Below are 72,089 nucleotides of genomic sequence, written 5' to 3'. Positions count from 1 at the left end.
GAGGATTGATGATGAAAAAAAAAAATTAGTAGACCGGATAACAGAGCATCAGATGAGGGTAAAGAAGATATTTTACAAGTGGGCCAGGCCGCAAAAATTCATGCTCGGTGATCAGGTACTCCTCTGGGACAGAAGAAGGGAACCAAAAGGAGCACATACGAAGTTCGAATCGCTCTGGAAAGGACCATTCTTGATTCATGAGGTAAAGGGGCCAAATTCATTCAAACTTGCATATCAGGATGGTATTGTTCTTCCCCTGTCTTATAATGGACAGGATTTGAAATTATATCAATTGTAAACAGGAGTCCCTTGTAGGTCTTGTATATTAAATTTTGTTGTGTATAGTTAGTCGCTAGTTTGGTTTTGTTGTGTTTCAATCCTTTCTTTCCATCAGTTTATTTGTGAAACCAGGGATTCTGAGTTCATGTCTTGGTCCTTTATAGTCCCAATCCCCAGTCAGAGCCAATGTTAGTCTATGCTTGTATTATGTCTTTTTCGCGTTCTCTAATTTTTTTCCCCCTCTGCAAATTTTCTTGAACTAAACCTCTCGCTTGAACCGTTCTAAGATTCAAGGTTCAAGTTCAAGTGCGGTATGTGGTATAGCGTCTTTGTTTTAAATAAAGCGCTAAAAGTCTTGGAGGTCATAGTTCATTGAACTTGAACCGTGAACCTTTAGAGTGGTTCAAGGTTCAAGGTTCAACATGTTAATGAAAGTCTTGCATAAGTCATGTTTTATAATGGGTAAGCTTAAGCATGTTCATGTGTTTTGCACTAATGTTGTTTTGAAATTGAACCTTTGAACTTCTTTTCGAAGGGTTCGAGGTTCAAGGTTCGAAGTATGAGGATTGATTTCTTTGGAGATAAAGTGAACAAGTGTCGGCATATAGGGAATATTCTAGATTTAAAAGATGAACCTCGAGAAAATGAATTGCGATGAAAATCCGTACTTGGGAATAATCATTCCAAGTAATCATTTCAAGTAAAGGATATGGAGGAGAAAAGACTTGTCATTAATAAAATGTCAGAATTTAATCTTTTCGACACGATTTGGCATGGATGAGTATGCAGTTTTCACATCATAATAAATCCTACGACCGATATTTTAGGCCACTCCCTAAGATCTGTTTTATTTAAAACAAGTTACTTGCCTTTATTATTTGCCCAATTTGGTAAGTAGAAGATTAGCACAGGCAACATTTCTTGTTCTCGACTCTATGAATTCTTAGTTATGCATGAAAGGTGAGTGCAAGTTCTTCCTCTTTTCTTGTTGGTTTTCATAAATTGAAAGTGTTATTTAATACTTTAGTCGGTTCAGTCAATTCTTCCTGTTGTGCATTTTTTTATTGTAAAGCTAAAATGAGATTGAAACTACCTCAAATAGACCAGAAGTCTTGGTTAGTTAGTTCCCTACCTGACATATGAGATACTTTTTTGTCATCAATACACTTAGAGGAATTCCATGAAAGAGTGTGAAATTATACTAGTTCTCCTTTGATGCAGAAAATTTCAGATAGTGGGTAGGTAGAAGCTACAGCATTTCACCAGCTGTGTCATGTCCAGAAGTAGTTTTGGAATGTATGAGCAGATATGATCCTGTAGAGAGGTGTATAAGAGATGCAGAGGGTAAGGTTTTGCTTGTAATTAATCAAGATTTGGCACAGATGAGTATGCAGTAATCATTGCAATTAATCGAGATTTGACCTGAACAAATTAGGGATTATGGCCTGAAGATAAACGCTGCAAATATTATGGATGATGAAAATGATTTGCTTAATCCCGAATTTGTTGATGATAGGAAGCAAGGAGTAATACCAAAGATTGACTGTGAAAAAGATGAGGAAGAATAGATTCAGACCAGGACAATCCTGGTCATTCGAAAAATAGAGAAGTGGCTTAAAAAGAAAAGACTGACCAGAAGCTCAAGGAAAGATTCAACCTCACCTACTGAGGTCTTGGTATCTAATTCTCTTGTCCCATCTTGTGCTGCAGGTTCACAAAAATAGGGAAAAGGAGGACAGAGAGAAAAGAGCGTGCAAATCAAAGAGGAGACAACTTCTGTCAGAGTCACCACTCCAAAACAAAGGGCAAAAGACAATCTTTGCCTGTTGATACTATGGTGGTTGACCTTGAGATGGAAACCACCTCAATTGATCCAATCAAAGAACAACAAAGCCTGGATGAGGGTAATAATCAACAGGAACAGGAAGCCTTAAATGAAGTTACTACTATGGTAGTAAGGAATGGAAAGGAAGCTAGAACTGATCCAGTTACGTCTCAAGTTCCTTCAGGACCAGTATGGGTAGAAAACATGTTAAGAAACAAGAAGATAAACATTGTTCCAGCCTCGATTCATGTAGAAGACATGGTGAGTAAATTCTTGGGAAAAACTCCTAAAGCGAAGAAGTCAAAACTATGTCAAAATTTGATTTTGATGCAAATAGTGGGAATTGGATCCCAGAGATTGCATGTCCATTACCAGAAGAAATGACAGAAAATCCTACAGCTCAGGACTTCGTTGTTGAAAAGATAAACATTGGAACTGCTTCTCAACCCACAAATGTTCCTCACCTTGAGGCTTCAACAAAGAAGATCATAACTAGGACCTGGAAAGACGAGAAAGATAAGCATCAGATGAAAGAGATGTTACGGAGGATGGCAGAGTATATTGAGGCAATCAATGATCTGAACCCTCAACCTTTATCACAGATTCCAATGTCCTTCGACTAAGTCCCCAGCAAAACAGAACACTCTGGAACAAATACAAAAAAGCAGGTTGATCACAGAAACTGTGATGGAGTGGTTAGAAAGAATTGAGAAGTCTAGTGTAGAATACTTTGTTAATTTAAGCAGGGTATATGATGGGGAAATAAAAGTGATGAAGGAGTTGGAGGTTGAAATCATCAATTAGAAAAATGAGGAAGCTAAATGGGTGTCAAAAGCTGCACAAATGTGAGAAGTGCAGAATTATGGGGTAATGAAGTTTCGTGTTAAAAAATTTGTGGCAGGCTTGGATGATAGTATTGTGTATGTGTGCCAGAGGAACATTGAATGGAGAAATTCTCTGGTAAAACAGGCTTATGAGGACTTCACGAAATTGATAAATCAACTCACAGAATTAGTTACCTCCATGAGAAATGAACTCGTGTGCATTGGGATAAAATGTCTGAAAGATGATGGAAGAACCCTTGAGACGATGGAGGTTATAGAAAAATCATTTCAGAGCAAAATCAATTATGTGAAAGAAGCAAAAGGTTTAAATCTGGATGACTTAAGTGTGATTGCTAAGATTGAATCACTCCTATTTTTATGCATCAGACATCTGGATAGTCACTCTGACAAAGTTGCACAGGTTCATTGGGAAAAAGAGGTCTGGAAGCAACGAATGGCACATGTGGGATTACCTCATAACACAATCATTCAGCACTTTGTCACTGCTCATGCATATTGGAAGAAAGAAGCAGTTACCAGAACTGCATAGTAATATTTTTCATTGATGATAGATCCTTTTCACTTGTTAGTTGTAAAAACAATTTTATTTTTATACTGGTTTCACTAACTTTGCGGGGCGGAAATTGTTGGCTTTCTGTGTTTCCCGTTATAACCGTTGGCCAGGTTGTGGCCATATAATGATATTTTTGAGACTCTAGAAAGGTCCAAAAAACTGTGATTTTTTTTATCATCAAACTTTATCTGTTTATGTTTTGAATTCCTTGGAACTGGATTGACTGATTTATGAATGAAAATGATTATGGTGTGCAGTCTTTAAATCTGTGTGTTTAGAGATTAGCGATCTTTCTTAGAAAATCTGCTATGTGCATGATACCATTATTCTTATTAGTCAATTCTATGTTTTCTAGGATTCATTGTTATTATTACTTGTTAGCAGATTCATTATAGTTTGAGTTGTGTTGATCCCCCTTGCCCTGTGAGGCATGAGAGAGTATCGATCAGAATCAATACTGCTTTGTACTTGTTTTGCTCTGAATTTGTAGAATGAACCTATGTGAGAAACAGAGTCTATGAGCTCTTATTTAATCTTCATAATTTTCTCTCTATTTTATGTTAATGGCATTCCTTTGTGTTGATAGATGAATGCTAAAGCCTTTTTATGCTTTCTGGTTAAAAGCGTCTTCATTTCAAAGATTTTCCATGTAGAATTTATTGCAAATCATATGAGGAGCTGCCCTCTAATGCAGAGGATGGCTTTTGATTAGTTCATCCAATTGTTGGTTTATTTGTGTCCTTCCATTAAGGGGTGTGCAAAAGTCATATTATCATTTAGTGAAAACAAATATTACAATTTCACGAAAGGGACAAATTTGTTAACCAACAAATACACATTAAAAATTAAGGAGAAATAAAGAATATAATTGATTTTAGTACAAATAGATAGTTATTTATTATTTGACTAGAATATTGAAAAATAGTCTATAAATATTTAAAATTTGATGTATTAGAAGAATGTGAAATATAGACTAGTTTGTTTTTGTTATTTGTTAAGAGGTTCAAGGTTACACTTACAAGAGTGATATTTTTGCTTTGGATTCGAAATTTTTCTTTGAGATTGAACTTTTGATCTTAAAATATTTTGTACATACAAAAAATCTTCATTTGATATTTGTACCTATAATGAGGGACTTGATGGTGAGAAAGAATATCATTGAAATTTTGCAGTTTCTAAGGAAGCGTTATCGTCTTACTAGTTGATTGAAATTAAAACAATTATAGAAACAAATAATAAAAATTATAACAAATAGTCATACTCACACAATCATTGAAACATTCATCTAAAATACAAAAGAATTCATAGAATTTAAAGGAAGAGCACCCTTGTTTTGATGAACTGCACACAAATAATTCTTTATTGCAACTTGGTCAGAAATTACAAGGACGTCAAGTACAAATAGAGATCACAACGTTTACATAAAATACTATCAAAAGAAATGGTAGTGTGAATTAATGTAAGTTAACTTACTACATATGTTCATTATTACATCAATATTAGAAATGGCAGTTTAACTGTAGAAAATAAAGAAAATTCTAAAAAATGACATGTGCAGCATGCTTTATTAGCTGAAAAAAATGGCAGTCTTAAAATAAAAATAGATCAACGAAATAAATTTGTGCATGTGCTTGTACTTGTTTTATTCTCAAACTAAAAAAAGCTAAACTAAAAATAAACTAATTATGTTTTATCCTAAACTAAAGTTGTATGTTTCAATAACATTAGTTATCATCATACTCCCCCTTGATGCTATGACGACTCAAAATTTTGATCTCAAAGTGCCAAAAATTCAATTTTTACAACTGTCTTGGTAAAGATATCTGCTAGCTGATATTGAGTGTTTATGTGCTTCAATTCAACTTCCTTCTTCTATAATAAATCCTGGATGAAATGATATTTCAGATCAAAATGATTTGTTCTACTATGATGGACCAGGTTCTTTGCTTTTTTTATGGCACTCAAATTGTCACAATAAATCACTATAGGCTGAATTTGCTTCTCTCCAATTTCTTCTAAACTTTGCTAAGACAGAGCTTGTGTACCTGCTGAGGTAATTGCAACATACTTTGCTTCTATGGATGAGAGGGCAACAATGCTTTTCTTTTTTGAGCTCCAAGTAATTAAACTAGAACCAAAAGAAAAACAATTTCTAGATGTAGAATTTCAGTCTGTTGGCATTCTGGTACATTTTGTATGACTAGTGAGTGATATGGTTGTCATTGTTGGAAACATCATCTTCTAAGTCTTCATAGTCCATCGGTAAAGAAGTAAAGGATAACCGGTAAAGAACAAGAGTTCTTATTCATATCGGCAATGAGTTAACCGGCCAAGCAGTGAGTAGATCAGTATACAGAGGTTAATAGGCCAAGCAAAGTATAGACTGGCTAAGCAATATGTAGACAGGGTAAGCAGAGTGTAGACCGGCTAAGCAGTGAGTAGACCGACACACAAGAAGTCAACCGACTAAGCAATGAACAGATCGATACATAGGAGGATAATTGGCTAAGTAGATAATAGACCGATATACAAGAGGTAACCGATTAGGCAGAATTTGATCGGTACACTGGCATAATAGGAGTCTTAACTAACATACTTGGAAACGTCCAGTTCAATCGGTAGTCAACCGGCGAACTTATCGACATGAACGACTGTCTTGACCGATATTCCTGGAATGATCTCTAGAGAGTAATTTAAGGCGCGGTAATAGATTTTTGAATGAGATTTTTGGAGGGAAAGTTTGCATCAGAATCAAAGGGTAATATATTCACATATTTAATTTTTAATTGTGTTGTTGTTTATGTGAAAAGAGATCTGTGAAAGTGAACACAGGGGGAGCATAACAGAGTGCAGGTGAAAGAGGCATGAAACGGTGAAGCCAACACCGATTCGCAGAAGAGAGTATGCAGCACGGATCTATGAGACAGAGGTAGTGTCATCAGATAGATCAAATCATCCTTGTTGCCGTCTAATAATTGCAGCATTGTAAATCCCTTATCATGGTGAACCTTAACCGATTCTTTATGTAAAATCTCTTAACCGAGTCACTTCAGATATGAAGTTGTAAATCCTCTAGCAGGGTGAAGTTTAATAGGTTCTAAGGTATTCTTAACTGGATACTAGTCACTTCTAATAGGGTGATGTTCTAGCAAAAAGAACAGATTGTAAGCTCTTAATAGGGCACTCCTTTATACTGCAGTAAGAGAGATTGTGGGTTATCCCCACCATGGTTTTCTCCCTCTAACTGAGGGTTTCCATGTATAATTACATGTATAATGTGATATTTATGTGTGCATGCAAATCTCTTTTCTTTGATGTTATTTGTTTTCATGATCTACTCAATGTTTAAGACAATGCAAAGGATAGTTGCAGACCAGTTAGTTTGAATGGTTGAATTATGAGTAAATTGCTTTAACTGATTCACCCCCCCTCTCAGTCACTGGTTAAATACCAACAATTGGTATCAGAGTGTTGGTCCTCTGAGGTAAATCTTGACAGCTTGAGAAAAATATCATAGAAGAATACCGGTATCAAAAGCAGATTGATAAAGGAAATGAAATTATTGCTCAGCTGAAACAAAGACAGAGAAAATATCTTGTTAAAAGAAAGGAACTAACTCTACAATTAAATGAGAGACGATATATCATAGATCAACTCTCTTAACAAAGTGGATCGAAAGAAGCAGAAGAAGCAGTCTCTTAACCAATGGAAAAGAACAAGAAGTTGACCGAAGAAATCGCCAACCTAAAAAGAGAGAATGAAAGTCAAGCCCTGAGAATGACTTAAATGCTTGAAGCTAGCAGGATAATAGAAAAAAGAAAAAGATATGCAGAAGAAGCTTTATCAAAATCTGAAAGAGCCAAAAGGCTTGCTGAAGAAGCTCTAAGAGAAAATGATGCAATCATCATTGAAAAAGATGAAGAAATTATAATTCTCACTCAGTAGAATGAATCCATACATGAGCATCTGAATAACAAAGCAGAGGAAAAGGAGAAGATGGTGAAAGAGATTGAACAACTTATGAATGAGTTGAAAGCTACTAATGAGAGAAATGAAAAACTGAGGAAATTTAATGAAAGCTCTGAGAAGATAGATGAACAGTTGAAATCTCAGAGAAGATCAAAGGAAACAATCGGTCTTGGTTAATTTGATACAGGTCCTATGGAAACTGGAGAATCTTCTAAATCCAAAAGGACGAAGGATGATAAAAGGAACCATTCAGGAATGAAAGGTATGAAGTTCTCTAAATCTTCCTGGAATCATTGTGGTAAACCGGGTCATAAGTCTAATGTCTGTAGAAATAAATCGGTTAGTCAAAAGAAGACTCTCATCTTCAATGGTTTTTGCTATAATTGTCACAAGTATGGTCACACTGCTTATAAGTGTAGATCTCATTCTAGCAATATGTCTAATAGAAGAAGTTTTAATGGATATTGCTTTACATGCAATAAATATGGACACAAAGCTAAAGATTGCATGTTCAAGTCAAATGCATCAAGGTCAACACTCAAACCAGTTAGACATAATAAAAGGAGCAAACAGTTCAATGTCACTTGTTCCACTTGTGGTAACTTTGGTCATGATGTAGCAAATTGCAAAATTAGAATGGGTGAAAGAAATAATGCAGGACCATGGAGGACAATTGGTATGGTATGTTTCAATTGCCTTAAGATCAGTCACTTAGCCAGAGAATGTAGGAACCGATCCTACAACCGGTCTGAAGACAGGAACCAGTTTGGCAAGAAGAAAGGACAAAATGACTTGAAAGGAAAGAATACAATTGAAGAGGTGAGGAATGAAATGAAAAAGACATGGATTAAGAAGGAAGATATCAAAGGAGAGAATCCTTCTAAAACTAAGTCATCATCCACCAATGATAGCAGTTCCTCTTCAAACCAGGTATATCAATGCTCAAGGGGAGCACATATGGTAAGATCTTTTTGAATCCCCTTAACCAATATAAGGTTATGTCTATTCTGCATAGTTGAGATGCATAAAAGTTAGTCTAAAGTTCTTGATTGATAAATGTCTTGTGGGTTAGTTGTTTATGTATCGGTATCAGTAACAAGCAACCGGTTAAAAGTAAACCGGTGTACCTTAAGTTGTAAGTTTTTAAACTAACTGTTGTGTCATAACACCGATAAAATCTCAATGGATAAATAAGAAAATGACAATCCATTTCACTTACCCTGATTTCTTGTGATCATTCTCGAGCTCTCGTGCGACCAAAGGCAATTGAAATCTTGCTAGTGATATTTGCACACAGAGATCAAGCAGCATCGTAGTGGTGTTTGGTATTCCTGAGGATAAGGTATTCAAAACCTGTTTGAGAAAAATTTGTTCAAAGGTCATCATGGTAGCAATTATATTGATTCCTGTGTTTTTTGAAGCTATTAAAGAACCTCAACCCAAGTTCAAGATGTATCCAATGAAAGTTGGTGAGATCGACATGACTGGTGCATTATCATCTGTGCCCTCCAGTGTGCTATTGGTGGAAGATATTCGCTCCTACATCCATTGCAAACTTGAAGAACTTGGAGACAAATTCATTCGAAATGAATTTAAAGGGTTCTATGATAATGATCTGTTGAAGCTAGAATATTTACATCTGAAGACCAGGGGTTTGTCAAATCTTGTTAACTTTCTCGATTAGTTTCATGCCGACTAGGTTAGGTATGTATTAAGCAGAGTACATGATCAATTCTTATGGCTGGAAGCTCAAGCACTGATCAAGATCATGAAGGATTTCATTCAAAGAGTGACAGGGTTTAGTGCAACCGGTGAAACACTAACCCTAAGAACAATTTCATCAACTGAAGTCACTCGGTTAACCAAATCCCGATGTTAGAGGAGAGAAATGATAATTGTTCACATTGAGGATGCTGATGTAATATTTTCTTCTGCAGTGCTGAGATATAGGGTCTATCAATCAAGTCAGATGAATAGTGTGTTGAGCGGTTCTATACATGCTACCTATCGAACCATCAAGGAAGATGCAACATATGATATTTGTGAGATGACCAAAAGCCAATTTCTGGTGAACATGGAGAGAATCAAGAAGGACAAGAAGCAATCTTTCAAATATGGCTCACTACTGGTATGTGTATTTTTCTATGTGCAAAACTTCTTTCCCGGTAAAGGTAATATAGTATGGTCTGAAGAAAAACCTATCATGGTTCAGATAGGTGAAATGATTAGGGATTTAGGAGAAAGGTTTCGAGAAACAACGTGGGGATATTTTAAGGAATTTCAAATCAAGATGCACAAAAGGGAAAGAATACTGATCGGTATAGTGTAGAAGTACAAAGACAACATTTGTTTTCTTGTAGACACAGATTGTTACATCATTCAAGCGATTCAACCCAGAACTTTTTGGGTTCCACCTATGGGTTATGAGGTCGTAGCAAACATTGTTAAAGTTCATGCAAATATGCTACTGTCTAAATTGGTAGACAAGAGGGCAAAGAGATTCAGAACTTGTGAGGAGGCAAGCTCCAAAATAAAACTGGAACTTAAGGAGCCAATCATAAAAAGGAAAGTAAGAAAAATGATTGATACCTTAGACAAAAAATATGGAGGTGAAGCATCTGGTGCCACTACTTCCACCGGTACTAGTGAACAAGAAGGGGCCAAACCTAAGATAGATGAAGAACCAACAAGAGATAAGAAGAAAGTGTCAAAGATAAAACCCAAGGGAACTGCAGCTAGCAAGCCAGAAACATATACAAAAGAAAAGGTCATAGGTACTCCTATATCTTCCCCAAGTAAAGATAGACTAGTAGGAGTAACTTATACCAGTTCAAGAAAAAGAGTGAAGGAAAAGATGAAACAAAGTCTGAAAAGAAGAACAAAAAGGATGTAAAAGAGGGTGATAACACCGACACCCAATCAGATGTGGAAATTGAAGTGGTTAGAAGAAGTGGAAGAAACATAGCTCGAACAGTTGATGAATTGGTCCATAGGATCAAAGAATATGGAGGTATCCCTAGTGTTGGGAGAACATATTCCCTCTGTAATGAAGAAGACAAAAGAAAAATTGAAGAAGCCCTGACCTGGAACTTGCACAAGTTTTGTAGAACTCCCAGCGAATTATATGGAATAACTCCATCAAATTTGTAGGATCAAATTGAAGGGAGATGGAAAACAGCTCTAGCTATTGAGAAAGAGCATAGGTAAAAGCACTCATGGAAGTGCAACATGATTTAGATCTTGATCAAGCTTCACTAGTGGTTGAAGCATGCATTCAACATTTTAAGATAAAAAATAGAACAAGAAGAGTGGCTATAGGTGAAGTTAAAGTTGTGCATGGGAAGTGTTGCCTTGTGGAAAAAAATCATGAATCATCAAAAGAAAGCTGAAGAAGAAACAACAAAGGTAAACAAACAGGATCAGAGTACAACTACCCTTAACAAAGGGAAAGGTAAAGAAAAGGGCTCTACTGAACGTTTTGATGTTTTCTCAGTTGATGAGATCATAGGAAATGTTGTGTCAGACATTCCCAATCTGACAAAGGATGTCGAGCAACCGGTTCACACTACACGGGTGAAGGGAGTTGATCAAACAAAGCATCCCGGTCAAGATGAAATGACAATTGAAGATATTCCTTATGAAGATACACCTCATAGAACTTCATTGACACCAAATCCTATTCTGTCAGAAAAAAGGAAAAGAGGAAGAGAAAAAAGTAGAGGATAAGCAAGCAGTGATGGATACTCCTCTGGCAAAGAGGCAGTTAGACTTAGAAAAGGAAAGTGAAAAGAAGAAAGTAAAAATCACCACCACAGCTAGTTCAGAGGTTGAGACTGTAGAAAAGGAAGGTGAAATAGAGGAGGAAGAAGAGGAAGAATCGGTCATTGATATAAAGAAAATGACTCCCAAGCAACTGATGAAAGTCTCAAAAAAACTAAGAATCCAAGGAAAAAAGGAAAAATTGAGAGCAAAGAAGAAGAAGGCAGTAATTATCAATTCTATCTAACCCAATTCCTGACATTGTTGTTGATGACACTGCATCCATCATTGATTAGTTGGGCACTCTTGTAATAGGAATCGGTTCAAAGGCATCCGATCTAGAGAAGGTTGTAGTAAGACAATATGAATCAAAGAGAGGAGAAAAATTAATGGAACAAATATCAGTTGGAAAAGTTGCCCTCTCCAACCTCACAGAAGAGGTCAAAACTATACTACAGGAAGTTGGACAATTATTGGTCAAATCTTCAAGTTTTACTGATTTAATCAGAGATCTAGAAGATAAAAGAACTTGGACTCAAAGAGAAATTCAAGATATGATAGATTCTTTTGATCCTCTTACCATCTTAGCATCAACTTTTAGTGGCAAGGTCAAACTACTCAATCATGAAGTTAAAAGGTTGAAAGAAGAATGGGACAAACAAGGTCTTAGCTTGTTAGAGCTACAATGCTACCTGGCACAAATTATTGATTTCATGCAAATGAATGTTAAAAAAGAAGAATGCCTCATAAGTGAACTTGATTGCACGACAGTCGATGATATGGAGGTTTTTGTTGCAGTTTTGTATGGACATTTCAACACCATGAAATAGGTAAAGCCTTCATGGGAATCATCTTTGAAAGCAGCTCAAGAAAATTTATCAGAAATTTTTTCTTTACTTTCATGAATCATTTTGTATAGTCTTTTCCATTGATGTCAAAAGGGGGAGTTTTGTAGAGTTTCCATATTATGCGGTAGATGAATGGAACAGGGTAACAAGGGTTAGAAACCGGCACATTTTTGTAGTGTTTGCCACCAATGCCAAAGGGGGAGTTTGTTGGTATTCTGGTGCATTTTGTATGACCAGTGAATGATATGGTTGTCATTGTTGGCAACATCATCTTCTAAGTCTTCATAGTCCATCGGTAAAGAAGTAAAGGATAACCGGTAAAAGACAAGAGTACTTATTCCTATCGGTAGTGAGTTAACCGACCAAGTAGTGAGTATGTAATGCCCCACCAAGAACCCCAAAGGAAAACCCACAACAAGGATGAAACAATTTTTTTATTTTTTTTTAAAGTATAAACATCAAAAGTGCATTTACACAACATGCACGATAACACAAGTGGAAGACTTACACCAGAATTCCTTAAGGGTTACCAACGAAGTATTAACTTCAAGAATAACTTCCACAAAACCATAAATTCCGCATATGCATCATAACTCAATGATCACAAGAAGCTATAAGCAAATAAAGGTTCATCATAGAAAGATAGAAAGGATACAACATAATTTCCACCTCAATAAGCATTTACTAACATCATCAAGGAAACTTGATAAAAACATCCAAACATAGGATTACATTGCTCTTCCAATACATAGCTTCTCAATAAACATAAAAGATAGATCTCATCCAACTACCAGGTTACATAAGATCAATATTACAATGATACAATGACCACATAGGTCTACAAATACCAATAATCTCCAAAACATGAGATGAAGCATGAGTCACGAACCACAGGAACACCTGTGAAGCTAATCCTTGCATGAAGGCACAAATTCGAACATCCGATGGGAAGTGGCACTACCACTCGACCATGTAATTCCCAAATGGAATCACCCCACCATGCTAGGAGATAGTTGAGGACCCTTAAACAAGCATAAACATGACATGGTCGACAAAACAATACGACTCCATGACAGCACAAAAAGACTCCACAAGAATCCAGGTGACTCAACTTCACAGACACAAGTGAACTGACATCACAAAACACAAGTGAACCAAATGAGAGAGTGTCATCGCATAGCTTAAGATGGTTACCCTGGTAGGCCCTCATAGGTCCCGACTCTCTGTCTTGGTAACCTCTCCCTCCAACTAAGTCTCATGCGGACCCTACCAACCTTTCGTGAAGACAAGGTGGTTGGTTTGCCATTCCAGGTTTTCTCGAGACATTATGAGCCCTGTACTAGCACTCACCTATGCATGAGGTACAGTTATCTTTATTAATGTTATGATACTACCCACCTAATCATTTCATTAGATTACTAGTTATTATCTGACTTTCGCTGGGTCGTAATGCCTACCACTTTGGGTGCAACCCCCAAGCGAAAGCCACTCTCTCAAAGGACACTACACAAGCATGGTCACTCCCCAAGGACACTATGGCGAAGCAGACAGCCATAACACCACTATCAGAAAAACAAGTGGTCAAACAAGGACATACTGACTCTTGAATAACCATAAGGCAAAGACGCTACATGGTTAAGACAACGGAGCCAACATATATCACTTGGTCAAAGGTACCAATTACACCACCAGAGGATGACTGAACCACAGACCAGAATATCACAATACACACTTGCAAGGACAACAAAATATATCAAATCCGCACTCAGACAATCTTTTGAAAATATCAGCATCATAAACACTTGCAATATCATTGATTGAAAATTAAATAAACACTCCTTTCCAGTAGTCATATCTAATCAATTTCCAAATCAATAATCCAAATCTACTCATTTGAATCTTTAATTCATGCCTTAATTTCCATTGATAAATTCATTAACCACATAATAAAATTCACATGAAAATCACATTACATCACGCAATACCACTTTAAACATTCCATTTATAAAATTTAAGTTCTTAACACAAACCGGTGTGGAGACCGATGAGACCTCAAAACCAAGCGGGGGTCAAACCAACCTGTCGTTGTGCTACTGTCGGGACAACAGACACTACTTACCAGTAGTGTTGCTACCACTGGTAACACTGCCACTACCAACCAGTAAGACTACCACTTCGAACCGGTAACACTTACCACTTCGAACCGGTGACACTTACCACTTCAAACCGGTAATGCTTACCACTTCAAACCGGTAACACTTACCACTTCAAACCGATAATCCTTACCACTTCAAACCAGTAACACTTACCAACTTCAAATCGGTAACACTTACCACTTCAAACTGGTAACACTTATGACTTCAAACATTCCACTTCCAGAATTATTTCACGGGCACACACATATAGTGCCAATTTCCAAAATTTCAAGGGAGACTTTACCGGCAAGGTAAATGGTGAAATAAACATACTGGAAAGAATAGCTAGCCAAATCATGACAGAATAGAAACAAGGATGCACCCAGCAAGCCCAATCTAAAATTCTTTCTTTCAAAAGAAGAGGTTAATAAAACAAAAAAAAATTTCCAAGAACAAAACACATAGCAGAGAGAGAAATGAACCATTTCTTTCCTGAATGCAACCATATGATATAGATTTCACAAAACCAGTAGTAATAAACACTAATTCTTCCATTTCAATCATTCCACAAATATCTAAAGGAAGGTTGTATAAATTTCCATGCACAGGAAGCAAATTGAGAATTACAAAACAAATTCCAAACAAGAAGGGAACCTCCAACCTTGAAGCAATTAGCAAGCAAAAGGAATGAAGCAAATCTAGTCTTGCAACCAGAACAAATTTCCAGCTCCTCTAGGAAGTTTTTCTAGAATTTTCTCTCCAAAAATCCTCTTCTTCTCCTGCCGTGAATTTCTTCGAATGGATACCCAAAATATCTTTTAACCCAAGCTTCTAGGATAAAGTTTTTCATCCAATCAAATTTAAATATTTTCAAACTAAAAGGCAATCAGATTTATTTCTTTTCCAAAAAAAAGAGTAACAATTCTTTCCAACAATTAAAATGAAAAAGCAAAAGTCAAAAGGAAAGCAAAAAGGAAAGCTTTTATTAATTTCTTTTTCCAAATTACTTTCTTCCAACATAAGCATTTTACCTTTTTAAATGGCTAGGCAAATTATTTATTTCACAAAAATATCAATGCAACTTTACACAATAAATTAAGCCACTTTAACCATTTAATCTAGCAATCATTAATTTAAATAAGCAATAATCACAAAGCATATTAATTAAATGATTACACCAACATAAGATAGTATCATCCATTTAAATTAAATAACCATTTAAATAAACGGAAACACGCAAAACCAAGATAGATCAAATGACGACTCTCAAATGACCAAACCAAGGCACCATGACACACATAACAGCCAAACGGGGAAACACAACCGACTGACAACACTCACACGAGCATAACTGCGGTCAAGCTAGGGTACAACAATTATCTCCTCCACTCCCATCGGATATATAAGGCATGCTCAGACCTGTGAAACTAGGTGGAGTCAATACCCCGTACCTACCCGATACTAGTACCTGCAATGTCCTGCACCAAAGAATCACACGTGCATATAGACCAATATATATACAGACATGGTAAACACATCGATGAAGGACAATCATGACGTTCCCTGTCTCATCGGAGTGAGTGAAGGAAAATCATCCCCTCGCATCCCAATACACTTGCAAACACGCAACATATAAATAACGCATTGCAATAGAAGGGAAAAGTGTCAGTCCATGATAATGATCCATAAAATAACATTAATCATAAGCACTAAAATACTGCATAAAATCATACACCATAAATCCAGATAAAACATGAAATAACATGGCATAATATCCAAATCAAAATACAATAATGTCCCACAGAACAATCACTGAAGTAACTCAAAACATGTAAAAGAGGTTGATCGAGGAGGGGTACTATAGAGTAGACCGGTATACAGAGGTTAACCGGCTAAGCAGTATGTAGACAGGGTAAGTAGAGTCTAGACTGGCTAAGCAATGCGTAAATCGGCACACAAGAAGTCAACCGGCTAAGTAATGAAATGATCGACACACGGGAGGATAATCGGCTAAGTAGATAATAGACTGGTATACAGGAGGTAACCGGTTAGGCATAATTTGATCGGTACACCGACATAATAGGAGTCTTAACCAACTGACTTGGAAACCTCCAGTTAACATCCAGTTGAACCAACAGTCAATCGGCAAAATTATCGGCATGAACGACTGTCTTTACTGATATTCCTGGAATGATCTCTAGAGAGTAATTTAAGACACGGTAACAAAATTTTGAATGAGATTTTTGGAGAGAAATTTTGCACCAGAATTAGAGGCTAATATATTCACATAATTCATGTTTAATTATGTTGTTGTTTATGTGAAAAGAGATCTATGAAAGTGAACATAGGGGGTGCAAAACATAGTGCAAGTGAAAGAGGCATGAAACGGTGAAGCCAACACCGATTAGCAGAAGAGAGTATGTAGAGTGGATCTATGAGACAGAGGTAGTGTCATCAAATAGATCAAATCATCCTTGTTGCCTTGTAATAATTGCAACATTGTAAATCCCTTAATAGGGTGAACCTCAACTAGTTTTTTATGTAAAATCTCTTAACCGAGTCACTTCAGATATGAAGTTGTAAATCTTCTAACAAGGTGAACTTTAATAGGTTCTACGGTATTCTTAACCAGATACTAGTCACTTCTAACAGGGTGATGCTCTCAAAAAGAACAAATTGTAAGCTCTTAACAGGGCACTCTTTTATACTGCACTAAGAGATATTGTGGGGTATCCCCACTGTGGTTTTCTCCCTCTAACTAAGGGTTTCTAGGTATAATTACCTGTGTTATGTGATATTTATGTGTGCATGCAAATCTCTTTTCTTTGATGTTATTTGCTTTCATGATTTACTCAATGTTTAAGACAATGCAAAGGATAGTTGCAAACTGATCAATTTGAATGGTTGAATTATGAGTAAATTGCTTTGATTGATTCACCCCCCCTCTCAGTCACTGGTTAAATACTAACACAGTCATCCATACTACCTTCTTAATCTGAATCACTAAAGCCAACAAGATTGAACCTTTTAGAAGAGTAGTAATTAATACCAAAATTTAGAGTGCCTTTCACATATCTAAAAATTATCTTTGTTTCCTTCATGTGTATTTCTTAAAGATTTGTCATGTACCTTGAAACAAGTGAAATTGAATATACAATATCAAGCCTCATGTGAGTTAAAAACATCAAACTCCCAACAATACTTCTATAAGTTGTCTCATCAACTAATTCAACACCATCATCTATAGACAACAAAACTCTTTGAGCACTTATAGTGGAGGATGTGTTGCAATCAAGCATATTAAATCTTTCTAGGATATCCTTTGCATCCTTTATTTGACAAATGAAAATTTCATCCTTATTTTGATAAACCCCCATTCCAAGAAAATATTTCATGAGACCTAGATCTTTCATCTCAAATTAATTCATCATAGCAACTTTGAATTCATCTTTCATCTAAGAACTGCTACCCATATACAATAGATCATCAACATATAAACTAATGATAAGAATATATTTACCTTCTTATTTGTAGTAAAGGTTAGGTTCACTCTTACTTCTTTGGAAGACATTCTCCTAAAAGTATCCATCAATCTTGGCATACCACACTCTTGGTGCTTGCTTGATGCCACACAAAGCCTTCTTCAACCTATAGACATGATTCTATTTTCCTTACACTTTAAAACCTTGTGGCTATTCCACATATACTTCCTCTTCTAAGTACCCATTCAAGAAGGCAATTTTCACATATATATGATGTATGCTCCAATTCTTCTAAGATTCTAATAAAATTAACATTTTGATAGTCTCTTGTCTTGCAACTAGTGCAAATGTCTATTCATAATCAATGTCATACTTCTGTGTGAAACCCTTTGCCAGTGGTCTTTCATTTTGCCTCTCAACACTCCCATCATTGTTGTATTTAGTCTTGTAGACCCATTTGGTTCCAATCTTCCTCTTGTCATGTGAAAGCTTTGTAAGCTCCTAAGTGTCATTCCTTTGAATGGAATTCCTCTCTTCTTTCACTTCTTACATCCAAACCTCATTAGTGCATGCATCTTCAAAACATGATGGTTCAAAATCAGCCTTTGTAAATAAATCACAAAATACTCTACTCTGCAACTGTGCTCTATTCTGATATTTTGTTGTATTCTAGAGCATAGATTCTTCAACTGTGCACTTGAAATTATGCACAATTTCTCATACACGCTTCATACATCTCTATCCATATCAAAAATGATCATATCAATCACTTATATATATATATATATATATATATATATATATATATATATATATATATATATATATATCTGCAACATCAATCTAGGTCTTCATCATGTTGGTCTAAAAATGCATAATACGCAACATAAAACGCGTTACCCAAGTTAGCTCAATCCGATCAAAAACAACAATGTGGACCAAAAAAAATTGTCCACACGCTTCCCACATGCCATCTCACTATCCTCAAACGCATAAACAATCGCCAAAATTGATCCGCACAATGAATATCCGCACGTTACTACTGATGAACATTGTTTTACCCAAAAACATGTCTACCAAATCTTCCAACTTACCCAAAACTTATCACTGAAGGCTACAATCTTGGAATAAGGCATATTACACAACCAAAATGCATCTCCAAGATCCATGACACCAAATATTCAACACAATTGATCTACCAATCAAATACTATACACTTTGTCAGATAACCTGTTCTTCTCACGCGACCTCAATCAATCTTCCAGCATGAATGAATCATGAATTATGGATTGAATATCTGATTCAAGTTGCCATCAATATAGTGTCTCTTGCCAACAATCTCCCCCTTTGGCATTGATGGCAACACTTAGTGTAAAATAACTAAGTGTCAGACCAAAAGCAAAATAATGTACACCCCAACAAGAATCAAAGAATCTATCAACTAGAATCCAAAGAATCAATTATTCTCCCTAAGATCAACAATTATCATTGCTATATAGTCCCCCTTTGACATCAATGGCAAAGGTATGGTGTCGGAAATTAAAAAAATTCAATTAAAAAATGCTAATTACATTTGTACACACAGTCTTTACAAACTCACAAAAATTTGAAGATATCAGTATACGAATTCTTCAATGAGTCCAAGTGGTTGTCCCAACCCTTCTGCAAATTCTCCAATATCATTATAAATCCACTAAACAAATAAGCTTGTGCCTTTGTTGTTTTTACATTTACAAGATCACCGCTGGCCAGAGCATCTTGAGCATCCTTGAGAGCACTTAGCATAATGTCCAGCTTAGGAGTAATGAGACTCCTAATTTCTCCAACTCTCCCAATTATTCTCTCCCTGTCATGGTTCAGGCTTATGATTTTCTCATGACTGCTCAATGATACTAACAAGGGATTAACTGATTGAGAGATGTGTGCCAACTCATCCTCATGTGCCTTAGACTTCTTCTCAATATCTACAGTGAACTTATACTGAAATAAGCATGATTTGTATGAGTTCCCACCTTTGAACAATGCATCTTTTATGCTCTTAACACAAACATCTAAGGTGACTTTGTCTTTAGCAATCATCCTTTTTTAGATTTTGGAGTCTCTTTGCATTGAATTTTCTTTGGACCTTCTCCTCGAAAGCCTTTTCAAAAGATTCAAAATGTGTATTTACAAAATTAATCACACTCTTTAATTGCCCAGATGGAGTATCTGAAGTATCCTTTTGAAATGAGGGCATCAATTTTTCAAAAACACTTGTTGACGGGGTTAGAAAACATAATATCCTCGGTATGGGATTTCAAAATATCCGCACTCGCTTTGGCTTGGGAAAATGATGGAAGTTGAAGCTTTTGAACTGCAGACAAAGAAGCGAGGTTAATTGGAACTTGAATTAACTTCAGATCATCAATGGCTTGTTTTCCTTCCACTGTCTTTGTAGTGTCTTTTTCCTTAGTCTTAACCTCAACTTTAGGTTCCATCTTCTCCTTTTCTACATTCTCAGGATCCAGAGGATTGACTGCTACAGCTGGAGGATTTTCAACCTTGTCATTTCTTTCATTTGCTTTCCTTGCATCCTCTTCTCCAACTTCCTCTCGCACACTAGCCTCTACCTGCTCATCAGTTTGGACTTATGGGATAGAGGTGTCATCCATTGTCTGTTTTTCTTCTAAATTGACCTGTCATGTCATGTCATGTTCTCCCGGATGAGACTCTTCTTTCCCTTTAGCCTCATTTACCTCATACTTATTATCTAACAAAAATTTTGTCAAAATCTTTTCAATTTCCTTTGCTACCTTATCAATCTTCCCTAACATGATTTTATTTAATCTGCACTTACTTCTAAATTCATTCTTTGCTAATTTGAGCAATCTATCTCTCCTCTATAGAAATAATTGAACATAAATTAACTAATACATACTCCTTAATCTCTCATCTTCCTTATTTGTTGTTCTCCTTCTGGCATACAAAATGTCATACAAGCTCTTGGGTATGACTGTCATTAATTCAATCAAAGCTTTAGTGTATACATTTGAGTATTCTACGGTAGCCTCTTCTAAAGTTCTTTTGTTGGATTCATCATTATTGTCATACCACTCAGATAGTGGCTTCAGGTTACCATTCTTAATGACTTCATTTGCAATCTCATCTAAAGACATGGAAGGCTTAACTTCAACTTTACCTTTCTTTAATGCCTCATCAAGTTCAAATGTCTTAGATTTCTTACTAGGCTTGGCTCCATTGGATGGTTTTTATTATGCAGCTTTGGTGGCTTTAGTAGCTTTAGCTTTCACCTCCTTTATAGCCTCATCAGATTCAACCTCTTCTTCATCCACCATCACAAATCTAATTGTCTTCCTCTTCTTTTCACCACCACCAGATGGCTTGATTGAAGATTTAAGCTTGTTGGAAGGCTTGGCCAAACCAGAGGAGGGAGTTGTGCTTCTAACTTGCCTTGGCTTAGGCTTAGGCACTTCTAGTTCAGTCTCCACAATCTTCTCCTCAGAGAGAATATTTTCTTATCTAACCTTCTGGACAGCTTCCTTAGATATCCCCATGCTCTCTGTGAGAGCCTCAACCTCCTTCCTCACTTTCTTTTGAATCACCAGTTTCTTGAACCATTGATGAAGTTTTAGGCTTTTCTCCTTGTATGTGTCAAACCTCTCCTCATTGGGGTCCATCGGTTGACTCAACAAATATTGTGCATATAATTCCAAAATTTGTTCATCTACCTCATAGCCCATTGGCATTATCCATACCGTTTGAGGCTCTACACTTCCATAAAACATTGGTCAATATGTACCATGAAGCAGATAGTGTCTTGGTATTTCTCTACAATAGTCTTAGGGATTCTTTCCCTTTCATGCATTTTCTTCTATAAGTTCTTGAAGTAACCGTAGAGATTCTTGTTTTAGATCTTGGAGTCATTGGAATTATATAGGTGATCTCAAATTTGAACTCCTATAGGTCTATCAAATGCCCACTGCACCAGACCAACACCTAGAATCTCATTCATAAAGTAGAAAAATATGCAAAGAAGCAATGTGTCAAACTTGAAAGGATGTTTTTTTATTTTCTTTTATCTTCTTTACACTCTTCATAAGCTCACTTCGAAGCAACTCACAATGATTATACTTCTTATTTTATCTCATCATTTCATACATGACATTTATTTTCTTTGATCTTCTTTACATTCTTCATAAGCTAAGTCCGAAGCAACTCACAATGATCATACTTCTTATTTTCTCTCATCATTTCATACGCGACATATATGGTATTGCCAAAGACATAGTTTTATTTTCTAGAATAATAGATTTTATACCCAATGACCATTGATGCAAACCTGATATCAAGCTCCAAGATATAGTTGATGGTCATTGTCTGTTTATCAAATTTTGACCCTTTCGTATTGGTGACAATGTCATTCTTTACTGCCTTCAAGGATGGCAATTATCTGGATGCACATAACCTTGTTACAGCTTGAATGAATATCTTTGTGACTTTGTGGGGCTTGTCCAACCATATAAATTTATTATCAACTCAACTCAATATGAACCAGATCCATTCTTGTTCATAGAACATTGGAAACCTGACGAGTAGTGCAAAACCCTTATCTTCCAGTCCTTGAAATTAGGGTTTCAACATCGAACTCTTATATGCTAGCTAATTGTTACATAGATTTAACATTTGAGAGCTTCCCAATCCCTCAATGGGACAGTGCATGTATACCCTAATATCTTCAATATGTGGCACTCCATAGGGCACCGATGAAAACACTTTTAGGGTCATCCTTGATGGAAATGAAGGGATGATTCTTGAAGCTTGGATGAGCATTCTTAGTGATTGTTCACAACAAGAGGGGTAGCGGTACCAGATGCAACCATTCTTGCAAATTCACAAATTTCAAACTAAGAAAGTTCTACTAATAAATACCTCACACCGGATTAGGGTTTCTTTTCAAATCACTTTGGAAATTTGTATTACTTGATCTTTCCTGATAGCCTTCTTCACAAAGCTCTTCAAACTTCTTCTCTTCAATTGCAAAGAGAGAAATGAAGAGGTAAAATTACTTTTTATTCATCGGAAACCTAACTTTTCACTGTAATAAATGTGATTTTCCCTAATACTTTTGGATACTCTACATCTTTAAGAACTCTTTTCTGGATCTCCAAATGTGCTTGAATTCTTCCACAAATCCATCAAAAGCGTCTATAATCATCATATACACCTTTGCAACCTGTCAGAATTAGGCATAGATCTCAAACAGGGGGTTTGTAAGTTTTTCATGAAAACCTCCCCCTAAGGTCAGATGCCTTAGTTTAGTTACCGGATGAGGTTCCAGCACCGAAATCAAGTGCGGACCCACTTCCCGCCTCTAAATCACTCTTCTTGACCTAAGTCTTCTTCATCTAATCTTTGATTTCATCAACCTTTTCTTTACCCTTCTCATCTAGCTTCACATTTTTTCTCTTGTCTTTCGGACCTCTCCTATTCACATTTCTGCTTCTGCAATACTTTGCAATGTGACCAAATTTTTTGCAAGCATAGCAAACAACATTTCCTTGTCTAGGCCTGAAATTCATCTGATTTCCTCTTGCTTTGCACTGATTAGCAACATGTCCAAACCTACTACATGCATAGCATCTAACATTTCTCCTATCTTGAAAATTATTCATCACACTTATGCATACATTTTCCTTATGACCATACTTATTACATTTGAAACATTAACTGGTAAAAAATGGACCATTATTATTCATCATATTTCTACACTGACTAGCCATATGACCTCTCGAATTTATTACAAACAAAATGAGTTAACATTAAATTTATGAGCATTAGGTCACCTTACCGAAGGCCTTCTAGAGTTGTTCTTTTGTTGTGTTGATCTGGATCTTTCACCTTACTCAGATCCATGACCTTGAGTATCATTTGGATTCTTCTAAATTGCAATCATTTCATCAATTTTGGTTGAGCTGACTCAAAAATTTTCCTCGTACTCATTTGCAACATCATGATCATATCTAAGAAGGATAATATGCCTTTCAAGATATTCCTCATCTTGTCTGAAGTCTTGCAGGTCAAGTTTCAGTTTTCCATTCTCACTCTCAAGTCTACAACATTCTTTAGATTATTTTTTCAGGGACTTAGAAAGCTTCTTCTCATTCTTCTTCCTTTCCTCAATCTCTTTTGTCAATCTCATCACAATGACTTCCATTTAATTCGTCTAGACTATGTTAGCTCTAAAAAGTCTCTCACACTCTTTTGTCTTTTCCTTCAAGGATTCTTCATCAATGCTTTGACTTTCTTTCTCCTTCAACTTATCAACAAGTTCCTTTCTCTTTTCCGTAGACTTGTTCAATTGATCCTTAAATGATTCATTGAAGTTCTTGACATCCTTAAGGTTTGCTTTCACTTGACGAAGCTCATTTTGGGATTGATCAAGATCCTCAAGTACTACAACAAGTTGATTTCTAAGACTTCCAAAATACATTAATTCACTTTCTCGGATCCACCTCAAGTTGTTGGGCTTCTTTCGAGGAACTAGGCTCTCATACCAATTGTTAGGATCAAGGAACATTGAGAGGTGGGGTGAATTAGTGTTCTATAATTTTTAGCATTCATAACTCCTTTAAACCACTTAATGTAGATGAATGAAAGTATAGTGTAGAAACAAAAAGCAAACAACAATAACATCAGGATTTTTACATGGAAACCATGTTAAGGGAAAAAAACATGGTGGGATTGAGACCCACAATATTAGTTTACCTTCTTAGAAGAATAATAATATTACATAAGGGGAATGCACATGCATTCAAGCACACTGCCCAAAGCTCACTACTCAAATTACAATAAGGGTTGCAACCCTGAAAGGGTCACTATCGTATAAATGATTACATGTAATAATTGAAATGTTTGAACTGATAATCATCTAAAAATGCCAAAGCAGTTTTGGTTAAGCATAAAATACTCTGCTCTACAACTTTGCTCTATTCTAATATTTTGTTGTATTCCAGACCATAAATTCTTCAACCGTACAATTGAAATTGCAAGCAACCGCTCATACACACTCCATACATCTCTACCTATGTCAAAAATGATCATATCAATCAGTTATATATATCTACAACATCAATCTAGGTCTTCATCATGTCGGCTCAAAAACGCATAACACACAACATGAAACGTGTACCCAAGTCGGCTCAATCCTATCAAAAACAACAATGCGAATCAAAACAAATTGTCTACATACTTCCCACATGTTGTCTCACTATCCTTGAACACATAAACAATTGCCAAAATCAATCCACAAGATCCACACAATGAATATCCACACATTACTACTGATGAACATTGTGTTTACCCAAAAACATGTCTACTGGATCTTCCAACTTACCCAAAAGTTATCGCCGAAGGCCACAATTTTGGAATAAGACATATTACACAACAACATGCGTCTCCAAAATCTACGACACCGAATATTCAACACAACTTATCTACCAATCAAATACTATACACTCTTCCGAATAACCTATTCTTCTCACTAGACCTCAATCAATCTTCCGATATGAATGAATCATGAATTGCAGATTGAATATCTGACTCAAGTTTCCATCAATGACAACATCTGATCATCAATAAATGTCTCTTGCCAACACATCTCTCATATAATAATTTCTTAATTCCTTTGTTTGTAACATTCTCCTTGCCATTTCTACAACTATAGGATTATTCCTTTCTGCTACTCCATTCTATTGAGGTGTATGCAGCGGTGAGTTGACTCTTGATGTCATTCATATCACAATAACTCTAGCAAGCCTTCAAAGAAACTTATCCTATAGAGTCAGTACTCAAGCATTTAATTTTGCATCTCTTCTCATTTTCCGCAAGGGCTTTAAACCTCTTGAATGTATCAAGGGCTTCATCCTTGGACTTCAAAAAGTACACCAAACAATTTCGAGAGAAATCATCAATAAAAGTGAAAATATGATGACTTACCCAGACTCTTAGTTTACATACGATCATAGTTATATGAATGAACAAGACGAAGTGGGTAATGAGTCCTCCATCCATTGCACTTTGAAAAAATTTCCATTGCATGCTTTACTTTAGCACATCCTTCAAAAACTGCCTTGTGCTCCTCAACCTTTGGGCAAACCATAAACTAATGCATGCAAGGTCAAAAGATTCAAACTATGAAAATTTAAGTGCCCATACCTAAAATGCCATAACTAACTTGTATCATCATATGCCATTTTTTTAAGGCTTCTATTATGTTCACCAAACCTCAAAGGGAACATCTCGTTCTTTGTCATAGGCACAATGGTGATCACTCTATTTCCCTGATTCTTATCAACAATAGTACATTTCTTATTCTCAAAGACAACTTTGTAACTTTATTATCACATAATTGCTCAACACTTAACAAAGTATGCTTCAACCAAGGAGCGTAATAAATATCTTGAATAATCTCCATACCTTATTTTGTGTGGACATCCATAGCTCCCTTTACAACAACCTCCAATGATTTTTCATGACCAAATTGCATCTTGGATTTGAAACCATCATCCTTTGTTGGAAATAATTTTGTATTTTCTATCATATGGTTAGAGAATCTAGAATCTAGGTACCAAACATCTTTACTTGTGTTTTCACCTTTAACATAAGATAAAAATAAATGATCTAGATGATTCTCATCACCTTGAGCATAATTAACACTTTTACCTTCTTTCAATTTATAATCTCTTTCAAAGTGTCCATACCTATTACAATGGTAACATTGAACATTTATCTAATCAAATCTACCTCTACCTCTCCTCTAGAACTACCTCTTCCTCTTGAGCCAGCTCTGCCTCTATTTCCTCTTGAATTATTTTGATTTTGACCTTTACGTTTCCCTTAATTTATTTTGGTGTTATCGTTGTTGGCATCTTCATTCTTTGTGATTTATAATTTGAAGAAAAACACTTTCTCAACACATTGAAAATAATCTCACAAACTTTCTTCATGAGACATTAGGGATCCAGTGGAATTGATTGAACTGAAGGTTTATCAAATCCTTTCTTTCTTCTATGATTATGGTGACATGATTCTATTTTGGTGTCAAAGTTCTCAACACCTTTTTTATCAAACCTTCATTGGTCACATTTTCCCCATGTGTAGCCATTTTGTTGACCACATCTTTGCCTCTGACACAAGAGTCACTTTATACTTTTTGCTTTTTACATCTTCAAATTCTTGAATTCTTGCTTCAATGTATGTTGCTCGATGATAAGCTTCTTGTAGTCTTTCAGGCATGTTTGGCAGTTGTAGCAGCTAAAATTATTGGAAATAAGCTCTTATCAAAAGTTATTTAAATGTGAAACAAAGCTTGATAATTCTTCTTCTCCTCCTTGGTTTTTCTATCATTAGTAGAAAGGGCATTCCAATCAGTTGGCTCCTTGTAACTATTAGGATTCCCACAGATATTGAGAGGAGGGGTGAATCAATATCTAACCGGTTAAAATATTTTCTTAACTTAAAACATGTAAAGCATATCAATACTGTATATCGGTAAACAAGAAATAATGCAATAAATAGAAATAACAGCAACCACATGAAAAACACACCATAACACGGTAGTTTAACGAGGAAACCCGGTGTGGGAAAAACCTCGGTGGGATTTGTGACCCATAGTATTCACTTATTGGCCAATAAGAGAATATTACTACTACAAGAGGGGCCTGCACATGAAGGAAGGCCAAGTGCCTAGAGCTCACTGATCAATTACAAAAATGGAAGTCTCACTGACTTACAAAATGGATTATATAAATTCTATATCTTTTACTGCTTCAAAATAGCATTTACTATGCCAGATCGAGTATCGGTTTATAGCTCTACTTCATACATAAACCCTTAACCTATAATTCGCATAATAGGTCTGCCTTATTTCACCTATATTCTTCCTTCCATCTATTACATAAATGTTCTACAATGATCTCTTATATATATGAGTCATTTTACAATTTGCCAAGTCGGCTTACAATGATTTTACAATAATTAACAAAATATATTACAAACAAAATTCTTGTTGGCTCTTGTGCCGGTATGCTTCCTTTCACTGTCGGTGGTCTCTGTGCTGGTATAGAGTCTGTCTTTGTTGTTTCCGGTAAATTATCTTGCCGATGTCACAGGATTGCAAGGTTGTCATCAATGACAAAACCTTCAATCACCTACAATGTCTCATTGGCGTGTGCATTTGCCAACAATCTCCCCTTTTGGCATTGATGGCAACACTCATGAGAAAAATCCAAAAACTGTTATCCAAAAAGTCTGCCAGAATTTACCAAAATTTTTGTACCAAAAGAATATGTGCTCCCCCTGAGCTAATAAGCCAATTTCTGATTATTTTTCTCATACCACTACTCTCCATTTGGTATCAATGACAAAGGTTGTCAAAGTGTCAATGAGTGTGGTTTCCTATTTCATCCTTGTAACCGGTTGGTTACAATCTGAAATAGATCTGCCAAAACTAGATTCAGGCTCTCAATGAACTTTTTGTTGTCTTTTAGTGCGGCCTCAGTCCTCTGAACTATACCTGTGAGGTGTTGCATTTGCTCTACCAGTGTTTTCTATCCTTGAATCAAAGCATCAGATATTTCTTTTCTTAAGGTGGCGAGGTAGTCCAATTTTGGACTTAAGTCTACATTTAAGATCTTTAGCCTTACCTTTTATTCTTTCTTTTTCTCTTTCCATCTTTAATAGTTCTTCCTCAAAACCTGTTATCTTCTTCTCAAAAACTAATAATGAATTAGATGAATTAATGAAATTATCTGCTAGTTGATTTATTTCCTCATGTATCTTGCTGATCTTTTTGTCTATATCAACTGTCAAAAAGTTAGTTTTACATGTATCTCTATACAAAGTTTTGAATTCCTTCAGTGTACTACACAGTTCCGGTAAAAGAGTGTCAAATTTCCTTGTACACTTCTTTATTTCCTCCTCAAAGAATTTGTGTTTTTCTTTCTCTAATCTCTCCTTGAGTGCTTCCTCTTTTATTTGTTCAACTGTCACAGTGTTGTCAGTAATATAGTTCGACAAAGTGTCAAGTTGGCCTAAAGAATCTTTATTATCTACATTACATTTAGGAGCTATCATTTTCAAAATTGGAATTGTGTCATCAATTGCCTTGTAAGCTTGTGAGCTACACTCTGTTATCTTCTTGATAGAATCTAAAAGAACTTCTGTCACATTATTTGATGAACCAACAATCTGAATTTCGCCAGTGGGAGCAATTTCCTTGTTTGTGGTGACCTCTGGTAGGTTTGTTTGTGTTTCCATTTCTTTAAGCAAAGGTTTGGATTGCTCGGCTGTTGTCGGTGGCACTGTCTCTGTGTGAACCTATTTCTGTGATGGAGCATGTTGCTCTGTTTGTTGCTCATCCTGTTGCTCAGTGTTATCATCTATCGGTTTACCTTATGTACCGTCTGTTACCGGTGGCTCATTAGCCATATCTTCTTTTCCTGTTGAGTCCTTATCTGCCACAATATTGACCTTCTGAGTGTCAATGTCAACTGTATATAACACCTCAGAGTTTGGATTTGTGTCCTCTTGTGGTATGTCCACACTCTCACTAGCCGGTTGATTGTCTGTGGTAACTACCGGTGGAGTATTCAAAAGCGGTGGGGATAAGTTATCTCTTATTTTTATGCTAGGTGGTCCACCAACCTTGCCTTTACCCTTATCCTTCTGATATACCTTGATGGGTTTAGGGTTTCTACATTCTTCCTGCTTTTCCTTCTCTACAAGGAATATGTCCCATGCATTAGCTATTTCCTCTGCAACCTCATTCACTCTACCAACCATAAGTGCTACATGTCGGTGTGCAGTTGAAAATACTAACCGGTTAGCCTCAGAGATCAAATCATCTATCTTTTTTGGTGAGTTAACTAGAATACAGCAAGAAGTTTTTCAATTTTTATTTTCTTGTAGAGTTCTACAACAACTTGCCTTCTAGCTTCAAATCTTTTGAACAGTTCTGTCGGTAATTCATCTACAACTTGCATTAGAAATTTCTTGTAAATGTCCAAGTGTAGGATTACACTATTCTCAACCTTTTCCTTGTCATCAGTTGATAATGAATCATACAATTTATTGATGTTTTTTAGTTTTCCATCCTTTGTTATTTCATCTCGTAGTTTGTCAATTGGAACAATGTTTTGTTGAGTCTTCTTCTTGGGTGTTATCTTCTTCTTTGGAGTTAACTTCCTAGCTGGGGGCCTTACTACCTGTTGTTTCTGTCTGGTTTTTCTAGGTGAAGGTGTAGATACCGGTGAAGGTTTCCTTTTTCTCAAAACTCTTTTAAATTCTGTTGGTATATCACTTTCAGAAGAAGTTGCAACCGGTGAAAGGTGAGTTTCCAGATCTAGTGCTTCTAACTCATCTTTTGTAATACCAGTTGTCTAGAGTACATCTTCTTTTATAGCTTTTGCTTGTCGGGGTCCTCTTCTTACTGTTGCTTCAACCTTTTTAACATTCTTCTTAGATTGGATTTGTTTTTCAATGGTTTCAGCACTACCAAATACCTCTTCTTTAGGTTCCTTGGGTGCTTCTAAGAGGGCTTTTACATATGTTACAATTATGAGATCATCAGTTTTATAACCCATTTCAGTAACCCAAATAGTTCTTGGGATAACTGCCTCCATCCAAATTTTATCCTTTTTAATAACAAAGCATATTTCATCTTTATACTTATCTACAATTGCTTGTGATAATTTGACTCTAGTCTTCATCTGGGCCTTTAATGCTTGAAAGTACTCATTTATATTCTTTTCTCTGTCTTCTCCCAGGTTACTTAGTAAATCAGACAGTTGTTTCCCTATCGGTATATCAAAACCAAGATTTTTGCTACCGATACCGGGCACCTGTTTTGTTATGTGCAGCATTAAATAGACAAGTAAGTTTCCAAATCTAAATGTCCCCTTTTTGTCTTTCTGAATCTTTCCCAAGTTGTCAATTAGTTCATCTTTTAACCATTCACACACATCTATTTTTGCATTTTCATTAACCATGTCATGGGCACTCTTTATGCATAGGCTAGAGACTGAGTTCAACCTATTTGCATGTGTGGTTTTGTAGCCTAAAATCATGCTAATGAATCTGACATTGATGTTGGTTACATCATTTACTCTCAAGGACCTCTTATCAGATGTTGCACCTGTTAGGTTAATCACTCGGTCATTTGAGACCTTCTTTGTCTTATCAGGTTTGTTATCAATGGAAGGTAACCCTGTCACAACTTTTACTGCCTCTTTAGTGATTTTGTGAATTGAATCCAACCAGAAAAATTCACCATGAACCCTGTTTAATACTATCCTTATAACATCTTTAGGAAAATCTGAAATACTGAGAATTTCAGTGAAACCTAGGGTTTCCGCTATCTTGTGTTCAGCCTTAACATTGTTGGTTTCATCACAGATTACTGATTTATACATGTTCTTGATTTCCTCATCACCTAATTCTTCTATGTGACAATGTATGTACATTCTAGGGTCTTCAGCAAAAACTACTCCTTTGGGGATTTGAGAAAAAGCACCAACATTATCATCTTTCTTGGCGATCTCGGGAACTAACTGGAATACGGGTCTAGGGCACTTAATCACTTCGACTACAGTAGGGTTTGCTATAAATTCAGGAACAGATGAAGAAGCCATGGATATAAATACCTTTATCTGCCTTAAGGATGATTGCTTGATGAATTTCTTCTCTTCTTTGCTCGCTCAGGAATTTTCGCGCTCTCAAAGATTTGAATGCTCGATGAATTGAAATTAGAACCAAAACACTTGTTTTATAATGTCAAATTTGCCAACTACCACATTTAATGCTTGTCGGTTAAGTAATGACTTAACTTATCTGCCGGTATAGAAGTAATTTCAACTTCTCACCATCAACTGAGGGAATAATAGCATATTTCACATTTGATTGCCAAACCCTCAAATGAATTTTCTTCAGTTAGATGAAGAGTCTCCTACCGGTAGAGTGTTACTATGTTCTACCGGTGGAGTGTTACTATGTTCTACTGGTGGAGTATTCTTATCAACATTTATATCTAACTTTTTGATCCATTGTTTTGAGAATTCTTGCTTTACTTCTTCAACCTTTTCTTTACCTTTCAAACTAGCACCATTATTACTTGCCGATGAGAACCTGCTTCTACAAAATTTTGCAATATGTCCAATCTTGTTACAGGCATAACAAGTCACATTATTTTTCTGAATATCTTTCACATATCCTATTCCAGTTTGTGTTCTGCATTGATTAGATAAGTGTCCAAATCTTCCACAAACATAACATCTTACATTCATTCTGCAATTCTCTGAATTATGACCAACTTTGTTGCATTTAGAACATTGATCGGTGTGTGTATTGGTATTCTAATAATTTCTAGATCTACATTGATTTGTAACTCTATGACCATACTTGTTATAGTTAAAGCATTTGCCATTGAATTTATAAGCATTTGGTTGTCTTACCGGTTTTCTATGATCATGTGTGTTTGCAGTACCGGAGCTTTCACCAACTTCAAAGCCAAGGCCATTAGTGTCACCATTTGGTTTCTGATTTTTTAGCAAGCCACCAAGTTCTTCTGAGCTTTTCTTGAATTTTTCTTTATGTTGATTTGTAGCAGCCAGTTCTCCTTCCAAGATACTTTTTTGTCTCATGAGTTTATTTGAGTCATTCTGTGCATGCATCAGATCTGTCTTCAACATATCATTTTCATAACTAAGTCTTGTGTTTTCATTTGCAGCATCATTCAGTCTTCTAGTCAAATCTTCTTCATTCTTCTTTCTATCTTCAATTTCTTTACAAAATCTCATGGTCATATCCTGCATCTCATTCTTTGTTGTTATGTTTTCTTGTTTCAGCTTATTCATCAAATCACTAAGAGTTTCCTTTTCATCATTCTCATTTTGCATCTTTTCACAAAGTTCTCTTCTCTTGTTTCTTGCAATGGTAAGATTTTCTTGAAGTGCTTGAATAATATCCTGTGCAGCTTTTAGATCATCTTCAAGTTTGATATTTTTCAACTTTTCTGCATCATAGTCTGAGAGAGCTCCTTCTAATTGCTTCATCAAGTTTTCCATTTTTACCAATGTCAAGATCTTCCTCAAGCTGTTAGACTTCTGAAAATAGAGGACCAAGCTCTGATACCAATTGTTAGGATTCCCACAGATACTAAGAGGGGGGTGAATCCGTATCTAACCAGTTAAAAGATTTTCTTAACTTAAAACATGTAAAGCATATCAATACTGTATACCAGTAAACAAGAAATAATGCAATAAACAGAGATAACAGCAACCACATGAAAAACACACCATAACATAGTAGTTTAACGAGGAAACCTGGTGTGGGAAAAACCTCAGTGGGATTTGTGACCCACAATATTCACTTACTGGCCAATAAGAAAATATTACTGCTACAAAAGGGGCTGCACATGCAGGAAGGCCAAGTGCCTAGAGCTCATTGATCAATTACAAAAATGGAAGTCTCACTGACTTACAAAATGGATTATATAAATCCAATGTCTTGTACTACTTCAAAATAGCATCTACTATGCCAGATCCAGTACTGGTTTATAACTCTGCTTCATACATAAACTCTTAACCTATAATTCGCATAATAGGTCTGTCTTATTTCACCTATATTCTTCCTTCCATCTATTACATAAATGTTCTACAATGATCTCTTATATATATGAGTCATTTTACAATTTGCCAAGTCGGATTACAATGATTTTACAATAATTAACAAAATATATTACAAACAAAATTCATGTCGGCTCTTGTGTCGGTATGCTTCTTTTCACTGTCGGTGGTCTTTGTGTTGGTGTAGAGTTTGTCTTTGTTGTTGCCGATAAATTGTCTTGCCGGTGTCACAGGATTGCAAGGTTGCCATCAATGACAAAACCTTCAATCACCTACAATGTCTCATTGGAGTGTGCATTTGTCAACAGTAACTTGATTCAACAACCTCCCACGGATCTTTTCCAATAAAAAAGATCATCATTTAATGCTCTAATAATCATACTCATTTCCATCAAATTCTAGAATGGACATGCTGCTAGAATTTGACATGATTGGCTTTGGCAAAATTCTAATAGTAAAACTTCAACCCAAAATAAAATAACCTGCTTTGATACCAATTGTAGTTTTTAAGGAAGCTCTATCCTCTTAACCAACTGATTGAAACTAAAATGATCATAACAAAAAATAATAAATACTGTACAAATAACCATACTCACACAACCATTGCAATATTCATCTTAATTACAAAAGCATTCATAGAATTGAAAGGTTGAGCACCCATGTTTTAACAAATTGCACACAAATAATTCTTTATTGCAACTTGATAAGAAATTACAAAGAGGCTGACTATAAATAGAAATCACAACCTTTACATACAAACTAAAAAAAGCAATGGTAGTGGGAGTTAATAGCAATTAACTTATTACACGTGTTCATTATTCCATCAATACTAGAACTAGCAGTTTAACTGCAAAAAAATAAAAAGAAAATTCTAAAAAAACCACAACATGAGCAACATGCTTTATTAGCTAAAAAAAAAATAGATTGGCGGTCCTAAAATAAAATAGATCAACCAAATAAACGTATGCATGTTCTTGCACTTGTTTTATTCTAAAACTAAAAAAAGCTAAACTAAAATTAAACTAATTATCTTTTATCCTAAATTGGAATTGTATACTCGAATTGCATTAGTTATCTTCAATTTTCTTGTCAATGCATAATTCTTGAGACTTCCTCAATTATAGTGAAGCCTCATTGATAAATCCAACAATTTTTCAAAAAACTAGAAGATAACAAACACTAAATGACATTAATGATAAGATCGCGATGATGTTAGATGTTTTAGGCTTGAAAATTGATGTAATATAATTTAATGTAATGATTGTAAGAACTATTAGTAGAAGAAATAGGGTTTCTTTTACTTTTGATTATAATTGAGCCTTTGATTAATTCAACAATTTTGATAGGATTGGAAGAAAAAAATCATTATATAATCATGATATTATTGTGATGATGGTAGGAGACTGAGGGTTGAAAATTGATTAAATAGAATGGAATGTAATGAATGTATAGGGATCTAGTGCAAAAACTAGGATTGTATTGTTTGTTGATGGAAAAATTGATATGATTGATGCAAGTGATTGATTAATGATTATAAGTTGATTTTTGGTGAAATATGCATTTGATTTTTTGTCCAAAGGAATCCCTATTTTTTTTTCATGTGTGGAAGATTGATAAGAAATTTATGCTAATTTATAGCATTTACATGTGGATTATTTTAGTCTAGAGTATTACAAGGTTTTGTTCTATTTTTTTCTTTTATAGGAATCATATGCTTTCCATCTTTATCTTCTTTGAAAATTTTCTTAACTTGATCATTTTTAGATCTTATGTTGGAAAACTTGAAATATGATGATAAATATAATTATATAACATGTAAAATTCAACCTAATTTTAGACAACAAAACTGAAAAGAGAAGAATCGTCTTATTTGGTGCATACTATAGTTGATACAAGAGGTAAAAATATCTAGAGACATAATTTTTTTGATAAGCACAACTTGTTTTGTACTAGGATTTATGATATGATTGGAGAATAGAGTGGATGGAAGGGGTTCATGATTATTTTTCAATTTTTGTATCAAATTGTTGTTATCATATAACTTATTTGTGTACCATTGGCACATAATATGATTGTGTTATAGTATGAACATTTTATGGCTCAACTATATGATCCATCATAAAAACATATATTTTTAAAAATTAACATAAATAATGAGTTTAGCCACTTTGTGGCCCCTATGTCCATGCACACACTCACTCCATTAAACCTAAAAGTAAATTTAACATATCCTATAATTACTTGTCTATCAATTTTTCCTTGAGATGAGAATTCCTTATTTAACCAAATAATAGTCTTCCATCATCTGTCATACTAAGGCCACAATAAACCTCCCTCGTACCAATCTTGAAATCAATCCTATGGTTAGAATTTCATTCATACACTACCCCAAAAATAAATCATAACCAATGCAAAATTAAATTTACAATCCCATGCCACAAAATAATATCAAAGTGGAGGTGATAATAAATCACATATATGCCGATATGAGAGACATTATTTTAACCTTTGATGAGTATTTTGAAGGATTAATTTATACTATATAAGAAATAATTACCTACCAAGATCATATAAATAAATTTCCGTTTCCACTTTATGGAGGTAAAGAATCGAAATGTACAATCATACAAAGTGAAGAATCTAAATTGCCACTATAGAAGGCCAATAATTAAGCATGGTCCACTCCCACATTAGATACAAGGTATACAAGCTCATTCTTTTCCCTATAATAATACTAAACGAGACAATAAAGTAGGAAAATAAAAATAAAAAAGCATCCCCTATATATTGGATAGTATTCCAACTTAAGCATGACCATTTCATCATAACCTTTGACAGTATTCAAGGAGTGACATTCAACAATTAGATGCATATAATTAGCCAAAGATGTTAACTTGTAACTACAACATTCCACTCTACCTTATTGTTTGCCTTATGATCAAGGAAAAGAGAAGCACCTTTAACGTTCTATGCCAAGGTTGCCCATAGAAGCCTCATCAAAATCAATCTCGAGAAAGCGCTCGTGATGTTTTAACCATAACTCATAATTTCAAACATACTTTCTAGTAATTACTTTACTAATTGAGAATTTTGACCAAAATAACAAATTCTTAAGAAAACAAATATTTGCATTTTCTTATGAAGCATTAGCATTAGCACATTTCATGAGCGATCTGTCTGAGATTATACATTATTAGAACCAAAATATGATATTTTATTTAGCATAATTTTTATATAAATTAACAATTTGTGTTTCTTTTGCTTAATTTATGTTTTGTTTTGTCAAAATTGTCATGTGTGTGTGGTTATAACTCTTTTGTTTGAAAGGCATTAAGCAGATAGGTAAATAGAGAACATAGAATTTTATCAAAATATGAAAACAACTTTCAAAATTAAAATAGTGCTTTACCTAACATGACTGTGTTATTATTTAATGATTATTAAGAAAAAATTTAGAAATTAAATCTCTATAAATAAGAAATTATATATTCACACCAAAATTATTGATGAGGATGATTTTAATTTTTAGTGGTAAAGTCATATATTTAAAAGAATGTCATGAAAGTTTATAAACTCTCAATTTGCAAAAAAAAATAGTTCTTTAATTGTTACAAAATATTATTAATTAACAATTACAAAATTATTTTCTATTTCTAAAAACATCTATATAAATAAATATATATTCATATCAATATAAATTAACTGTTGACGGTCTTCTAAAACTATAATGTCAAATATGAATAATTAGCCTCCATTAATAGATTAATTGTTATCACTTCTATTCTTATTAAAAAAACATCTATTTTGATACTTAAAATAATATGAAAGAAATAAAATTATTTTAATAGACAATAAGTTTCCACAATCCATGAGATATTAATCAACTATTTTTGGATTAGATAGTGTGTGAATTTTTTGCATCAACGTTTGATCACACTCGATGATCCATCATCAAGATTTTTCACTTCTGCATGCTCTCTATTTTCATCCTGATGATGGATCTTGGAGTGTGATCTGAAACATTGATGCAAAAAATTTACACAATCTAATTCAAAAACAGTTGACTAATAAAATTATTTTGTCAACATGATGACTTTGATAACATCTAATTTTTTTTTCATTCTCGTCTAAGTGAAACCTCTATGAAAATATTTCCTATTAGCTAGGAGCTTATCAATGGAGCGAATCTACCATAATATAACTTTAAGGAAAATAAAATAATATTATTAAAAAATAAGTAATATAAAACTCAATATATTTAAATTAGAATTATCGTTAAAGGATTACCAACAAATTTGGTATGCGTTACCATCACACTACTTTTTCACACAGAAAAAATATACAGGGAACGACAAAAATGTTAATGTGAGTGTGACACTCTTTCTTTGCATACACGACACTATTGATAGTGTTTTGATGCACTACCAAACACCGAATAAAATGCAAATGGTACTCTATCCTCTCTTGATAAAAAAGACTCAAATGCTGAAGATCTGTGAAAGATCACTTGAGATGACTCCATGGTTCTCTTATGTTGGGTCTTAACGTGTCAAATAGCTTCAATGGTATTGATGCGATTTGTTGTACCTGTGAGGGGACTTACATTGAATGTTTGATTGGTTTGGATATCACTGGAACGTGAAGTTGACTTGATTAAAAAAAAGAAGAAAAAAAAGGGATAAGGGTTGAAGAGAGATCTAATTCTAACACTAAAAAGGAAAAAAAAAAAAAGAGATAAGGGTTGAAGAGAGATCTAATTCTAACACTAAGAATATAGGAGCAATGGATGATCTTTGATGAAATTCTAACTAAGTCTTGCTTTGACATGCTATGAACATCTCCACAAGGCTAGTGCAATCTTCTAAGGATAGCTTTAGGATTTTCAAATCATCACTACAAACATAGAAACCATCATGTGGATGCATATCAATGAAGAAGTGATAATTGAAGTTAAGCTTAAGTTGAATGATTCCAGTTGACTACGCAAGGCACATTACCATCGACAAGGTGTTAGTAGTATGGATTTATGAATTTTACCATGTTGATCATACAAATTTCTTCCATTCATCTAATTAACTTGAAGTTAAATTGAGAAGTATAGAGACCGTGCAAATTGTTGAATCAACATATCTATTTCACCATATCTTCAATGAAGTTTACATGTCTTTTGCAAGAATATCTTGGCAACAATCTTTGCCTTCTCTTTCTACTCTACTCTAAAGTGCTATCTATCTAATGTCTATTGACTACTAACTATTGACTCTTGACTATTTTCTAACTATTAACCTTACAAATGAAAAAGTGAGGCCTTTTATAGTGCTCTCATTACATTTCAGTGGCTCAGATCAATTTGAGATCAATGGCCAAGATTACAAGATAGAAACCCTAATTAGGGTTTGTTGAACCCATTACAAAGCATTTAATGCTTAACCAATGATACAATTACACTTGAGAGGACACATGTCCCTTTGTGAAAATTCAACCAATAAGTGACGATGGTAGGTACATAAAACTTTGTACCCATGTAGTAATATTCTTCTTTGTTAGGTTCATCAAATCTGAACACCTTCTCATGAAATGATGTGATTGGATGTAATGATGAATAGGCGCCACCTCAGCTTGCTCAATTTTCGTAACTCATTACAAGTGTGCAATTGAATGTGACATATCTCTTGATACTCAACATGTGCGAGCACTCGGTGTGATGAGGACTTCGCTCAATGTCGATCTTCTAACTTTGCTTAACTCTTATGAAACAATCGCATGTCTTGATCACCTGCATTCACGAGCTTTCACCTGGGTATACTAGCAAAGATTCTTGGATTTCCAAAGGAAATTCAAGATTGTGAAAATTCTTCTTAAGTACGTAACGTTTGATGCTTATCTTTTGCCTTGATGTTGGTAGTTGTTCGTCACGTCGATTGCTTGCATTAAATCCTATCATTGCCTATACATGATCCTCGTCACACCTCGAAGCGCATGTCGCGCTTGGAGTGACTCCTATGCCTATCTTGCATGAGCTTGTGGCATGACAATTCCATCAGTTTCTTTGTAGACACCTGGATTGTCGTCGTAGACCACCTTCGCACTATTCTGACTTTCATATATCTGGATCATAGTGTCTCACGCATTCAATGGTGAGCTTGTTGCACTGCACAACTAAAGGGAAGTTGACTACCTTGATGATGCCACTCTCTATCATCGCTCTTGCGGGTCATATCGGCCTGGTGATGTAGAGCATGCCTTGAAATTTCTTCATGTCGACGCATGTGAGATTCCTATCACCTACATTGCTCCAATATGACTTGATCTTTGACTCAATGATGACGATCTTCAAGTCCTCCTTGATAAGCGCCTGTCGTAATGTACCTACAAGATTTGGCTAAGTTAGTGTCACGTAATGATATTTGCTTGCAAATAAAACTCAACTTCTCAAGCTAATAATAATTGCTCACGAAAGCTAAAATGTATTAGAACAAAGCATCGTAAGACAATCTTGTGAAAGCAATTATTAAGATATTGAATCAGTCACAAAATGAAGCCCGATTCTTCACAAAATGAGAAACTTTTCTCAAATCTGTCATGTAATTTCAAAGAGAACTCATACATCAACATTTCCACATTGTGACCATATGCATATATCTAAATGGCCGGTCGCTTGATCATATGCAAACCTTCAAAACTTGTCGACCAGCTAGGCTTATGAGGTGACTTCAACCTCTGATATGTCAGTCACAAAATCGTTCCAAATGGAGAATGCTTTGTTCGTCATAGAGATAATAGAACCTCTGACCCGCACCCTAAAGTTGCCACCTTGTCAAGAGCCCAAGCAGAGAGTCGTTGATCATCACCTCACTGGAGTCATAAACTGAAATCGTCATCTGATTCTGACTGATCATCGCTGATGTCTATTACTCGGCCAAAATTTAGTTACCGCAATCAAACGAAGTGACTGGTCCATTATGATGGATTCGCTGATCTTGAATGAAATCGATCAGATCAAATCGCTGATAAAGTTATCGCGTAAGGTCACAACATGTCTGAAATGAAGTCGCTAGGTGCCTAGGGTGGATTCGCCGAATGCTCTTCAAAATCGCAGTCTGAAATAGATGGTCTCTGTAGCTTATGCATTCGTTGTGTCTTCAAGATCGATGAGCTCTTATACTTGGAGCGAGCAACATAACCAAAATTGGTTACAAACTCGCATTGCTGACTTCAAAAGTTCGTTCGCTGTCCACAAGCCACAGCTACCAAAGCCGCCACCCCTATTCGCTTTCCAAATGGAGAGTGATTGTTTGCCTGTACACAGAGATTAAGATCTCCTTTTGATTCATCAATTATCGTTGATCGCAAGCGATGAAGATCGCAGCAGTCCGAAAGGTGGATTGGTGATATAGAAGATCATAGTCGCTGCAAAAGATGAAAGGAGTTCGCTGATATTGATAACTCGGCCAATTCATATACACAGGACAATATCGCTCTGAAATCGATCAATGAAATGATCGGTTTCAGCTTATATTCGTTTTGAGGGAGATACATCATCACACGCAATGTCGCCACAATTAAAATAAAGAGGCGATCTGATCATAAGCACCTAATATCACATAGGTAAATGAGGCGCTATGTACAAATTCGAGGCATGTTTATAAATCGCTTTCCCCACAATCGACTACATGACGCCATATATCGAATGATCGGAATTAATGAAAGGTTTGCAATCTGATTCATTAGTCATGGCGTCGGAGATTGGATAGATACACTTGAGTGCCACTTTCATTTAATGCCTTTGATCGCCACTTCAACATCATCGCTTGATCCTTGACACCCACTTTGTAATTGTCATATCATAAAGGATCGATTTTAAACACACATAATTAAGCGTTCATCTTCATTTGATGCCTGCCAATCCTTATTTAAACCTTTTCATTACATTTGCATCGATCATGGGACAAGACTTCATCGTGTGAGTTGGTGCCATCAAATGTTTTCGCTTGCATTATCGGTGTTCTCCTTCGTGCATTTCTTCAATTCAATAACTTGCATTGCGTACAATTCCAAAGTGTGAATTACATCGTTGAATGCCCTCTTTTAGTTCTTCGAATTTCCAAGTGTATTATCGTTCACCACCTTCATTAAATATCTTCGAATCAATCATTGTTAAGACACATCGATCTTAAACACAAAATGTCTCATATTGAATGTCTCTTTTCCAACTCCTTGAGTCGTCACGTTGAACGCGATGTGAGGATACATCGTGCAATGCAAGTGTGGCGGATAGCGCTCGCAAGGCATATTCTTCGTTCCCCGCGCAACATATTCTTTTTTAATTAATTAAGTCTTCAATGTGACGCGCATGAGGCATGACAAGCACAACGCGCAAAGGCTTCACCCAACGTATGTAAAAATCCATGATAAGTGTGAGAGCAATGCATGACGAGCGCATGATAGCGATGCGCAAAGGTAATGTGTGACAACTAAGTGTAGTAAGTGCAATGCAATACATGCAAGCAATGCGTGATGGTAAAATGAAGGTGAAGTTCCAGAGCAACGCGACAATGACGTACAATGTATGCGAGAGCAATGCTCAAAGGTAGCGTGCGATGACAACGATGCGCAAAGGCAATGTGCAACGACTAGGCATGGTGAGTGCAGTGCGACAACGATGCGCAGAGGGAACGTGACATCATTGCGCGGCAGCATCGCGACATTGCTTCATGACAGGAACGCAACATATGTAAAAGCAAAGCACATTGTATCACCATGTCATAGTCAAAAAATTTAACTTTTTAAAATTTTGAAATTTTTAATTGTTTGGATTTTTCAATTTTTTAATTTATTTTTTGTATTTTGAAATTTTTTTATTTTTTAGAGTTTTTAAAAAAAAAAATTATTTTTTTAAATTTTTTAATTTTTTAATTTTTTAATTTTAAGATTCTAACTCTAAACTAAATTAAACTAAGACACCTATATACAACAACTATGCTTGAGAAAAACGTGGAGTCCCCATTTAGAATGACGCGGTGTGTGAATAAGTCGCAACAGGCACCCCTTTCCTTCTCACATGCCTTCACTCTACACACAATACTTAACGATGAGAAATAATTTATTAATAAATTTCGCCTGACTACTTACCTTCTCCTCATTCAAGAATTATAGCGCGGTCTGGAAGACATGGAAGCTATGCTTTCATGTTGCAGAGTTGCATTTGCAATCATAATAATAACATCCTGCTTTACTTCTTCTCCTGCAATCGCATGCCCCTGACGTGAAAGAATTCTTCTCATTGATTTCAAGGCAGCCGTTGTAGATGAGTATAACACACTAAGTTCCTGGCACTGATTCAAATGCTGCACATGGAGAGGAGTCAGTTGTAATCTCCGCACAGGCCATGTTTCTGGACTGGATTTGAGTGGATACAATTTGAAAGGCAACCTCAGTTCATCGCTGTTTCAACTTGATCAGTTGGAACACATCGATCTCAGTCACAACCTCTTCATTGGTAATTTCATTTCTCCCCATGATGGAAAGTTGAAGAGGTTCACTTTTCTTGACTTGTCATTTGCTGGTTTTGTAAATGATTTCTATATAAATGAATGTTTTGTGAATTTGGAAAGCCTATCAAATCTGGTGACCTTTGAATACCTCTCTCTTGATCGAGTGAACACCTATGGAAATGGAAAGTGTGGTGAAGCGGTTGGCAGTTTACCCAACCTTCAACAAGCATGTTTTGGTGTGGGCTTAGAGGACCGATTCCCAAGTCCTTTGTCAACCCCGCCTCTCTCCTTCATCTCAATCTTTCAGACAATTCTTTGTCACTGCAAAAACCAGCTTGGTTTGAAAATGTGACTGCCTACTTGCTCTCACTTGATCTCTCTTGGAATGATAATCTTGGAGGAGACCTTTCTTTCATTGGACAACAAAGTCTTCGTCACTAACCAGCATTGATCTTTCATGGACAGCCGTTGAGGGCCGAATTCCATCACTCTATGGAACATGTGTCATCCTTAGAGCATCTTCGTGTCCCATACACCAGAATTGAAGGCTAAATTCCATCTGCTATAGAGAATTTGTTCTCCTTGCGAAGTCTTGATCTTTCAGGAACAGCCATGGAGGGCCCAATTCCAACTGCCATATGGAATATGTCGTCCTTAGAGCATCTACGTCTCTCAGGTACCGGAATTAAAGGTGAGATTCCATCTGTTATAAGGAATATGATGTCCTTGCAAATTCTTGATCTATCATATACAAACATTGAAGGTGAGATCCCATCTATTATAGGGAATGTATCGTCCTTGAAGATTCTTAATCTCCGTGATACCAATATTGAAGGTCAGATTCCTCTCTCCATCGTCAATCTCTCTAAACTTTGGGACTTGGAATTGTCCAACAATAAGTTAACATGGGTAATCCACCTCTATTGGGCTCACTTACTTCGCTTGTTAATCTTCACCTTTATGCTAACGAATTGAATGGTACAATTCCATCTACAGTTTCAAAACTTGCAAACATAAGAAGCCTTTGGCTCGACTCCAACAATTTAAGAGGCTCGATTTCCCTTTCTCTATTTGGTAATCTTACTAGACTTGAAGAGCTATATCTTTCTTACAATCACTTAACGGTGAACATTGATTCCACTTGGATTCCACAGTTTAGCCTTCAATATTTGGGACTAGGTTCTTGCAATTTAGATAGAAGTCCATTGTTTCTTGTGACCCACTATGATTTGCATTATCTCGACTTATCCATTAATAGTATCGCAACAAATATTTCATCCTGGATATGGGACTTACCCAGTCTTCGGTATTTAAACATTAGCTGCAATCAATTAATAGATTCATTGCCATCTAGACCAACACCCAAGATTTTTTAATTCGTGGATTTGCATAATAACAGTTTAGAAGGTGCTCTTCCGCTTTTTCTTGCTCATGTGCTGGATGTGTCGCTGAATTAGTTTAATGTTCTATTCTTACCGATATTGGTGCATATCTTTAAAATACACAGTTTTCATCATTGTCAAGCAATAATCTCAGCGGAGCCATTCCAGATTCTATTCGCAATTCGCATTTGAATGTTCTTGACATTTCCAATAATTCATTAAGCAGTATGATTCCTCCTCATTTTACTAGGAATTGTTCTTCTCCTAGATTTGGCGGAAAATCATCTGGAAGGTAAAATTTCAACAGAGTGGGGAGACCGGGAGGACCTTCATACATTGAAACTGAGTGGTAGTTATTTCACAGGCGTTATTCCGTCTTCCATTTCAAAATGTCAGACTTTGCAAGTACTGGATTTGGGAAACTATAATTTGGAAGGCACCATCCCACAGTGGATTGGAAAGCTATCACAACTGCATGTGTTGGTGTTGAGGTCCAATCATTTTCATGGCAGTATCCCACGCCAGGTAATTGGCCTTCCAAATCTTCAAATTTTGGATCTTTATGGCAACCACCTTTCGGGACCTATTCCAAGCAACCTAACAAACTTGCTTCCAATGGTCAATGCATCACAGAGTAATCCAAACCATCTAGAAGAAGACAATCCAACTGGTCCTACGTATACAAATAAGATTACAATTTCTTGGAAAGGTGGGGATGCTATGTTTGTGAAAGTTCTTTTCATTCTTAAATGTATTGATCTTTCAAACAACAACTTATCAAGAGGCATTCCTCCCAAAATGCGATCTCTTCAAGGCTTGATAGTGTAGAATTTTGTAGCTATCCCTGCAAAATAAAATAGATCTAGCAGAAAAGAAAGAAACAAACTTGCAATCAAAATAGAGAAGAAAATCAAAACTGAATGAATGCTATCATCTTCATTTTCATTAACAAATTTGAATGAATTACGAGTGATATATAGATCACAAGAGCAGAAATTATGCACAAGATGCATGAAATTTCTGGAGATCAACAACTATTTGCATGAAACAGAACTGGAAGATGAAGAGGGAGTTAGCTTAAACAAGAGCAACTCAGAACTACGGAAATACTGGAAATCAACCATAAATCAAGGAGAGTATTGTATGTTAAGTTGCGCTAACACCCCCCCTTAAGCCTAACTAAGGAGAGATAGGAGAGATATGGGTCCTGGCAACAAAGCCTGATTAGGATCCCAATTACAAAGAAGATAGGAGAAAACCCAATTGAGAAAAACTCCTAACCATTATTCAAACTAAAAAAAAAAGCTGCAATTGTCGAAGACGAAGAACTGCAAATGAAACCACACTACAACAGTATTGTACCAAAATCATAGAAACTATTGCATGAGTACCTCTGGTATACTTTGAAAATGTAGTTGTACATATTCTGCATTGCTCAAATGGATGAACAGACAGGTACATGGTCTTTGAATACAGAAACTGATCATCTGAAGACGGGAAGATATGAATCTGCAGAAATATGCTCCAAACTAAGTAACTGCAAAGATGACCTTTGGTTGGGATGATGGCATTGTATATCCATTGCTCAATAATGTCCCACTAGAAAGAAACTCTAGAAGCACTCGAAGATGCGACTCTGGAATCTCATGTAGTCAAGAGCCCTACTAGAAAGAATCTCTAGGAAGAGTTGTAGCATTGGAATCTCATGTAGACAAAAATTTAGAACAAAAGAATACTTTTGGTTATCAATTAGAGAAGAGTGCAAAGCTTATTGGTTAATAACAACTTTAATCTTCTATTTTATTCAGGGAACTTATTGAAAGAAACCTAGACTAAATGCATTAAGCAAAAAACCCATGTAAACTTCATGCGGTGCTTGCAAAGCACATACAATTTTAAAGAATCAATATAGGAAAAAAAAGCAAGGGGCATGAAAAAATGAGGGAAAGAATATGCATGCATCTAGAAATAGACATCAGCTTCCATGGTGATGCTAATCTTCAGAAATCTGCCTACAAATAATTTGTCCTTCCTCCTAGCTCTCAGGGTCTGATACCATGTCAAATTTTTTGCATAGCAGAATACAAACCTAGCTAGGAAGTAAGAAACAAAACTTCAAAACAGAGAAGAAAAAACAAGGTACAAAAATGAAATTATATTAATTCATTGTGTCATTACATTATGCAAAATGCATTATTTATACAAATAATGTCCACCGCTTTCAAGGAAGAAATTACAATGAAAGAAGCCGATGAAAAGTAGGTTAACACATTGTTGTATTAGTTAGCTTATTGCAATAATTTGTATGAGCTGACTACCCATAAATTACGAAGAAGAAGCTTCAGTTATGCAATTTACGAAGAAGAAGCACATTGTCAGTTCTGTGATGCATGAAGCAAAACTACCACTAACACCCCACCTTAAGTCTAACTAAGGAGATAGAAAAGAGGTAAGAAAAGAAGAAACGAAACTCTATTAATTCAATTTCAGCTCTTGTGATCTATATATCACTTATAATTCATTCAAATTTGTTAATGAAAATGAAGATGATAGCATTCATTCAGTTTTGATTTTCTTCTCTATTTTGATTGCAAGTTTGCTTCTTTCTTTTCTGCTAGATCTATTTTATTTTGCAGGGATAGCTGCAAAATTCTACATGGTATCAAAGCAGATTTCTGAAGATTAGCATCACCATGGAAGATGGCGTCTATTTCTAGATGCATGCATATTCTTTCCCTCATTTTTTCATACTCCTTAGTTAGACTTAAGGCGGGGTGTTAGCGGTAGTTTTGCTTCATGCATCACAGAACTGACAGTGTGCTTCTTTCTAGCAATCTAGCTCTGATACCATGTAGAATTTTGCAGCTATCCCTGCAAAATAAAATAGATCTAACAGAAAAGAAAGAAGCAAACTTGCAATCAAAATAGAGAAGAAAATCAAAACTGAATGAATGTTATCATCTTCATTTTCATTAACAAATTTGAATGAATTACAAGTGATATAGAGATCACAAGAGCAGAAATTATGCACAAAATGCATGAAATTTTTGGAGATCAACAACTATTTGCATGAAACAAAACTGGAAGATGAAGAGGGAGTTAAAAAACTATAACTCCTTTGTTAACTTAAACAAGAGCAACTCAGAACTACGGAGATACTGGAAATCAACCATAAATCAGGAAGAGGATTGTATGTTAAGTTGCACTAATATAGCCCTTAACTTTTCAAGAAATCAACTCAGTGGCCGAATCCCAAAAACATTGGGACGCATGAATCAGCAAGAGTCTTTGGACCTCTCACTAAATAGGTTGAATGATAGCATTATCTTAATGGAAAAGTATCCCACAAGGGCCAGCTTCTAACCTTTGGGGAATCTTTCTACTTAGGCAATGCTAAGCAAGTGGGATTCCATTTACCAATTCTACAGTCTGCAACAACTCTTTTGGCTATCACAACTGCACAAGTATTGATAATAGTGGTGAAATAGGGAATTCAAATGCTAAAATGAAATGGTGGGCCTGGCCATTTGGATTGAGTTATGGATTGAGATTTTCTATTGTGATTGGAGTATTGACTTTCAATAAGAGAGTGAGAAAGTCGCTCTTTAATTTATATGATGATCTCATTTTATTTGTATATAAGAGGGAATAGATGAAAAGAAATAACATTGGATACATGATTATATGCTTAGTGTATAAAAGCAAAATGGAGAAGTTCTTGTTACTCTATCACATAAATATTTTATTGTGTAATATATGTTAATTGATATTTTCTTTTTGCTTTTCTATTATAATACTTTCACGTGTTGTTTAAATAAATTAATTTAAGGTATATTATGTTATTGTATCGAATAAAGAAGTGTATTTTTTAATTTATGTTTTTATATTATTTTATTTACTGATTGCAAATATATAACTCTAACATTTTATAGTTTTTTTAAGATATTAGTTTATTCACATTTTCAAATTTACTAATTAACTGTTAATATTTATCATTTCGATTTTTATTAATTATTATTATATTTAATCTATTTAGAAATATATTGCATGATAAAATCAATTATAAAGAATAAAACATTAAGTCTTTTATGATGATTAGAATATTTACTAGATATAAATATCTAATGCATCGTCTTCATGAAATAATAGTTTAATTTTAAAATCACTAGTAAAAAGCATGCATGCATAGTGCATGATCTAAATGTATGTGATCATTGTCCAATCTTATATGATCCTTTAGTAAAATTCGCAATGCATTTTGTTTTTAAACATTAATTATAATGTTATTCTTAATTGTGTGATTTGTTATGAACTATGTTTTAAATTTTAAATATGAGTGTACCATTAATTTCCCACTCTACTCTTGATCACATAATAAAATATCTAGCTTAACCCACTCCTTTTCAAAATTTCAAAATTTCTCTTTTAAAATACTGCTAAAAACTTATGTCCATTTATTGCGAGAATACTATCTTCATGTAAATAAAAATGAATTATATCCAACAAACAAAGACAATGCATTTTGACCCTAACAAGAGATTATATGAAAAAGTGTGATTGTAGCCATCAAATACACTTAACAATAGATCTACATGAACATAATCTTTTAAATTTGAATCTCCAAATTTCTAATTAATTTTCACTAAAATTAAAAAACACTCTTAAATTTTAAATTATTTTTCTTTCCTTTCCTTGTGATACTTAAACTTACTATGTACAATAATTATGATGAAAAAAAACTTGTTTGAAAAAACTGATCCTATAAACTAATTCCTCAAATACCTAATATTTATTATCGTTCTTGAAAAATTTAACCTTATTCCTTCAGCTTCATCCTTATTCTTTAAAATGATATGTCGTCCATTTGTAAATGTCACATGGCATGAATAAAGAACTTTTGGTGAACATATTTAGCTTGGATTAAGCATTTATCAATTCTAGAGGATTTTGGGCTAAATTCCTACTCGAGGTTTACTTCTTCTCCAAAGTGAAAGGTTGGAGTATCAAGTCGACGTGCTGTCAAGTCCTATTTCTGTTTCATTGAAATATTTCATGTCTTGTTTTTTGTTTCATTGATGCTGAATTTAAAAAGATGGAGCCGAGAAGAGCGGTGAATCAAACAGAAAAGATGAAGATGGGACCAAGCGTGGAAAAGCAATACAATACAAAGCAAATTACAACTGTAATCCATTCCACATACATACTAATTATAGAATCTGAATGGGAAGTGGACAAGATGTATGTCAGTCACTCGATAAGAAATACTAGACCACGCGCAAATCCTATATCACATATTCTACGATTGTCACATCTAGTGAAAAAAAGATATACATCTTGAAGACTGGGAAGTCAAGTCTCTGTTACTTGAGATATACATTAATGAAAAAAGAATAGAAAAATGAGCATATAAAAAAAATTTAATTTAAGTTTGTGACTTTTTTTTTGACAAGTGTCTTTTATGATGGTTTGTTCATTTTAATAATTTGTTATGGCCTTAGTTATGTACTTGAGTCTTCAAGCAGTAGAATTTCAACACCAAGAAAGTGTTTAGTCCAACACCTTAACAAGTTAAATCCAAATGTTGGTTGTTGTGAAGGTTAAGAAATCCATATATGAAATAGTATAAATTAGTTTAATAAGTTTTATAAATCTATATTTCTTTTCGAGTGAATTTTGACAATGTTTTAGAGTAAAATCTTCAAGAGAAGTTTAGATGTAAAATTTCTAATGATGTGATTGATTGCGTTCTTAAATTTGAGCTTCCAAATAAACAACTGTATAATATTTAGACTGCATAAAAATAGATACATATGATTATATATTGGAACTACCTTCCATGTGTCACAATCATGCACACCCATTTAAAAAATCCACACAACTTGGATAAGACTTGTCAGCTAGGTAGGGATAACTATGGTAGATGCAATATAGTTAAGATTCCCAAATTTATGGGCTTTTTTGGATTTGCAATAGTGGCACAAATGCTCTTCTATGGCATGACTCTTGGGATGGAAATCTTCTGATTTTGTCTCAATTTCCTCTTCTTCAAGCTCTTGGCAACAGTTTTGAAGAAGCGGGTTGGAGAAGGGTAGCGGATTTTAAGACTATGAAGTTTCAGGATCTGTTGGAGGTGGCTTGCTGGAAAGACCCTCAAGAGTGGCCAATGGGTGGTTTGAATGAGGACCGTTAGGAGCTTGCTAAGACAGGAAGATTGTGTAGCTCTCTCAAGGGGAGGGATACTTGTGTGGGGAAAGGATCTAAAAAGGAAGTACTCAGCTGCCTTGAGGTATTTGGAATTAAATAGACAATTACATGGAAGTGCGGATGTCTCTTGGCCTAAGTGCAACTTCTTTCTTTGGTTGGTGGCTCAAAACCGGTGCCTCACTTGGGATATCTTGTGTAAGAGAGGGATTCAAGGCCCTTCTATTTGTGTTCTCTATAAAAATAGTGAGGAATGCACCTCACATCTCTTCTTTCAGTGCCCCTTCTCGAGGAAGATCTGGCATCTTTGGTGGGTGGTTTGGAATCATGCATTCATTCATGCCACTACTTTAGGTGAGTTCTTGGAAAGCCTGGGTCATCCCCCTCCTAAGACACTCTACTCTTCCTTCAGGTTGCTTGAAATATTGCTCCCTTGTTTATCATCTGGAATATTTGGTTAGAACAAAAACAATAGATTTTTCAAGGCTCTAAAATGGAAGGTGATTTGTTATGGAGGAGGATTATTGGTAAGCTCTAGGAGACTCTCTATGCCAAGTGTGATATGTCTAAAGTGGTGGATCCTCTTGATATTCCTATTGCTAGGATTCTGTCTCTGACTGATAGTGGTTCTTGTCAGCCTATGGGTAGGAGACCTAGGTAGACTAAGCAGAAGGTTTGCAAAGAAGGGAGGTGGCTTCCTCCTATGGAGGGTATTCTTAACATGAATACTGATGGCTCTTCTACGGGAAACCCAAGGCATGCTAGAATAGGTGTCTAAGTTGGAAGGATTAATGATGGGAGTCTTGTTTTCTTCTTCTCTTCCTATAAGGGGAGACAATCTAATAATCTTATGGAAGCGCTTAATATTTTATATGCAATTGAGAAGGGATTTTCCCTTTGTTGGAAAAGGATGATTCTGAAGCTAATTCTCATATTGTTATTTATTTGTTGAATAATCATCATGTGGATGATGTTAGCTAACATGTTGCTTTGGTGGTCAAGCAGATTCCGAATTTATGTGCATTGTTGGATCATACTTCTTTTCGGCATATTCCTCGAGAATGGAATTGTGTGGCTGATTGCTTGGCTAAATGGGCCTCTGAGAATACTAGGGGTTGGGATGTGGATGAGTGTGGGCTCCTTCCCACGAACTACTTTGGAATTCTAGAGAAGTTAATTTTGGAGGATGGGATTGTGTAGTCCTCTTTCATTATGGTTTCCCTTGAAACTTCTTATAATTTTCTAGTGGGCCCTATGGCTCCTTACTATGAACTCATGGCTTTGTTTTAAATAATTTTTGACCCCTTTTTCAAAAGGAAAAAAAAATCCCAAATTTAAATTTTTATTAAGATGGATTGAAAATTGCCCTAAATATATATTCCTTTGTAACACCTTAAGACAATTTTAACAAGGAAATGGCATCCAAAATGAGTTTGGACTCAAAATCCATATCTAACTGGTTATACATACCTTTAAATTTGAGGAGATCATCAACATTTGAATAAGGAAAATATCAAATTCATCCTACTTGAGTATGAAGATGGATAAAATAGATAATTTTATTGTGACCAAGAAGATGTCTAAATTAGTTGGACCAAATAGTTAAAGATGTTTAAAATGTATCAACTATTGAAACCACTTGGTATTGAACACAACAATATAAACCAATCTTTTAGTTTCAAAGGAAAAAAGTTAGGTTCTACCATTAAAGAGATGAAAATTACATCTAACTTTGATACATGTCATTAGTTTTTAATTATTACAAATATAGGTTTTGTAAGAAAGTGGTGCTTTTATACATGTCAAGGCAATTAAGAATATTACACATGATATATATCTATGAGAAAGACTTGTAATTCTAGTTATTTTTTCCTAATTAATTATTTTTATATCAATATTTATTATTAAAATAATTAAATAAAAATGATTTGAAACTCAACCATTTTATCTAACATTCTTGGGAAGTAATGGTTCCTTTGGGTAAAGTTAAAATAAACAAAGGATTTGATTGTAGATGGATCATTTAGTAATAAATATTTATTACTAAAATAATTAAATGAAAATGATTTGAAAGTCACCCATTTTATCTGACATTCTTGGGAAGTAGTGGTTCCTTTGGGTAAAATTAGTATAAATAAAGGATTTGGTACTATATGGATCATTTATAATAGCTATCGTAAGATTGGCAATATATTGTAATGTGAATTTTTTATTTTAATATAATTCTCTTATTTCTATTAAAAAACATATATTTTCTATATTTCTATTATTTGGCCAATATTGAAAGAAAATTTGCAACCCTCTATGACAATTTCCACATAGTCCATACAAAAAAATCATACAAACTAGGACTTAAAATCCATATGCAAAAGAAACATCAAATGTGACACAAGGTATACATTGGAAAAACCCTCGAGGAAAAAAGCTAGCGTTGAAAAGAACCCTCATTCATGTACTATTTAGAAATAAAATCATTATAATACATCTTTAGTGTCTCCATGAACACTTCTAAAACATCAAACTCTCTACATTCACTCCATGTAAATAAGAATGTAACAACACATCCCATGCCATTGTTTAAACCCTCACATGTGTTATCTACAAGAGATGCTCTCATGAGTCATCCCTAAACTAGCCAACCTTAGAAAACTACGCACATGCTTGATTTTATAAAAATAATCTCCCATAAAACCACCAACTCATATTACATAATCTAGATGTGACTAATATCATGAGCTTATAAAACTATTTTCCCCCTTATTTATTTTTTGCTAATAAGTTTTCTCAAGATTAAGTATTTTTTTAGGGGAGTGCACTATTTTGAGGAAGCTTGTGAGATTTTACCAAGATCAAGAGGCAATGGAAAGCACAAAAATTAAAAAACACAAGATAGAGAAAGGCACAATCACACAAGACACCCCCCCTCCCCCCCCAAAAAAAAAACTCAATCAAGAAATCCCTTCAAAATGGTGATTTTGGCACTTTATACTTAGTGCGTATACAATGGGCCACTTGCAAAATAAGGGAAAGTGGACTTCTGATTTCAATTTACAACTTCTCAAAATGAGATCTAAGAGACTTCAACAAATACTGCTAGTGATCTAAACTGAGATCCAAGCAAAATGCAAGTTCCAAATATGCCAAAAATGGCCAAATACTGAAAGTACAATTTCTACTTAAAATCACTGCAAATAGATGGCAGATTATGAAAGTAGATGAAAAAATATGCACTTTCAAAAAAAATGGCACCTGAAAAGGAGTCCATATGAGCCCAAACGAAACCTCCAAAGTTGTAAAAATTGGGATTTCGCCATTTTCGAAAAACCTGTATCCGAAAATCAGAAAACTTCTACACCACTGTACAGATCACGAAATTCTAGCCCAAAACAAAAAAAAATTCTCGTAAAAATGATTCCTGATGAGTGAGATATCGCTATTTGAAAATTGCCTACAAAATTATAATTTCTGGAAACTTTCCGCTGCAGCGTCAAACTTCAAATGACTCTAGATTTGGCCTCTGAAGTCCGATTTTGATGAAACAAAAGGCAAAACTGACTTTCTTGGACCTTCTAAATCCAATGGTAACCTCATATTTGACCCATCAAGCTTCAATAATAACCTACAATAGAAAGTTCCAAAATACACAACCCCAAATAGCATCAAATTTCTCTCAATTAGCAAACCAATGACCCTCTAATGGCTCTAATACCATGTGAGATTTTGCCAAGATCAAGAGGCAATGTCAAGCACAAATAAAAGAGAACAAAATATATGATAGAAATAAACTGTATTCTATCAAGATGAAAAATATGATCAACTGGATCATTAAGCCATCATTACATACAATAAATATGAGCCTGTTTATATAGTCAAGGCTATATGGATATGTGAGCACACAAACATGACATGTGGCTCAATAAGAAACAAGGGTAGGTAGGAAATAGGTGTGGGTAGGTAGGAGAAACAATATAATATTCCACATGAGGTGGATCACCCACTGAATGTGGAGTGTAACAACAAGATCAACACCATAAAAGGTGAAAATTATCCTACACACACTATCCCAATGTGGCACAAACACCCAAATGTCTCATACCCAACTACTATGAAGTGCATTTCCTAAGTAAACTTAAGTAAAGTGTAATAATATCCAAGATGAATAATTATTTACACCAACAAAGCTAAAGGGTTTTCTATCATTGAATCCCTTGTGTACTCCTTTCACTTGTGTGCTATAGTTTAGTGTTCTTTGTTGTGGTTGATATCCTTCTTCCTCCTTTTTTGTGTTTGCTAGTTTGTGTTTTTTGTGTGTTTTGTTGATTCTTTTGTTGTAGAATTTGGGTTATATTTTGTTTTTGTGGGGCCTGTTCATTTTAAATTTAATTTTATCCCACCCTACCTATCATTTATTTCTCCCTACCACCAAATTTGGTGTCTAGCCAACATTAATTAGCAAAAGACAAAGTAGATTCTCTTGAGCCTATCCACTCATGGGATAAATTAAAATTGGAGATAATGAAGTTAAAAAGAAATAGAGCCTATGGAAGGGTCTGAAAACAACATGAATAAAGTGAATAAAAATAGTGGGCCATCCCTACATAAAACCACTTACAAAGAGGCTCTTATGGAAAATTTAGGAGATATTTAGTGCCCCTCAATAATGGTTTTTGATGGAAAACTTGAGTGGCCTTGGATAACTCACTAGGAAGCAAAAAAATTCTGAGAGTAAGAGTGGATAGAGGTAGAGATGGATGCATCATCCAAGGAGGAGATGGTAAAGGACGAAAAATAGGTGTGCGATGAAAAATGTGTTTGCTAAATAAAAGGCTAAAAAGGAAACTAGTTAACCGAACAAACACAATACATCAATACACCTCGAGATTAGAATGATAAAATCAAAACAACCATAAAACAATAACACAAATGCAAACCAAATGCCCGCTTCGATTTGATTATTTCGCGATTGGATCCCTTCTCATGACGTAGCTTCGAATGTTCGATATTGCTCCATGGTAGCAAATGCAAATGGTAATGGACGATGGATGAAAATGATAAAGTGTAGGTTGAGTAGCGATTTTTGCAGAGTAACAGTTGATTAAAATGAAAGTGGATGATTTGGTCTAAAATGAGGGGGATTAAATAGGCTTGAGGAGGAAGGGAATGGGAGGTAAAGAGGAGACACATGTCCTCCAAAAAGGGACAAGTGTCTCAACTAGGAGAGAGGGGGGGGATGACGACACATGTCCATTTTGGGCAAAGCCACCCAAAAATATGGAGGGAGAGACATGTGTCCTTACACATGTCTATTTTGGGCAAGGCCACCCAATTGGATATTTTCCTCAAAAAGGGAAAAATTGGTTAGGATGCACACACGTGTGGGAGGTTAGAACAAATAGGATAAGGTTAGTTGAGATGATAAGGTGACTCGATTAGGGGTAACTTGGATTGGATAAGGTTAGTTAGGATATGATTGGAAGGAGGTTAGGAAGGAAAGTTAGGAACCATGTGCTCAAATAGGATTTGAGTCTAATTAATTAATTAAATTAATCCTTGGGGATTTTGGGAAAAGGGACATTTAATTAATTAAAGGTAATTAATCAAATGGAATGGCAAAAAGGGGATTAACTAACTAGGTTAATTAATTAGGAGGAAATGGGTTGGAGCATTAATTAATAAGATAGGAAGGGGAGAACTAATTAATTAGATTAATTAACTCAAGGGATGGGCTTAATTAATTAGATTAATTAATTGGAAGAAATAAAATTTAAATTTTATTAAATTGATTAGCCAAATTTAGGTGTCTACAATAGGTAAGGAACTTTGTTCTACCCCAAGGTTCTCTCCATTTCCTCAAACGAGGATATGTTAAAAGAAATTAAGAATGAGTAATATAGATTAAGAAGTGTGGCAATTTTCTTTATTTCTTTGGATTTTAATCTACTCCTCAAAAAAATTGATGATTGGATCAATATTGTGGGGAAAACATTGGCTATACAAATTAACTTCAACAAGATAATTCAAAAAGACTTATTTGTTATTTTCTTTAGGTCTAACACTATGCAAGAACAAGTGTTAAAGAAATAATTTTGCAATGTGGGACAAACCTTTTTAGGGATTTTCCTTAGACTCCAAAAGGAAATTTGGAGGAGGTTGTTGCAAGCTAGGCCCATACCTGGCTAGAAATTAAGTGTGTCCCTCCAAAATATTGAAATTTTTACCACAAAGTCTAAAACCAATAGGTAATGTCTTACAAATAGAGGAGTCTAAGGTCAATCTGCATCACTTAAATGCCAGGGTTTTAATTTCCCTGGACCCAAAGGCTGAAATACCTAACAAAATTGCTATGGACATTGAATAAAAGACCTATACATGGAACATTTAAGGTTTGGGTACTCATAATGTTTGTTTCTTCTGTTAAAAAATAAGCATCAAAGAAAAGATTGCCCTATCCTTAAACACAAATATGTTAGGGATTTTAATCCCAATAATGACAAATAGTATGTTAATAATGATCAAAATAAGGGTCAACTTCTAGATAAAGAGGAACTAAAAGAAAGTGATATTGTTATTGATAGACACACTCCAAACCCAACAAGACCTAGTAACGTTGAGATGATAGAAAGTTCAAATCCTCCTGTGGAGGATATTGTTGATACAAGTGCCTTAAGGCCAAATAAATAGAAGGTGTCCCTTGTGGACCTTTTATTTGAAGAAGAATTTAAAATTATCCCTACTAAATAGTTAGTTGCTTCTATGTCCCACCCTTGTCCCTAATCATTATAGGATCCTAATCCCACTCAACAAAAGAAGAATTCCACAGTTGGCCCTTGATTCAATTCATGCCAAAGCTACATAGATTATGTGTTTTCCATACATGAGGATGGATGAGCTTGAGAACATATATTCTGCCCTCAAACTTGGTGATGAGGATTTTGGCAAGGAGTTAGTGGTAGCCGATTTGAACCCTAATTTCTTAGAAAATGGTGTACAAAACACTTCCCTTTCCTGGAAACTAATTCCTCCCAAAGATGACAAGAAGAAGAGGAAACTTAAAGATAGGCAAGCTATTCTAGGTTTGAAAAGAAAGCTGGTAAAAAATGGAAAGAAATCCCTAAATGCTTTGAGCGATTATATAAAAATATAAAAATCCCCCCCCTTTGGATCTTGAATGAACTTTGACATCTATAGTTGGAATGTCAAGGGGTTAGAGACATGGTATAGAAAACATGTTGTAAGAACTTTCTATAATTCTAGACCTTATCAAGATTTTTTATGTCTTAAAGAAATCAAGGTTACTAGTTTTCGAGCTCAAAATATCATGAAATTTATTTGAAATATGCTTAAAATTGTCGTTTTTTAACATGACAAGGGGAAAGGAGGACAATTATCCTTATTCACCCCAAATGGATAAATAATATTGAGCAGTTTGGTTCTTGTCCTTGTAATAGATTGGTGTAGGCCATTTTGAAAATTGAAGATGATTGTTTTGGCATTTGTTTGTTGTATGCATCTAATGACAATAGAGAGAGATTATCTCTCTGGAATTGGCTAGCCTCCAACCTTCCCAACCTTGGATCTGTATTGGAGATTTTAACATGGTTGACTTCAAGGAAGATAAGAGAGGTGTGAAAAGGTAATGAATTGTTATTTTGGTCTAAATTTAAGAGATCCCTAAGCTTAGTTGACACCCTTGCCAAGAAGAAAGTGTCATCTTCCTCCATTGGGTTTACTTGGTGTAACAATCAATCCATGTAAAATACAACATATTACATAATAGATAGGTTATATGCAAATTGATCAGTGTTCTCTTTCAATTCCCCCAATGGGTGTAATGCAGTTATAGCGGTTCCTTCTTCAATGTCATATCACTCTCTCGTAGTTATTAATGTGTCCTTTGATGCCTCCACCATTCTTACCAGGGCTCCCAAATCTATATTTTTTATATTAAATGTTTATTTTCTTAATGATGAAGACTATTTGGGTGCCATTCAAACTGTTATTGCAATTACGAAAGCTCTCAATAAACATAAGTCCCCTATTCAATTTTGGGATTCTTTGGTAGAGTTTTGGAGGAAGCTATTTCAGATTGTGGGCAAAAAGAAAGCTATGGACAAAAATAGGATTGATTTATTGTTACATCAAAAAATCTTCATGTTAGAAGGGAGAATTTAGGCTTGGACCAATTACTAGAAGCCAAACTGGTAAGGAATAAGATCCTTCATAGGAAGTTATAGAACGCCAAATTTTAGGGTCAAAAAATTAGGTCTACGTTGAACTAGCTAAAAGAGGGAGAAAAAGGTTTAAAGTATTTTCTTTACCTGATTAAATACAAACAAAATAGAGAATTATTTGATCTTATTTCTCATAATGGTCAAACTTCTAATGACCAAGATTTCGTGAAGCCTGCTTTTCATGAAATTTTTTAGAATCTTTTCACTTCAAAGCATGGACCTATGAACCAAGAAACTATTGAGTTTTGCTTGAAGTCAATCCCAAAAAAATAGTCAAGGATGCTTAGAACTTAGATAGAGAAACACCATTAGGTCCATGGCTAATGGTATGTTATCGAGATTGGATAGGCTCTTAGCTAAGTTCTACAAAAAGAACATTAGGTGGGTTAGTTATGAACTCTTGGAACTTTATAATGTTACATTTTTTAATGACTCGTTAAGTGACAATATTAAATGGGGCTTTATTAAACTCAAATAATAAACAATACATAAAAGGCAACCTAATTACAATAGACTAAAAAGAATTAAAGAAAAAAACATAAAAATATAATTTTCTTTTCTTCGACATGAATGAACATAAAAATTAACAAAATCAAAGAAAAAGGTAAAATAAAACAACTTAGGATAATGGTGGTCAATGAAAATAATTGAAATGAAAAAGAATCGGACAAAATTTATGTAATCACAATTTACACACTTAATTTTCCATGTTCTTGTTTGACGCGGCAGCCGTCGTGATTCAAAGTGACAGCCTTCCGTGGTCGACGTGAATATTTGTGGATGAGATTTAAGTCTACTAATAAATATTGGTCAATGATAGAAATAATTGAAATGAAACGTAATCTGACACGAATTATGTGGTCACCATTTACATAGTCGGTTTTCCATATTGACGCGGCATTTTCTTCTTTGACACGGCACCCATAATCTCGGTCAAGCAGAGGAATTCATTACTCACTTGACTTTACAAGGAAATACTTGTGAGAAAATTTGATACTCTTCTCGAAATGTAACGTCAAATGTGAAATAATTGATCCCTTATTATTAACAAAATAGCTATCATTACGTGTATGTTAAATCTATATGAAAATATTTTCTATTGAAACATGAGCTTGGAATTATTCTTGGAGGAGGACAGATGAATTTGGTGTGCATTACGATCACATGACTTTTTCCACTTGTTGAAAACTACACAGAAAATGGTGCTCTTTCGTTCCCACGTGCCTTCACTCTTCATGCAACAATATTTTATTTAAGCATGCAAAGGGATTTCTTAATTATTCATTTCCCCTGATTTCTGATCTTCTCTCCTCTTTTACAGTAAATAAGAATTTTATTGAGTGGAAGACATGGTATATGGCAGAGTTTGTATTTGCAATAATAACAATATCATGTTGCTTCTTTTGCTTCACCTCTTCTCTTGCAATTGCATGTCCCCTCCCCGAAAGAAATCTTCTACTGGATTTCAAGGCAGCCATTGTAGATGGGGATAAAATCTTGGGTTCCTGGCGTGGATTCAATTGTTGCTCCTGAAGCGGAGTCAGTTGTATAGTCGGCAGAGGCCGTGTTTCTGGACTGGATTTGAGTGGATACAATTTGAAAGGTAACATTTCCCTTTCTCTATTCGAAAATCTCACTAGACTTGACAATCTGTATCTTTCTTACAATCAATTAACTGTGAGCGTTGATTCAACATGGATTCCACAGTTTCAGATTATCTCTTTGGGACTAGCTTCCTGCAATTTAGATAGAATTCCATTGTTTCTGGTGAACCAATTTGAATTGTATCGTCTGGATCTATCCACTAACAGCATCACAACAGATATTCCATCTTGGATATGGGACATACCTAGTCTTTATTATTTGAACCTTAGTAGTAACCAATTAACAGGATCCTTGCCGTCTAGACTAAAAGTCGAAAGTCTTCAATGGGTGGATTTGCACAATAACAGCTTAGAAGGTCCTCTTCGTTTTCCTCCTGATGCTCATGTGTTGGACCTGTCGATGAATCGGTTCAATGGTTCTATTCCTACTGATATTGGTGCACATCTTCAAGATACAGATTTCTTATCCTTGTCGAGCAACAATCTTAGCGGAGCCATTCCAGATTCTATATGCCAATTCTATTTGCAAGTTCTCGACCTTTCAAATAATAGGCTAAGCAGTGCGATTCCTCCTCATTTAACCAGCAATTGCACTAATCTCTATGTTCTAGATTTGTCAAAAAATCACCTGGAAGGTAAATTGCCTGCAGGATGGGAAAACCTGGGAGACATTCAGACATTGAATCTCAATGGTAACCATTTTAGAGGAGTAATTCCGTCTTCCCTTTCACAATGCGGAACTCTGAAAGTATTGGATTTGGGAAATAATAATTTGGAAGGCAACATCCCGCAGTGGATTGGAAGTCTATCACTACTGCGCGTCTTGATGTTGAGGTCCAATAAATTTCAAGGTACTATTCCACCCCAGGTAACAGACCTCCCATATCTTCAAATTCTGGATCTTTCAGGCAACCATCTTTCAGGACCTATTCCAAGCAACCTTACAAACTTGCTTGCAATGGCCAATGCATCACAGAGTAATCCAAGCCATCTCGAGGAAAGCATTGCATATGGTACAGTATATATAAATCAGATTACAGTTTCCTGGAAAGGTGGGGATGCTGAGTTTGCGAAAATTCTTTTCATTCTTAAATGTATTGATCTTTCAAACAACAATTTATCAGGGAGCATTCCTCTCGAATTGGGATCTCTTCAAGGCCTGATAACCCTTAACCTTTCAAGGAATCATCTCAGTGGCCGAATCCCAAAAACATTGGGCACATGGATCAGCTAGAGTCTCTTGACCTCTCGCTAAACAGGCTAAATGGCAACATTCCATTAGAATTTCAGTCCTTGAGTTATTTACAGTTCTTGAATCTATCTTACAACATGCTTGATGGAAAAGTACCCCACGGAGGGCAGTTTCTAACTTTTGGGGAGTCATCCTACTTAGGCAATCCTAAGCTAAGTGAGATTCCTTTTACCAATATAACCGTCTGTAACAACTCTTCTGGCTCTGACAACTGCACAAGCATTCAGACAAGTGGTGAATCAGAGAATTCAGATGGTGAAATGATAGGATGGGCTGTCGGACTTGGATTGAGTTGTGGTTTGGGATTCTCTATTGTGATTGGAATATTGACTTTGAATAAGAGGGTGAGAAATAGAGCCTTGAATTCGTATGATGCTATAATTTTAGCTGTTGATCGATGTATAAGAGGTAACAGATAAAAGTAAATACCATTGTATGGTTATATGAACATAGCTGAATTTATAAGCATGAGGCGAGCTAGAAATTGCTGGTCATACTATGATGTTGTATATATAATTTGATATGTTTCCTTGATTTTATCTATTCTATTACAGGGTGTTTTTCCCCTGCCTAACTGTATGCAAGAGGTGAGATTGAAGCTTTTTGTTTTTTTAGTAATCATTAATTTAATTTGTAAAATTTTACTGTAAGGGACAAAATTATCAGGTGTCATGACACAAGACAAGTGAAAGAAGGCTACGTTGGAGGAAGATTTATAGCATCCATAGTAGAGAGATCCTCATCCAAAGCATTGTGTTGCATCAATTCCTCAAGCAACTGCTCAAATTTGAAATTTATTTCAGCATTTGAAGGTTCATAAATATTACTCAATTCAAACAGCCCATCTGCATCAATCTCCTCATTTAAATGGGTGTCCTTAGGTTCCACATAGATTACCTAGAAGGCCCCGCTTTGTAGCAGGAATCTCAATGATATCATTGAAGACTTCTAGATGAAAACCAAATTATCTTCTCTATTCGATTCTAGATGGTTTCTCTTCATATCGGGAATAAAACGATTTGTGCTCAGTTCCTCTGACAAGCAGACAAACTGGTCACTTGAGAAATTGGATTTATGGCAAACCTCTGTGCTCTCTAGGCTCATGGCTAACACGGATACTGCAATTTATATAGCAATTAATAGGATCCAGCATGCCCAAATGATTCTTTGCATCCATGGATGCAAATTAATCGTGTCCACAAAGAAAACAGACAAACTGTTGGTTGATATTATTTGCTTCCTCGCCATTTGCATATATCTTAATTCACACAACCACTTGTCAGTCCTCCATCACCAAAAGATGGAATTCTCAGAGTATGCTAGTGAATATTATAAGTGTATAAGAATCAACCACAATGAGATTCTGTATTTGGAGGTTTTATATGGTATGTTTACTCACCTCAAAGTTATAATTATCTACCTTTGTAATCTGTTGAAGTAATTACTGAGTTTTTGTATGACTTTGCATATCTAGCTGATGATGTTGTTAGTTTTTTTGGGGAAGTTTTTTTAAAGTGTTTATAGTATTTAAGGACATCCTATATTGTCTTGGGGACAGCAGGGGCTTTTTCATATCATAGGGACATCCCCCTCTTTTTAGCAGGAGAGAATAGTTGTGTATCATTGAGATAAGTTTAAATGATTAAAAGAAAATAAAAAAATTAAAATGTTATCAAATTTAATCTAGCAATAAAAAAAAAACTAAATATTAAAAGTAAAAATATGAAAATTAATTATGAAAAACATATGATCTATAAAAGGTCAATATGTAAGACCTTTTATATGTAAGATATAACTTAAATAAGGATTTTATAAACTTACATTTAAGAAAATAAAAATTTGCTAAGTATTAAAATCTGCTCTCTCCGCTTGGCTTTGAAAAACAGAGAATGCACCACATGCAACAAATTTCCATACAGAGAACACAACATAACGTGACATAAATTGAGCACAAACAACTTACAAGTGCCCTCAAAGTGCCCATAAACAGTTAATGAGCAGCATGCAAGTACACAGAAAAGCCTAGCAGCAGCATACAAGTGCTCATGAAAAGTGAGATGAGGAGATGACTACCAACAACAAACAAAAAAATATGGCTTTTGCAAACTTGAACAGAGATTAAATGCTATGAAGGCATCCTCGCATCATGAAATGTAGCAAGACAATGGAAAGTTTGAAATCCTGTAATTGCAAATGTAGCTTCTGAAGGCACCATGCTAAGTACAGCTTGGGCATCATTCTAGATGAGTAAGACCAGAACAATGACTCAACTAGTCCACACTGCATGGAGTTCTCTCTAGACGAGGAATTTTTAATCTGCTTTTCCATTTCCTAAATGGTGTATCCCTTCTTTTACCAACCAGCTCACTAAGGTTCTGTCTGCATGTGCACTTTTTACTTGAAAACCTTTGAATCTCGGTTTGCTTATCTCCGCTCCGCACGTTGCCTTAAATCCCTCCTCTCCACCCCTAAAATAAGCATTATTGAACAAATTGCTGAAAGAACCTTAAACCCTCTTCGTCTACGTTGACATAAAGAACTTCCTGAAAGTTGCACTGTAATGTCTTTAATTTTTAGTGACAATTAATTGAATTGATTTTTATTAAGTTATTAAAAAAAAAAATTAAGTATTTAAAAAGGGGATTTAATATTTAAATAATAATATATTATTATTTGTCATTTTATTAAAAAAAATTCCAAAATATAATTTATATTCACTTCTTGGAATCCTTTATAAGGAGGCTGAATGGAAGAAGAAAGGCATAACTTGGTTTCACTACTAAAACCTTGTGAATTCGGTGAGTTGGATGCAAACCTAGCTCATCCATTGGAGGTTCCATAAGGGGGATCTACTTGTGCTTCATTGTTAATTGATTAGTGAAAAGAGAAAAAAAAAAATCTACATCAGATTTGAAGATCAGATATTAGGGCTTCTTCATTTTGCGAGTTGAGCTATTATTTGCCTAGGGTTTCACCCTAGATTTGTAGCACCATATCGTAGAAGGGGGACGACTTGCCATAGAGAACAAATTGGGTGATTTTGTAGAGCTTAAGGTTTGATTTCATTTTCAGATTTGGGGCAGGCCTGTTCACCATCCTTGGGGCAGGCCTGTTCACCATCCTTGGGGCAGGCCTGTTCACCATCCTTGGTGCAGCGATTTTGAAGTTTGTTATCTTAAGGAGATTTGTGAGTTGTTGGAAAACATTTTCACCATATGCCGCAGCAAAGCCTTGCCGGTTTATAGCAGACATGAGCACCTCAATTTGGAGTTGCATTTTAGTGCCATGTAATTTATTTCTGTTTGTGGATAGCAGACTTCTGGGCAAGTTGGATGTTGAAATTTGCATATCTATCTCTTTTTTATCTCAAAATAAAGGAAGTTGTATTTCAGTTCTAAAAATTTCTGGGCAGATATTAAGGTTGTTGTTGTATGTTTCTAAACTCACGGAATAATCTGAAAACTATTTCTTTATTTGGTAAATTCAGATCTGATTCTGACATAATATCTGGGACTGCAATTGAGATTTTTTTAACATGCAAATAAATTTTCAAAATGTTGTACCCTAGTTTATAAAATTTGTTATCTTTTCCTTGTATCCCTATTTGAGGATATTACATGCACCCACGGCCATCTGGCTGCAACGATCCCTTAAGTCTGAGAAAACTTCCATCCACCTTGCCTTGGCAAATATAAATGATAATCTGTAGAGGTTGACCTGTACAATGGAAACAAAAGGACTAGAGCCGGATATGCAGAAAAGATGCATGAATTTGCTTGTCACAAATGAACAGTGCCTAAGAGACAATAGCATTAGCAATACATGATTGCCTGAGCAAATAAGTTGAACTCCTAAGGCTACTGAGACAAAGCTACCGAAGCTTCCTGAATAGAACAGGAGCCATAGAACAACTCCTCACCAAATGATAAAGTAAGAAGGGAGCGAGTGAGGTAATCCATCACAATAAACCATAACTTGCCACAAAAAGGCTGTCAATGTGATGAGTTTTCCAATGGTTGATTTTGGGTCCATCCAATATGAGGTGAATCTCCAACACCTGTGCGCAAAAGGGGAGGCAGTTGGATGTAGTTGGATGCTCCTGTTCAGTAACCGACAAAATGTCAGTGTCCTCATTGATGCCCTGGCCTATAAAGATATTCACTTTCTAATGTTTAAGCTTATAGGAAATAAAAAAATATTGAAAAAACTCTGCTTTAAAAACTCTTAGCTCTAGTTTCTCTGCTTTTTTGGTTGTATGTCCTTCCCATGGACTCTATCTTAAGTTTAGTTTTTCTGCCTCTCTTGTTTACTCTGCCTTTCTGGTTTTACACATCCTTTTTATGGGCTCTTTGTAATGGATTTTGATAAATTGCTTTTAATGGTGAGAGTTTTATAATTATCTCGCAAGTAATATAATATCTTTTATTTAAAAAGCCTTTTGGTGTCACATAGAAGTTGGAAAAATACTTTTATTAATTTTACCTGAAAGTATGAGCAGAGGAAACAAAACTGCAGTACTGGAATAAAATAAGTTCAGGCGTTGGATAGATAAAATAAGAAGGCTGAAGTTTTGAACAATGAAAAGTTATGATAGAATGATGGTTAGGTTTTGTTCTTTTATGCATTGACTTCAGTGTTTTAGTAATCCATTATTTATGTATATATGGATCTATTGGAAATTAATGTGAAAAAAACCCAGATGCGAGGGGTGTCCACATACCTAGTGGAATTGCATCTTGCATGTGCCCTAAACAGGATCGATTGTTCACACCCCAACAACACTAATTCAGTAATTTATGCTACTTGTTTTATGCTATGACACCTGAAGGGTTTGGAGTATTTCTAGCCAGTTTTTTGTGGTGATTATTTAATTGAACGTCACTCATACTGGATTTATAAGTCTTTTGTAGTTTCCTCCAGTGAATATTAAGTATGTTGTAGTCATGTTGTGCTAAGTATTAAAGTTGCATCCCTTAAAAGAATATGATGGGAAGAAGTAACTCTAAGTATTAAAGTTGCATCCCTTAAAAGAATATGATGGGAAGAAGTAACTCTAGTTTGATTCTGTCACAAGTGAAAGGTAAAAATAAAAAGGGAGAAAATAAAGAATAGTTATTAGCTATTACAAAGAAAGAAAGAAATTATATCAATGTCTATCAGTGATCAAATCAAGTTGGTATGACTCCAAATTACATTTAATAGCATCAAAAAAGCACCAGGGTAGAAATGGACCCTAGAAATTGAAAAAACTACCAAGACAAAAATTAAATGACTAAAGAAATGAAAGCATAAATATAGTAAACACTGATAAAATTGTGTAATATCCACCCATCGGACACTACAATTTTATCTTTTTTACATGTATCAATTCAATTGACCAAGTTTCTGGTTCTAGCATAGAAGTGTCAACTTCCTAATTTCTTTAATCTCCACAGTGGTGACAACTCCATTCCACAACTTATGCTTACTATAAAAGGTAGTAAGCTCTTAACATCAAGGTCATCTCTAGATCTTGACGTATTCCTCAAGGGTTCATCCCTAATGATCCTGGCTACACATCCCTTCAAGAGAATCTAGAGGCTTTGTAGTTCACCTAGAGTGTTAAAGGGAGATCCTTCTCTCCTCATGTATAAGATCCTTGATCTCTCTTTAACCCTCGTTATTAATCTCATGCAACCAATTAACTTAGTTCATTTCAATAAGAGACAACCATTGGCCATCAAGTAGTGTACAACCATACACAATCACATAGAGGTCAAATCCTTCCAAAAGTTTCCACTTCCATAAAGAGTGATTCAAGCACACTTCCCATTAACACATGGTGACTAGGTCATACACATCACACACATGATGACTAGCTCTGGCTTACGTCACATATACAAAGTGACTAGCTCTATCATGCATCCCATATTCATAGGGACTAACTTCAATATACATCTCTCGTAGATAGTGACTAGCTTCAGTAGGGATCACATACCTAGTGACTAGAATTTACATAGTGACAAATTGACATATCCATTACAACTAGCTACCACTTGCCTACAGTGCATCCTAGATAAAAGAAATGTCGGTGCACTACGCACTACACCGTGGGACACATTCTTTTGTCTAGTTTTTTGCACCGACAAGCAAGTGGGAACAAGGTTTGATGTATCCCATACTACATCGATCATCTATCCTCATCCTAACCAGTCAAGTATACCACTTCCACATAAATATATGCCCAATTTATAAAAGGTTTGGTCCAATTATTACCTACCTATTCTTCATTAGAGATTCTCTTCCCTACAGTCCATCACACGACTAAGCAACAAGGACATCCATCATCGGCATGCAACTGGCCCCCAAGCCTACATGCTCCTAGCGGAATTTGTCCAAAACCCTAGATCTAAGTGGCAGATCCCTCACATGCATGCAATTGGCAGTAACCGTCTGCTAACTAGGTGGTACGGCTGATAGTCTACGGGTATAGTACACTCCTTGACTATTGTCAATCTTGAGTGGATATACTTATCTCAAGCAAGTCATAGGATTTTCATCAGTGATCACCTCATATGGAGAAGGGTAGCCTATGCAATGAGGTATACAGCCTCTACCTATGTCCTCAAAGGGCCCTTACTCCATCTGTAGTCGTAAAAGTTAGCACCTGTACATAGCTTAGCACTATAACTGGAATAGAGGTTCCTAATTCAAAACAAATAGATCATAATTGACTAATCTAGGAATATACACAAGTCTTGTAGGTCTAGGATTAAATTTCACTTGGATCCAACACCAGATGGCCTCTACTCAATAGGTAAACATACTAACCATAAGGTGGTCTACCCTTTCACTTTATCAACTCATCATTCAAAACATAAAACATATATATTAAATACGTGTTATAACACTTTCTTAACTCTTTCGTAATCTTCTAATGCCTATGCAACCTCCTTTAAAGCCTACTAAAGAGGAAAGGTCGACAAGATAGGAATAACCCCAATCCTTGGAGTTATCCCCCCTCTAGACCCTACCCCTACGGACTTGAGGTCACAGGAGCATCCTTCACCCAAGGACCACCTACATTCCAGCTTCCAAACAGGTCAAAGTCACACGTAGTTCTCCTCCAAGATTTCTCTCATTGGATGCCTACACACATGTTCCCAAGGTTCATCATATCATCATTTCCATTAATAACACTTAGCATTAGATGCTACATCATAAATAAATTCAAAACGTAGTAGCTAGTACTATAATGATTTGCCTTTAACGATATCGAGGTTTGATCAAGAGTACTCTATTATTATTCATAAACCAATTTGAATGATCTAGTGTTTGTTTATCAAACTAGAGATACCTTATTACTCAACTTGAAATGACCTTAGTTCACACCAACCTACAAGAAAACACTACCAATCAAAATTCACCTAATAGGTTTAGTATGGAGGTTATTGTAGTCAAGGGGACAATATACACACCTTATATTCTCGATATAACATTGCATCTATTATTTCCAATATCACAAGCATTTTAAACCTCATAGGACTTACATCATAGGTGTATCTTGCCTTATCCATGATTCCTACATAACATATTGTTAACCAACTCAACTTTCTTAGTTTCCCGAGTAGTATCTTATCAAGGTTATGGTACAAAAGACCAATAAACACCATGCAATCATAATATCAAAATGATGCAAAAATAATGCAAAGGTCTCAATAAAGCTCCTAGTTGGGTCCCACTTCTATACAATTTGATAATATTGTGTATCATAATATTATATAACATCATCGTAACAAAATAACATAAAATAATTTTGAACCATGAAAGACATCTATCAATGTTTACAACTTGCATTAAGCATGATCAATATGTGACTCCTACAACCTTGAGATGGTTGGCAACATTATGCCCATCATATCTTCATATAGAGATATAAATTTTCATAATATTAGAGGTAATGATATTCTTAGTGCCTTGGTTTCAATTCTTATTAGGTAACCCATTATTCTTATAATGGCGTGATTCTCAAACTAGGAAAATTTTGTAGTTGACACATAACTAAACAATTATTGTAGATGCAAATACCAAGATGGTAGGAAACCCTCCATGTCATAAGAAGTTCTTGATATAATTACCAATGTAGAGAACTCGAGTCTAAGCTCATCCACTAATCCTATGCTTGGATTTATTAAACAAAACTCATATCATATACCATTTTCATAGTCTTTAAAAGCGTTGTCTTCAAAATAAGTATGTCTTGTATACTATAGTGGGTAATCCAACTATATGGAGGCATACATCAGTAATAATAAACCTTCTTTAAGTGATTATTACCAATATCATGCTCCCAATAGGCGAAGACACTATATTCATTAAGCCTTGATATTAAGATATTCCCATGATAATAATATTAATAATACTCCTTATCTTATGGTTTTAATTACTAAATTGTACAAATCTATATTATCATAACTCATGATTATGTTCAACTAGATAAAGTTTCATAAATAACAATTGTGGAGTTAATAGAAATCAACACCATGCTTAATTTTCTATGCATCATAATTTCAAGTTAAACACGATTTGGTGGCTAGCCATGCATGGTTGAAATTAACATAATGTCAATGTTTAACCCAAGGGAAGGATATGCTACATTTATTAATGCCAGCATATATGATAATCAATGTACCATCATTTATTAGATTAATAATACATAGGTTTACATTATAAATAAATCAACTTACCCTTTCCAAATCTGATCTTATCTACTAACACTCAAACTTATTCATTACCCCATTTCACAACCAAAATTTATCAATACCTAGAATATTGGGACAATGCAGATATCCTTTAGTTCTCATTATTTCAATGCCAATGTCCATAAGATGTCATACCAACTATGTGGTAGTTTTCAAACACAACCCATAAAGAAATGCCAATGTCCATAAGATGTCATACCAACTATGTGGTAGTTTTCAAACACAACCCATAAAGAAGGTACTTATCTTCATCCTTTTCATTTTGTGATTAATAAAATCTTTCCATCATCGATTAAATTTTACCTTAAATACCTAAGGTTCTATGCCTCATTGCAAAACCAAATCTCTAATTCAACTTGCTATCACTATCTAAAATATAGACCATTTGTATTTTGAAGAGTAATAAAAACTATTTAACACAGTCAATAGCATTTATAAACCAGGGCACTGCTGCAATTATGTAGAATATTGTGAATGGTGGTTGTTGGTTTTCAATCACATATATGTGTGCGTTTATAACAAATTCTCAAACTCCACACAAAGTTATTGTAACATCTAAATACACGAATTGATTGCAGTCCCTTTTCTTTAAAACATATAGACAAAATATGGAGACAAATGGAATAGAATGACCTGTGAATGTTGCCCTATCTTTCAACGCCTCCATTCCATTGATCTGCTTAGCTTAACTCTAAAGGAAAATGCCATTCACAATTTCTTTCTTTGCCTTTTCATCTCTATTCTTTATGCTGAATCTCCTCTCGTATTAGCATCGATGGGTGTTGATAACTTATATGAAGGTTCTCACTTGCCGTAGGTTGGAAGAGTGTTGGCAACAGCTGTGGAATGTGGCTTTACACCAGCCAATTGCAATTTCTTTAAAGTTTCTCAAGCCTCTTCAACAAATTACTTTCGGGCATATTCTTGTAAGCTTGAGAAGGAAGCCCCAGCATTCAAGACATTTAAATTTTCAGACCTTTATGAAAATACACCCAAACCATCACTTCCTCTAATTTTGGGTGCTTCTCAAAAGAGCTCTGTCCCCATGCCTAAATTCCTCCAGCACCATGGATGCTTCCTTTCAAAAGACGTAAAATCACAGCTTAGCTATGACATTCCACCTATAATATAATGGACGTGGAATAACATTTTGCCCTGCAATCACTTCATCCCTCTGCAACCTATGGTACCACCCCTGCTAAATCCTCCTTTTTACACAACTGAACAGAGTGTCAATCTGTGATTTGAAGTACTCTCCACTCCCATGTGATTACTTGCATTCCCATTTTTCTTCTTTCGCTACCCTCATTCTACCCTTCTTTCCTTGTCCATGCACTCTCACATTTCCTTTCCAAACAAAGCCCTCTTCCTACATTTCTCACTTCTTCATTCCCAACCTCACATAGTTTACTAGGATTATCTTCTGTTGAACCGCGCCAAAACTATGTTCTAAGGAAGGTCTGTATACCATTAATCATTCTCTGCGTGCCATTTTCTCCACTACCTAGCGATTCTACCTTCGTTTTCCACGCAGCGCGCGTACTGAGTGTCCTCTATGTGGATAGGGATGCCATGCTTAATAATGGCACGGCTCCTTTCCTGCATACCTGCACTCCTCTCTTCCTAATTATCAGCCATCTCTTCACGTGATACCTCTTAATGACAGTCCCAACAACCCTCATATCTGTATGGTCTCCCATTTCATTTTATTTTATTTCACAATGTAGGCACTTTTTTTTTTGAAAGCACAATGTAGGCACTTGACGTGGGGATGTGACAAATTGCTGCATGAAATGCTATATTACACTT

General features: G+C 35.2%; 1 protein-coding gene across 1 annotated transcript; it reads left to right on the top strand.

Moving 5' to 3' along the window:
* The first annotated feature begins 43,481 nt into the window (after positions 1–43,481).
* Positions 43,482–61,521, top strand: LOC131045136 (receptor-like protein EIX2). Its single transcript, XM_059210611.1, has 4 exons — positions 43,482–43,704; positions 44,502–44,776; positions 45,703–45,806; positions 60,219–61,521. The coding sequence occupies exons 1-4, from the start codon at positions 43,482–43,484 to the stop codon at positions 61,519–61,521; spliced, it is 1,905 nt and encodes a 634-aa protein (XP_059066594.1).
* The last annotated feature ends 10,568 nt before the right edge of the window (positions 61,522–72,089 follow it).

This window comes from Cryptomeria japonica, chromosome 8, assembly GCF_030272615.1.
Source record: "Cryptomeria japonica chromosome 8, Sugi_1.0, whole genome shotgun sequence".
Taxonomy (NCBI): Eukaryota; Viridiplantae; Streptophyta; class Pinopsida; order Cupressales; family Cupressaceae; genus Cryptomeria; species Cryptomeria japonica.
This window is presented reverse-complemented; position numbering and strand designations above follow the sequence as displayed.

Excerpts from the sequence above, each read along its gene's own strand:
- LOC131045136 (XM_059210611.1), top strand. The coding sequence starts at position 43,482 with ATGGAGGGCCCAATTCCAACTGCCATATGGAATATGTCGTCCTTAGAG. Across the intron at positions 44,777-45,702 it reads ATGGCAGTATCCCACGCCAG|ACAGGTACATGGTCTTTGAA; the intron begins GTAATTGGCCTT and ends ATGGATGAACAG. Across the intron at positions 45,807-60,218 it reads AACTGCAAAGATGACCTTTG|CGGAGTCAGTTGTATAGTCG; the intron begins GTTGGGATGATG and ends TTGCTCCTGAAG.